Source organism: Zalophus californianus, chromosome 14 (assembly GCF_009762305.2).
Source record: "Zalophus californianus isolate mZalCal1 chromosome 14, mZalCal1.pri.v2, whole genome shotgun sequence".
Classification (NCBI taxonomy): Eukaryota; Metazoa; Chordata; class Mammalia; order Carnivora; family Otariidae; genus Zalophus; species Zalophus californianus.
The window spans coordinates 67,391,486-67,463,574 of record NC_045608.1 but is presented as its reverse complement, the minus strand read 5'-3'; the positions used below and the strand labels follow the sequence as shown (position 1 = coordinate 67,463,574).

Here is a 72,089-nt window from a genome sequence, read left to right as displayed (position 1 = left end):
TTTCAGGTCTTTTCTGATTTGTATAGAGTATATTTGCTGGAGACGTTGTTAACCTGTTAGCATTCTGTTCTCTCATTCATCTGTTCTCCTCTGGACAAAATGATAAGACGAAAAAAATCACCTCAGCAAAAAGAACAAGAGGTAGTACCGTCTGCCAGGGACCCACTCAATACGGACATTAGTACGATGTCGGACCTAGAGTTCAGAATCATGACTTTAAAGATACTGGCTGGGCTTGAAAAAAGTGTGGAAGTTATTAGAGAAACCCCTTCTGGAGAAATAAAAGAACTAAAAATCTAACCAAGTCAAAATCAAAAAGGCTATTAATGAGGTGCAATCAAAAATGGGGGCACTAACTGCTAGGATAAATGAGGCAGAAGAGAGAATCAGCGATATAGAAGACCAAATGATGGAAAATAAAGAGGCTGAGAAAAAGAGAGAGAAACAACTACAGGATCACGGGGCAGAATTCGAGAGATAAGCGATACGATAAGATAAAACAACATTAGAATAATTGGGATCCCAGAAGAAGAAAGAGAGAGAGGGGCAGAAGGTATATTGGAGCAAATAATAGCAGAGAACTTCCCTAATGTGGGGAAGGAAACAGGCATCAAAATCCAGGAGGCACAGAGAACCCCTCTCAAAATCAATAAAAATAGGTCAACACCCCGACATCTAATAGTAAAACTTACGCGTCTCAGAGACAAAGAGAAAATCCTGAAAGCAGCTCGGGAGAAGAGATATGTAACCTACAATGGTAGAAACATTAGATTGGCAATAGACCTATCCACAGAGACCTGGCAGGCCAGAAAGGACTGGCATGATATCTTCAGAGCACTAAACGAGAAAAATAGGCAGCCAAGAATACTATATCCAGCTAGGCTGTCATTGAAAATAGAAGGAGAGATAAAAAGCTTCCAGGACAAACAAAAACTAAAGGAATTTGCAAACACAAAACCAGCCCTACAAGAAATATTGAAAGAGGTCCTCTAAGCAAAAAGAGAGCCTAAAAGCAGCATAGATCAGAAAGGAACACAGACAATATACAGTCACAGTCACCTTACAGGCAATACAATGGCACTAAATTCATACCTTTCAATAGTTACCCTGAATGTAAATGGGCTAAATGCCCCAATCAAAAGACACAGGGTATCAGATTGGATTAAAAAACAAGACCCATCAATATGCTGTCTGCAAGAAACTCATTTTAGACCCAAAGACACCCCCAGATTGAAAGTGAGGGGGTGGAAAACCATTTACCATGTTAATGGACACCAAAAGAAAGCTGGAGTGGCAATCCTTATATCAGACAAATTAGATTTTAAACCAAAGACTGTAATAAGAGATGAGGAAGGACACTATATCCTACTTAAAGGGTCTATCCAACAAGAAGATCTAACAATTGTAAATATCTATGCCCCTAACGTGGGAGCAGCCAATTATATAAGGCAATTAATAAAAAAAGCAAAGAAACATATTGACAACAATACAATAATAGTGGGGGAACTTTAACACCCCCCTCACTGAAATGGACAGATCATCTAAGCAAAAGATCAACAAGGAAATAAAGACTTTAAATGAAACACTGGACCAAATGGACTTTACAGACATATTCAGAACATTCCATCCCAAAGCAATGGAATACACATTCTTCTCTAGTGCCCATGGAACATTCTCCAGAATTGATCACATCCTAGGTCACAAATCAGGTCTCAACCGGTACCAAAAGATTGGGATTATTCCCTGCCTATTTTCAGACCACAATGCTTTGAAACTAGAACTCAATCACAAGAGGAAAGTCGGAAAGAACTCAAATACACGGAGGCTAAAGAGCATCCTACTAAAGAATGAATGGGTCAACCAGGAAATTAAAGAAGAATTTAAAAAATTCATGGAAACCAATGAAAATGAAAACACAACTGTTCAAAATCTTTGGGATACAGCAAAGGCAGTCCTGAGAGGAAAGTATATAGCAATACAAGCCTTTCTCAAGAAACAAGAAAGGTCTCAAATACACAACCTAACCCTACACCTAAAGGAGCTGGAGAAAGAACAGCAAATAAAACCTAAACCCAGTAGGAGAAGAGAAATCATAAAGATCAGAGCAGAAATCAATGAACTAGAAACCAAAAGAACAGTAGAACAGATCAATGAAACTAGGAGCTGGTTCTTTGAAAGAATTAACAAGATTGATAAACCCCTGGCCAGACTTATCAAAAAGAAAAGAGAAATGACCCAAATCAACACAATCATGAATGAAAGAGGAGAGATCACAACCAACACCAAAGAAATACAAACAATTATAAGAACATATTATGAGCACCTCTATGCCAGCAAATTAGATAACCTGGAAGAAATGGGTGCATTCCTAGAGATGTATCAACTACCCAAATTGAACCAGGAGGAAATAGAAAACCTGAACAGACCTATAACCACTAAGGAAATTGAAGCAGTCATCAAAAATCTCCCAACAAACAAAAGCCCAGGGCCAGATGGCTTCCCAGGGGAATTCTAGCACACATTTCAAGAAGAATTAATACCTATTCTCCTGAAACTGTTCCAAAAAATAGAAATGGAAGGAAAACTTCCAAACTCATTTTATGAGGCCACCATTACCTTGATCCCCAAACCAGACAAAGACCCCATCCAAAAGGAGAATTACAGACCAATATCCTTGATGAACATGGATGCAAAAATTCTCACCAAAATACTAGCCAATAGGATCCAACAGTACATTAAAAGGATTATTCACCATGACCAAGTGGGCTTTATCCCTGGGCTGCAAGCCTGGTTCAACATCCGCAAATCAATCAACGTGATACAATACATTAACAAAAGAAAGAACAAGAATCATATGATCCTCTCAATAGATGCAGAAAAAGCATTTGACAAAGTACAGCATCCTTTCTTGATTCAAACTCTTCAGAGTATAGGGATAGAGGGTACATACCTCAATATCATAAAAGCCATCTATGAAAAACCTACAGCGAATATCATTCTCAATGGGGAAAAGCTCTCAGCTTTTCCCCTAAGGTCAGGAATGTGGCAGGGATGTCCACTCTCACCACTGCTATTCAACATAGTATTAGAAGTCCTAGCCACAGCAATCGGACAACAAAAAGAAATCAAAGGCATCCAAATTGGCAAAGAGGAAGTCAAACTCTCACTCTTTGCAGATGATATGATACTGTATGTGGAAAACCCAAAAGACTCCACCCCAAAACTGCTAGAACTCATACAGGAATTCGGTAAAGTAGCAGGATATAAAATCAAGCACAGAAATCAGTGGCATTCCTATACACCAACAACAAGACAGAAGAGAGACAAATCAAGGAGTCGATCCCATTTACAATTGCACCCAAAACCGTAAGATACCTAGGAATAAATTTAACCAAAGAGGCAAAGGATCTGTACTCAGAAAACTATAAAATACTCATGAAAGAAATTGAAGAAGACACAAAGAAATGGAAAAACATTCCATGCTCATGGATTGGAAGAACAAACATTGTGAAGATGTCAGTGCTACCTAGAGCAATCTACACATTCAATGCAATCCCCATCAAAATACCATCCACCTTTTTCAAAGAAATGGAACAAATAATCCTAAAATTTGTATGGAACCAGAAGAGACCCCGAATAGCCAGAGGAATATTGAAAAAGAAAAGCAAAGCTGGCGGCATCACAATTCCAGACTTCCAGCTCTATTACAAAGCTGTCATCATCAAGACAGTATGGTACTGGCACAAAAACAGACACATTGATCAATGGAACAGAATAGAGAGCCCAGAAATGGACCCTCAACTCTATGGTCAACTCATCTTTGACAAAGCAGGAAAGAATGTCCAATGGAAGAAAGACAGTCTCTTCGACAAATGGTGTTGGGAAAATTGGGCAGCCACATGCAGAAGAATGAAACTGGACCATTTCCTTCCACCACACACAAAAACAGACTCCAAATGGTTGAAAGACCTAAACGTGAGACAGGAGTCCATCAAAATCCTAAAGGAGAACACAGGCAGCAACCTCTTCGACCTCAGCCACAGCAACTTCTTCCTAGAAACATCGCCAAAGGCAAGGGAAGCCGGGGCAAAAATGAACTATTGGGATTTCATCAAGATAAAAAGCTTTTGCACAGCAAAAGAAACAGTCCACAAAACCAAAAGACAACCGACAGAATGGGAGAAAATATTTGCAAATGACATATCAGATAAAGGGCTAGTATCCAAAATCTATAAAGAACTTATCAAACTCAACACCCAAAGAGCAAATGATCCAATCAAGAAATGGGCAGAAGACATGAACAGACATTTTTCCAAAGAAGACATCCAAATGGCCAACAGACACATGAAAAAGTGCTCCACATCGCTCGGCATCAGGAAAATCCAAATCAAAACCTCAATGAGATACCACCTCACACCCATCAGAATGGCTAAAATTAACAAGTCAGGAAACGACAGATGTTGGCGGGGATGTGGAGAAAGGGGAACCCTCCTACCCTGTTGGTGGGAAGGCAAGCTGGTGCAGCCACTCTGGAAAACAGTATGGAGGTTCCTCAAACAGTTGAAAATAGAGCTACCATACGATCCAGAAATTGCACTACTGGGTATTTACCACAAAGATACAAATGTAGGGATCCGAAGGGGTACGTGCACCCCGATGTTTATAGCAGCAGTGTCCACAATAGCCAAACTGTGGAAAGAGCCAAGATGTCCATCGACAGATGAACGGATAAAGAAGAAGTGGTATATATACACAATGGAATATTATGCAGCCATCAAAAGGAATGAGATCTTGCCATTTGCAATGACGTGGATGGAACTGGAGGGTGTTATGCTGAGTGAAATAAGTCAATCAGAGAAAGACATGTATCATATGACCTCACTGATATGAGGAATTCTTAATCTCAGGAAACAAACTGAGGGTTGCTGCAGTGTTGGGGGGTGGGAGGGATGGGGTGGCTGGGTGATAGACATTGGGGAGGGTATGTGCTATGGTGAGCGCTGTGCATTGTGTAAGACTGTTGAATCACGGATCTGTACTTCTGAAACAAATAATGCAATATATGTTAAGAAAAAAAAAAGAAGAAGAAGATAGCAGGAGGGGAAGAATGAAGGGGAGTAAGTCGGAGGGGGAGACGAACCATGAGAGACGATGGACTCTGAAAAACAAACTGAGGGTTCTAGAGGGGAGGGGGGTGGGGGGATGGGTTAGCCTGGTGATGGGTATTAAAGAGGGCACATTCTGCCTGGAGCACTGGGTGTTATGCACAAACAATGAATCATGGAACACTACATCAAAAACTAATGATGTAATGTATGGTGATTAACATAACAATAAAAAATTATTAAAAACATTTTAAATAAATAAAAATAAATAAAAAGTAAAAAAGAAAACATACAATTTCAATAAGACTTAAATCACATTATGCACCTGAAAGTTAACGCAATTATTGTATCTGCCCCTTTAGACCATTTGAGGTACTACTTTCTTCCTTCACCATAAAATTGTATCCACCTTTATCCTTACTCCTAGGGAAGCAATGGCCAGGGGAAGGACAGGGCTCATATTAAAAGTTATATGGCCAATTCCCTGGGGAGGAGGGAAGAAAGGAAGTTATCATTAGATTGTGTATTTTGACATATAGCTGCTTTAATCCACAGACCGCCTCTACAGCCCTTTATGCAGATGAGGGAATGCAGGCTGAGAAAGGTGACACGCCTTGCTCACAGCCACAGAGCTGGTTGTCCCACCACTCCACACTGCCTTTGAACACCAGGCACAACACTTTCAATGGCTTAGGGTTTTTTTTTTTTTTTCCAGTTTTCTGAGATGTAATTGACATACGATATTGTATAAGTTTAAGGTGTGCAACATAATGATTTGTAAGAAGCATATGTTGACAAATGATTGCCACAATAAGTTAGCTAACATCCACCGCCTCTTAGGGTTACAAATTCTGTATTATCCTTGTGATAAGAACTTTTAAGATCTACTCTCCTAGCAACACTTCAACTATATAAAACAGTACTGTTGACTACAGTCTGGCTCACTTTTTCCTCTTTAAAACAAGATGTATGACTCTGATCAGAATTTTGTGGATCTAATTTCCCACCACAGTGAGTCTAAACTTCTCTTCTCCTCTTGTTACTACTATGGCTCTTTGATGTTTAGCCCCTCGGGCTCTGGACCCTGAGGATGAGGAGCCCCAGAATTGTTTCCATCTCCGTAAGTGCCTCACCCTGTACTCAGCTCCTGGAACACCTTCCTCCATCACTTCCGTCCACTCAATGTTATAGAAGCTATCTATTAAATCTCTCCAGAGCTCGGAGCTAGAAGAGAGAGCTGAGCTGTCAGGCCAATGAAAGCAAAAAGCCAAAAATGGTGAGCCACCCTGTGCACTCTTTATAGACTAAAAGGCTAATGTGAAGTATAGACTCAACGAGATCAGCCAATCTATACCTCCCATCAGGCCTTCCCTCCTCGGTGCCACTGTCTCTCCAACAAATAAGCTATTGGACACCATCAACTTCACTGGGAACTCTATGTGTATTAGCCTGTGATTCTTGTGCAACAGAATCTCTCCTCCTGGGTGGAGCTCTCTCTACCAGCTCCAGATGACGGGTCCGCTGGAAAATGGCTGCCCAGCCCTGGTCCCACTGCAGGCAGGGAAGCACAAGAGTCCGCTCCGCGTAAACCCTTAGGCTACTGGTCCCAGGCAGAGTCAAAGGGATCCAAGCCTCCCCTCTTCTGCCACCTCGCACTCCCACCTTCTCCCCATCCCCCCCAAAAAGAGGGGAAAATCAATTTCAATCAGCGTGGAATGTAATATTATCAAATGTCAGCTGCTGAGGTCATGCGCTTTGAAAATTATCTTTGACAGCTTCTGGTCGACTTAATTAAGTGCTCCCCAAAAAGGGGGGAGGGAAGCAAAAATACTCTGATTGCTAGCTGCCCTGCCTTTGTGCTTTCGAGCTTCTATTGACAACTCTGAACAAGATTGCCTTAGGGGTTTTATTGATAGATTCTCGCCTGATATTGGAATGATTCTTGCACAGATAAATCACATTTAGATTTGTTGGTAATTGAGGAGAATTGATTGGCGAAGGAGGGAAGCCCCCAAGGGGTGGTCTCCTTGTCCTCATTGCAGGAAGCTCAGGGGAAAGTGGGGAGGGGTGTCATCAGAGAACAGACAGCCTGCAGGGGGGACCCAGACCTCATTGTTTACCTGTCAATTCTGACTTCCTTGGAAACTTGCTCCATCTCGTCCCCTCCCAAAGGAGGGGCACAGAGGGGAAGATGAAGTGGAGGCTGGGTAAAGGTTTATTCCAGACACTTTTTGGGGACGCTGTTTCAGAAGTGTTCTCGGTCATGTGACCATGACCTCAGCCTGAATCTCTCTTTCTTTATTCCGAGTCAGGCTATGCCTCTCTGCTTCAAACACTGCAGACTTCAGAGCCGAGGAGTTCAAACTTCACGGCGTGGCCTCTGTGGGCTGACCCTGCCTGCCGAAGTTCAGCCTTCTCCCCACCTCTCCTATCAACTCAGCTTCTTCTAGCCTCCTTCTCCCCTCCTTGGGCTCACTTCCCTTGGGGGACAGATTATGGGAGTTTCTCAGTTGAGACTTTCCCAAAAACCAGAGGCTCAAGCAGGTCAGCGCCAAGGGGGCCTGATAGAGAGATGTCCAGACCTGTCCAAGCAACAGAGCTCTTGTGCCAAACACATCTCGTGTGGCACCCCACGGCACAAAACAGAGACAGGCAGGGTTGCTGGGTGGCCAGAACCCCGTCAACCGGGCCTGGTCTCTCCCTCACCTCCCACTTGTGGTGGGCCCCTTGGAATGGCAATAAGCACAGTTTGAATACCACCAACCCTGTCCAACTCCACAATTTTCTAGACAGCTATTAAGCTCAGGGTGGGAAAGTGATTTGCCCGGGGCCTCAGAGCCCGGAGTAAGATTAGAACTAGGACTCCTGACTCCCAGACTGGCTCTTCACTAATCATTTGCTTTTCACCTATGCCATGCCACCCCTCTCGTTTTACACTTGAGACTTGAACTGAGGTTCAAAGGCATGAGGTGATGTGTCCAGGGTCACACAGAAAGGCATGGGTGTGAACAAAAGTCAGACTCCGATGCCCAAGTCCTGGCTGAAGGTTTGCAAACAGAGCTAGCATCCCATTGAACCCTGCTCCTGTGGCGGAGGACAACCACCATGTTCTGGGTTGGCACCTTCAAAGGCTGGTCTTCCTTCTCTCCATGGATCCTGGCGCCATCCATCGCAACAGACTGGAACATTTGGCTCTTTATGTCTCTGGTCCTCATCTTCCCACTTCCCACTCTGTTCCTAGATTCCTTCCTCTTACCAGTTCCTGTCTAGCTCACAACTGGGGATTGCAGCAAACAATAAAAGCACTCAAGGAAACGGAGCATGGAAGCACAGCACTTGTACTGGAAAAATCTCCTACCCCCCCCACCACTCCCTGCCCCAGATCCCTGCAGAGGAGGTGAGGGAGGGTGTGAGCACCTGAGCACTGGGAAGAAGGGAAGAGAGGGGAGCTGGGCCCCAGCGATGGGCAATCACTGCCCACCTGGTGGTGCAAAGAAGTGAGTTTCTGGGTCCACGTGGTTCTTTAAAGACCATAAACTGGGGTTACAGACTCACTTTTTGTTCTTTTTTAAATTTGATGAAGCCAGTCCGGGCCCAAGATGGGACTCGGGCTCATACTTGATTGACCCTCCTCACACTCCCGAGCATGGAGAGAACTGCCCTCAGCCATCCCAGTCAGTTCCGGGCCAAACGGTGGCACAGGTGACCAGAGCTGTCCTCGGGACAATGGCCCCAGAGCCACTGCAATCACCAAGCTGATGACCAGAGACTTAATCTTTTGCCACAACAAAATGCCATAGACTGGGGAGCTCAAACAACAGATACTTATTTCTCTCAATTCTGGAGGCTAAGAAGTCCAAGCTCAAGGTGCTGGCAGATTCGGTGAGCCCCTCTCCCTGGCTTAGAGATGACTACTTTCTCACTGTGTGTTCACGGGGACTTTCCTTGGTGCAGGCATGTACAGAGGGGGTCTCCTCTCTTCCTCTTCTTCTAAGGGCACTAATCACACCATGGGGACCCCACCCTCACGATTTCATCTAAACTCAATTATCTCCCAAGGACCCCTCCAAATACCTCCAAATACTCTCACATTGAAGATGAGGGCCTCAACTTATGAATTTGGGGGGACACAAACATGTAGCCCATAATAACTGGTGTCCCAGGGATGCAGCCAGAGGTAGAGGAGGTGACAGCTGGAGGCTGATACAAAAGACCCAAAGCTTTGGCACACTCACTAAACCCAGGAGGACCAACAGGCTTTCCTTCCCTAGGCTCACCTCCTCCCCTACGCATCCCCCCTTCTACTCTGCAGTAAAGCCCAGCCCCCACCCCCATTCAGTATCCCTTGCTATTTGCAGTGTTGGCTTTCAGAAGAAATACCACCATGGTATGAGGTGCCTGGGTTGGCCTGCAGGGGGCAGTTTTCAGTTTCCCTGACCCCGTCTCCAAGCTCTTCCAAGACAGCCAGCCGGGGCTGTGTGGACGGTGGCGGGCTCTCTGGGGGCCTGGCTGAGGGAGCACAAGTTGGGGCTGAAATCAGCACATGCCCTGCTGGCTCAGACCTAACTGGGCACCCTGGCAACAGACCACATGAACTCCAAGCAAGGGGTGTTTTCTCCAAGTGGTTTGCCCACTGAGGGTGTTGTTATCACAAAAGCTTCCCATGAGTTAGCCTTGGAACCTGATTTGACAAAAATCTCCCTCCCACCCTCCCAAGAAGACCCCTCCGCCAGGGGGCAGCCCTTGGCCTCCTGGACCTCGCCGTCCCTCTGCCGGCTGGCTCTCCTCCACCTGGGACCCACTGCCTCCCCTTTGCCACTCCGCTCTTGCATGGCTCCCTGAGCTAGACAGTTGGTAAAAATGCACATGTGAAGATGTCTTAATATTAAATATAATTAGATATTATACCACATGCGGGGCTGTATGATTAGTGAAATATATGATCATTAGTTATTAGATTAATGTGTCTACTTGTGTAACTGAAAGCCATTTGCAAGCCGAAATGAAATAGCTCAATTTGCTGTAATTGACTGATCTCCCAGAGAGAGAGTCATACATTTGCTTATGTACAAGGCGATTTCTTCAGATGTCGCCCCAGATGCAAGACAAAGAGCAGCCTCTCTCTGTGCCCCAAACCACAGGGCTAGCGCTGCTGCTAACTGGCTGGACAGCAGTAGCCAGGTCACCCACAGCTACATTTAGGGGTTCCCACCGAATAGAGGTGTCCAGGTTGGGCACCAGTTTTTTCTTTTTGCTGAAGGGTTACCTTGGTCTAACTTCCCGAAGTGCTCCCGAGGGAACACTGGCGTCCTGCTGGTCAAAGACAAATTGAGCTGCCTGGTAGACACTTTACCCTAGCCCCCTCCCCATTTTTCTTCCTGTTTGTGTGTATATTGGTTTCCAGGACAACCAAGCTGCAACTAACTAATAAAAACTATTGCAAAGCGCTCCACAAATAGAAGATACAACTGGAACACTTATTATTGTGGTTATGGTCTGATAATAACCAGATGCTAATGAGGGTGGCATGAGATTAAATTAAAAACTGGCAAGTTGCTAGGCAGGCAGAGCTGGCTCACGGGGCATGAACCTGCCTGCTCCCTTCCAACCCGCAGGTACTTCCTAGCCACGCAGGCGAGCGGGGCTTCATTTTCCCACCAGAGAGGAGGCGGATGAGCATCAGAGAATGTGCCATCGGAAGGGAGCCTTCTGCCTCCACCAGCAAGAAAGGGAGGAGTGATCAACAGGAAATGAACAGTCACACCAGGCTGGATTCCTCCACACCTTATTTCATCCACACAGTGGCTTTTCAAATAAGGGATTTAGGTGGTAGATCACCCCATTGTACAGATAAGAAAACTGAGTCAGAGGGAAGCCTAACTGTGGGATCCTGGGCAAATTGTTTTCCTCTCCGGATCCCAGTGTCCTCGGAGGGAATACGGTATACTCACACTTCTGATTGTTATCATCATAGCCAGAATAGCGAGTACCCTAATTTCTCTTCTAAAGATGTTTTCCCCTTTGTAGAGTGTTTAGTAATCAGTGCCTTGAAAACTCCTTAAGAGACCTTAACTGGAGGTTTCACTTGCAATTTTATTTATGAATCATGCAATCAATCAAATTAACAAGTATTTATTGAATATCTAATAGGAGCTGGATATGTTGCTGCAGGATGGCAGAGAACAGAAGTTTAGGACGTGGCCCCTGTTCGCAGGGAGCTTCTGACCAAATATAGAAGGCTGCCACACACGAGGGGCTTGGGGATGACGCAAAGGAGAGGGTGCCAAGCAGAAGGGGCGCGCCTTCGGTGCCCTGGAGTCTCTTCAAATGAGAGAGACATCCTTGCAGGCAAAAGAGGTCAGGAAGGTCTCCTGGAAAAGCTGGGGCAGGTGGGAGACTCGAAAGGATTCGCTTCAAATTTCCCCGAGCAGGACTCTTCAGATTTGTGCCGTGGGCTGTCCCCCTACCTGCCTCATCTTCTCCACAACACTTAGCACCGCCCGATATAGTATACATTTTATTTATCCATCTCGTTTCCCCTCCAACTGGAAGGGCTGAGATTTGACTGTTTTGTTCACTGCTCTGTCCTCAGAGCCTGACACACAGTAGGTGCTCAATAAAGGATCACTGAGTGCTTGAGTCGCTGGAGTTTCCCCCACTGTCTTTCTCTGCATTCCCACTCTCTGGTGTTCCTTATCTCTTGCCAGGCAGCGGCAGAAACCTCCTCACAGGGTTCTCTTGCCCGAAACCCTGGACCATTCACTTCCCCCTGACTTGTATTCTTTCTTTTTCTTTTCCGTATTTACCTCTCAAGTTCATTCCAAGCTCCTTGAAAGCAAGGCTTATTCTTCTCATTCATCTAACGTTTGTTATACACTTACTAGGTGTCAGGCACTGAGCTAGGTACTGGAGACCCAAACTGTGGTGATTACGAGTAGTCATGGCCTCCAATCAGTCAAGCTGAATGATAGAGAACATAAATAAAAAGACAGAAAGACAGCTGCCCCTTAAAGTGGTAAGGAATGTGGGTGCCGTACAAGCACCTGAGGTTCAGACGCCATGTCACAGAGAAGTGGTGTCTAAACTGAGGTGTGGAGGATGAGTAAGAGTTAGGGAAGCAAGGGATGGGATGACCCAGATGAGGGCACTGTCATGGCGGGTGGAGACCATCATGAGCTGAGCTGTCCAGGGGCTGCAAGGTGCCCTGGGCGGCTGGAGTCCGCAGGCTGGGCAGGTGGCACTGCGGATTTGAGAGTGAGCCTGGTCAGGTAGACAGGTGTGCCCAGTGATGGTGCAGCCACTGAGCTTAGCAAACTGGAGGCTGGTCTTTGGCTTTCGGTCCATTTCAGAGGTTTTGAAAGCAAGAGGGGGTCTGATCCAGGCTTTGGGAGGTGAAGGGGTGGAAAGAAGGTGACTTGAGTGTGAATGGGGCAGAAAGAAAGATCGGGTGAAAGGCAGAGGAGGGCCATCAGGTCAAGGGAGAGATGTTATGGTTTCTGTTTCAATGGGAAAGGACTTAACCCTTCATATTGCTGCAGGGGAAGAAACGGGACCGAGGGCCAGGGTTTGACACACAACTGTGTATCTTCTCTGTCAGCGGTGTGACAGCCATTTTGCCCACTCCCTACCCCACTAGAGAACTTGTCCTCGACCCCTTGGGGAAAGGAAATGAATGTGTTCCATATGGGACTGGAACACACTCACTTCATATTTAAAGCTTTTGGTCTGTCTGCCTAAATTACTACTTACTGTATCTGCCTACGTAAGGGCAGACGAGGCGCAAAGGCTTCTCTCTGGCTTCAGTCTCAAGAACTGAAGAATGAGCAGAGAAAAAAATCCCCACAAGCTCTTTTGCAGGATAAATTTGAGAGAGAGAGAGAGAGAGAGAGAGAGAGAGCAAGCGAGGGGGGAGGGGTGGAGGGAGAGGGAGAGGGAGGGAGAGAGAGAGTCTTAAGCAATCTCCACCCCCGGCAAGCCCCACCTGGGGCTCGATCTCAGGACCCTGAGATCATGACCTGAGCTGAAACCAAGAGTCGGTTGTGTAACCGATTGAGCCACCCAGGTGCCCCTCTTTTGCAGGTTACATTTGAAGACTAACCCTATTAATGAAGATGTTTGGGTAACAGAGAACCCCACTTCTTGTTTTTCAGAGAGGAAGACTCTTTCCAGATGCACGCATCAAACTCCCACCTTGACCAGACTGGATGACACAGCCACCCTGGCTGCACAGGAGGCTGGGAGAGGCTGGTATAGACCGTTCACAACTCCCACATTGCTGCCCCCAGGGGAATTAGGGTCTGATGGGCAAGGAAGGAGAAGTGAAATGGCTATTGGGTGAGCAACTCCCAGGGTCTGCCTTGCCCACTACATATATGTTAGCTGATCTAGCAAGATGCTCATTACCAAGAGTGTGGGTGGCAGCCATGTGGACCATCTCCCCTCACCAGACTTCAGCTCTCAAGTAACCATCATGGCAGACGGAACGCAGTGCCTCGGGGAAACCACCAGATCTGAGCTACCTGGTTCCATCTCTGGCTGCCCCACTGACACGTCGTGGGTCTTGGGCAAGTTAGTTAACCTCTCTGTGCCTCACGTTCCCCACCTGAAAACAGGGATAACAATCATGTCTTCCTTAACAGGTTGCTGTGAGAAGGGCATCAAATCGTAGAAAGCTCTTAGAAGAGGACATGCAACAAGGATGGATCTGCTCGATGTTAGCTGTTCTTACCATGTACTAATGCCCTAGAATGAACTCAGCATTTTAAATGCATTGTCTATAATTCTGAACATAACCCTGCATGGCAGATAGTCTTCCGTCCATTTTGAGATGAGAAAACAAGAGTTTCAGAGAGCGCAATGACTTATCAGAAGTCATGAAGCCACAAAGCAGCAAAGACAGGGTTTGAAGCTGTCTAAGTCCAAAGCCCAGCTCTTTCTAGGAGGCTGTGTTCTCTCTTGTGGCCAAAGCACGGACAGAGTGGGGCCACAGGCTTGAGCCCTGCAGGATTTCCCTCTGGCTTTCTACAGCCCACAGCTGCAGATGGAAAACGGCAGCTTCCACAGAAGCCACGTCTGCCCCAGACGGACCTGGCACGCCGGCCCTCTGTAGCCTAGTGACTCATTGTGGCCCTGCTCACAGGAGACAGAAGCACAGTCTTCTCCCTGTTCTTGCTGTTCCTTGTGGGGGGTGCGTTCCGGCCCCTCACCAACCTCGCCAGTCCTCCCGCACACCGTGGACGGCGTGGCTGCCTCTGCCAGCATCCTTTTTTTTTTGGAAAGGTCTTTTGTGAGCTATGGATCTGTGGGTGTCATGCGGCCCTCCTGGGTCTCAGAATTTGTCTCAGATTAGCTGTGTGCGTCTGGATGTATGTGGGGGCACGTGAGCTCTGCCTACTGCCAAAAAGGATTTCAGACGAGCAGCCAGAAATTCTTAGGTATTCCCAGCATTTCCACAGCACTCACCACCATGCTGCGTCTCACACACACACACACACACACACACACACAGACATGTGCACACACAGAGACACACACACACCACATCCCCATCATCTCCTCTCCAGCTACCCCGTTTGCAAACCACCACTGAAGTTCAGCTTGAACCCCACCTCTCCCAGCAAACCCCCTTAGCCCACTCCAGACGAGGCCCCTGCCTGTGTCACCCTGTCCCCCCTCCCCAGGGTCTGACTCCTTTCTCAGACTGGCAAGGTCCACCCTCTCTCCAAGCCCTCTCTAGAAATGAACGTTGGTAAAATACTACATTTTCTCCAGCCATCTCTGCATGCAAAGTGAGTAGACGGAGCTGAGATGTCAAAAACAAAACAAAAACCTTTACTATAACTGATACTGATTAAAAAGTAAACAGAAAGCAAGATATAATCTACTGAAGCCACAGGTCAGAACTTTCACCAAGCAGGCCAGCAAACACCCCCAAGCCAGGTCACGGAGCAGCATTTGCAAGGTGCAGGGAAGACCCAACGACAGCCCCCCTGAGAGCGGGGGCCTGCTGCTGACCGCCGTCAGGGAGAGGCCCACCGGTGCCAACCGCCCCCATCACGCGATAACATTTAATACGCTTCTGCAAATGACACACTCAACACCTTGAGTCACTGGTGTAAGGGCCCTGGGAGGTCAAGGCTGCCAATGTTTAATGACAGCTAACATACATCGGGCGCTCTCCGTGGGCCAGGCACTTCAGCAGTCCTCACAATTATAGGGACATTATCACCCCATTTCACAGATGAGAAAAATGAGGAAATTGAAGCACAGAAGGTTTAAGTACCTCACTGGAGGTCCAACAGCTAGAAGTGGTGGAGGGGGGAGCAAACCCAAATAACCTGCCCCTAACCTCCCCGCACAACTCTCGCGGTGGCAAAAATGGTTCTTACCAGGATTCCCAGCTCCCCACGGAGCATCACCTGCAACATATTCTCTGCCATCAGACACATTTCAGTGTTTGCTAAAACACGCAGGTGACTCTGTTTTGTTCTTAAAAACACCGGATGTGACCGAATTGTCCCTGTTCTGCAAAGACGGCCCTGATCCCTTTTTCTCTCTGTCCCTATGCGTCCTGTCGCCTGTCTTCGCTGCGTGCTACCACTGTGAGTTCTATACCCATCCTGCCCACAAACTTCCCTTGCCCTCAACAGGGGCAAATGCAGTTCACCCGATAAACACGCGCAGGGCAGCACCCTCTGCCAGCTACGGGAGGCCGGGTCCATACCAGCGTGCTGGGAGGCTAGAGCTGAGCCCAGGTGCATGGCCGGCAGGCCCCAGCCTACTCTGAGCCTTAAGAACGGCACTGACAATGCAATTTCTGGTGCCTTCTCATTTTGCCGGAGATAAAGATATCTATGCGAGTCTCTCCATCCATCCACATATATACACGTTAGCCACGGCAACTAAGAAAGCCATCCAAATTGCGGCACTGAAATGAACAGAACTGAACAATAAGCTAAAACATGCCTAGAGCAAGTTGAGCAATAAACAGGTTTTTAATTTTTTCCCCTTCCATCTCTTGAGTGTCTGTCTCTGATGGATGATGTGACAGAGGAAGGCGGCTCCATAAATTCCGAATTCTGAATACTAAATCAGTGAGTGGCAGCTGAGTGCTGGGTGCCTGGTTCTCCTCCTTCCTGGAGCGGCAGTTTTATGGGGACTCTGTGACCCAGCCCCACCCCTCCCGAGGTCCAGCCGCTGAGGCACCCCATGAATAGGCAGTGGGATCACGTGCCATCACGTGGCTCGCCAGGGCAGCGTCTGAAGCCCTGACTCTGGGAAAATGGGATTCAGAAAGGCAAAAAGTCTTGCTCAAGGTCACAGAGGTGCAGAGGTGAGTTTGCGATACCAGTGTGGTTCTTTGGGTCTCATCCATCCTGGAAGTAGAGGCTGTTTTCCCTTTGTGCATAAGAGAAATTGAGCTTCAGGTCCCTTAAGTAGCTTGCATGAGGTCACACGGCCAGCACGTGGCAGAGGTGGCACTAAAATTCTGACTTGGTTTGCATCCAGAATTCACATTCTTTGCAGCAGAAGGGACCTTCCCAAACTTTTGGACATCGTGGCACATATACAAAATAGTAGTATTTGTGCTTCATGCCAGAATGAACTGGAAGGGATTTGAGAGTCTTCCTATGGGGCCTGGTGGAAATTTTTTATTACCTTTTGTTTATATTACATAATTACAATAAGAAAAATAAGTATTGGGAAAGATATCAAATATTGAATATGTGTAAAAATTTCAAATAGTATATTTTCATATTTGTAATGAGAAACCTGAGCTTGCCTCTGTGAACATAATATTCTCATATCAAATTTTATGTTTGAAATGGCTACACACAATTCCTGATCAATACCTCTTAATGATGGTGTCTTCAAATTCTCAACAACTGCTACCCACAAGAAACTTTGTTCACACGAGTAGGCAATAAAATTTTTAAATCATTTTTTTTTACAGACAGTTTAAAAATTTACAACAGTTGAAATTATATTTTAAGAACGTAACAGCATTTCCTTTTCTTTCACTGACAATTATACTGTTGGAATGTCTTGTGATATTACATTTGGATTTCTAATTGAACCGAACTTTTGCATAGCAAATGTTTCAATATAATGATGAAATCTGATTTGAGGGTTGCATATGCAATATTTGAGCGTCACCCAACAGTTGGCTTGGGCCTTCCCAAAAGGGAAAGAAAATCTCATAAACGTAAAGCAGAGGCTCTGGGACTCACTTGTCCTGCCCCCTCCCAGAACTCTATACGATGCTCCCCACATACCTCGGGTTACGTGCCATGCTCTTTGGGTGCCCAGAACACAAGTCCTCCAGCAGCTCCCCATGCCCCTTGCACATGGTGGACAACTGTTTGCAAAAGTAGGCATGCAAGAAGCAGAACAGCTCTTGGCTGCGCTCAGCATACCTGGAGGGTCAGTGGTCACTGCACACAGGTGTGCTGGCCGCGGGTGAGGACTACACAGTGGTTCTTTGGAGTCTGTTCCCTTCAGATTGTGCTCAGAGGACCCCCCCCCCCCAGGGTCCTGGCAGCCAATGCTGATAGCTGTAGGAGCTCTGAGGATCCCAGGAGCCTCCAGGGCTAAAAGCACCACTATCTCCTTGCCCACTTATAAAACATTTGTGCCTGGCTATCTGGTGGGAAGCTCTGCCCTTGATATTGCTCCCTACCATCATTATTGAATCTGGTGAATAATCATTTGGGATAATAACTGAGGTTTCTTCTCCCAGGACTTTTTTCATCTTGCCTTTCTTGACCCTTAGGTGCCAGATGCCCTGCCCTCCAGGGATACAGCCAGGAACATGGTGCCACTGTCTAGCTTGGACTCTCAGGACATGCTTTTGAATGTCCTTAGCAGAAATGGAGGTGTGAGAGCAAAGAGTTTTGTGAGATAACATTTTGTGGCGCTTAAAAGGGGTTTGGAGGTCTCAGGGCCCAGATGTTAAACAGAATAGAGAGGAATCCAAGCTGAGTAACAACCATTATCTTAACCAACCACCCCTAGCCAAGGTTCAGAGGTAGGGAAGACCAGTCAGCAGCTGACAGAAGAATCGAAGGAGATGGGACTGGAGTTTCAATGAGTAGGTGTCTGACATAGAGCCCAGCAGCACTGCCTTGTAGAGCTGGGGAGTAAAAGGCAGGGAGCAGAATGATGAAAACCCTGATTCTAGATCTCAGATAGAGCTGAAGAGAAGGTTGTTTGCCCCCCAGAGTGGAGCCCAGGAGGCTAGGCATCCCTTTCCAGCATAGTGCCTGAGTAGAAGACCAGCAACGGCTGAAAGTGAGTGTCTGTGTGATCAGATCAGCCTTGGGTGCCTGTTCACCCTGGTGTGCTATGGAGAAAGCCACCAGCATTCCCATGCTCCCCAAGAGAGATATAGATGTGGCCCAGAGGGCAGCTGGAAAAAGGCAAATAGGCTTTGCCGCTGGGACAAAGAGAAAGCCAACAGCGTTGACCTGGCAAATGAAAGCCACAGGGGAGACCAAGGTCACATGCCACAGGTGCAGTAAGGGCAGAAGACAATATCCCAGAATCCATGACAGAGTCAGCAAGATGCACCTCCTCACGGCTCCCAGAAACATAGATTACCCCAGGAAAAAGAGAGCAAAACAGAAGTTAAATCCTGAACTGACCATGTTTAAATGAGAAGTGCCAGTAATCTTGAATTGGTTTGTTTTCCACCTTTGGAAGATATGAAGTGTTGAGAACTCAGGTGAGTTCTGTTATAAAGAAACACAGACAGTTGCAGTTTGCACATCTCATGTTATGACTGTATAAATAATTCATGCCTATCGCAGAATTTATAAATAAATTCATAACTGTTCACTTTTGAGTATGACCAAGACATATAACAGGAAAATCCCTTTATGAAACAAACCATGGCTAAATCCCAATGAGCAAAAGAGGTGGATATTGATGTCATAAAATGATTCTCCACTTTATAAAAGATGTTTCCTTTAAAGTTTTTTAATTGGTTAGACATCTTAATGCAATTAAAATAGTATCTGACTTTGTAAAACTCATTTTTCTAGTTGATCATCCAGCACTGTGAAGAAATCTGCACTGATTTGCTTTCATCCAAACCTCAGCCTGTGGTATTCACGCTAGAACTTCGAAGAAGGGAAGAAGTGTTGGCCGGGGTGAACAGATGGAACTGAAGGTCATGTTCATGCGGGACTTGAGCGCTAGTGTCTGCTGTGCCGCCAAGCAGCTGTGGGACCTTCCATGGGCTCCTCTTGTCTCTGGGCTTCTCCCATAAGGGGTGGGGATCGGACTCAGATGGCTCTATGGTTTCTTCTAACACTAACCCTACAGCTTGTATTTGTGAATATCTTGGGTTACAGAATGACCTGTTTGCGTTCTTGTAGGTTAAGAATATAGAGCCTACAAGCATGATACATAATGTGACCATGTCTGGGACCTTGGTTATGTGTTAAGTAGCATCTAATCAGATACATATATGTACTGGTCCCCAGCTAGGTCCTGTGAGGGAAATAAAAGAATGTTCCCATTTCCTGCCCTGGGCAGAGAGGACTCCTCAGAGGAAGCAAGACAAGGACCACGAAGATACTGCAAAGTCAAGTGCTGTGGGCCCCAGGGAGGCCAGGGTTCCCTATGAGGTGCTGTGGTCAGGAGGACACAGGTGAGCCGGATTTTGCAGAGCAAGCTAAACTTCTAGAGAGAAGGGAGGTCATTCCAGGTGATGCAGGACGGGACAGTGCCTCTCAGACATTGATGTAGCCCACGGAACCACAGCAGTGTTACCAGCTAAGTTGCATAACTTGTGATGAGCAGATGGGCAAAAGGGAAGGGAGCGGGTTGTGGACATTTTTCTTTTTCTTTTTTTCTTTTTTTTTTTAGGTTTGAAAACACTGTTATCTTTTGTTTGCTTCAAGTTTTTATTTAAATTCTAGTTAGTTAACATATAGGGTAATATTGGTTTCTGGAGTAGAATTCAGTGATTCATCACTTCCACACAACACCCACTGCTCATCACAAGAAGTGCCCTGCTGAATACCCATCACTGCAAAAATTTCAATTTTCAAACATTTTTAAGACTTTTACTCTCTCTCTCTTTGTTTTCACCTTTCTTATCCAGCCATGGTGTCGTGAATATCTTCACAGTGCAAGCTGCAAGTGACAAATCCCCCAAACCCTCCTTTACAAAGGAAGACATGCAAGCCCAGGTATAACTATTAGGCAGAATGTGTCCACTCCCTGAGACAAGCAGACTCCCCATGTTTTGGTTTTATGTATAATTTGTACCTTGCTGTTGAGGAGATGGAAATAAAAGTCAGAAATTAAAGCATTGAAGCAGAAATATCAAATCAGGAGCCATAGAGAGGTTAGGGGAAGGAAGGAAAGCCAAACCAAAGCTAACTTTGGCCGTTGAACTACCTTTGGCTGTGTCCTAGAAGCCAAAGAGGAGAGGAAAGTCATTCTATAGAATAGCTAAATTGAAGTGAATATATCAGTTATCCAGAATAGACCCTCTCTTCCTGAATACTCAGAAAATGTAACAGGATTTTGAGGGTGTTCTGGGAGGGTTTAACAGAACCCTCTCTTTGGTTGCCCCAGTAAGTAGAATATATGGCAAAGTAATTCATATAAATTTATGTGTCAGGTACTCACTGCTAGATGGAGACTTTACTGAGCACTGGATGGTATAAGGAGAGATAAGACACAGTGCTTGGACACCTTAAGCTTTTAACCTGATAAAGGAGATGCAACATATAATCAAATAAGTATTATTCATCACCAGTATTTATTTAAGATCTTCTCTGCACTGGTCCCATAGTAGACTGATCATTTCCACAAGAGAGGAAGATTTTTAAAATTTCCTCCAAGGTTGAAAGAAGCTTCTTAACAGAGCCCAGGTGTGTTTTTTTATTTAAAAAAAGATGCAATCACACCCCAAAAAATGTAACTATGTGAGAAACCGGACTGTAGAATTATTTCACTATGTATAGGTGTATCAAATCATCTTGAAAACACTGTTTTAGAGGTCAACATTGAGAAACAAGAAAAATACTTTAAAAATAAGTAAAAAAATTTTTGATAACACACACACATAAAACACGAATCCAAAACTCAGCATATATCTCATTCTCATGAAAATATAAGAGTTAGAAATATGTTGTTTAGCTGTGAGCATCAGAAACCTTGACTAGAGAGAGCTTCTCAAACTTTAATGTGAGTCTAACTCAGCCGGGGATGGCTGTTAAAATGCAGCTTTACCTATATGGCGGGTCTGGGTGAGCCTTGAAAGTCCTCTCTTCTAGCAAGTTCCGTGGTTCACAGGCAGCACCTTGAGTGGGGAGGCACCAGAGAGGTAGTGACCAAGGCTTTGTTTGTCTCATCGTTACACTCTCCCGAGACAAGCAGTCCAGGCAAAGGTAGTCAGGACTGCATGGAAGCCCAGTGATGCCATCAGGAGCCACTCTTTTCCCTTCCGTCCACTCTACCTTCTTTTTAAAAAAAATGTCATCCTCATGCTTGTTTCGTGTCACAAAATGGCTGCTCTCCTATGCATTGCGTCTCTGTTTCAGATCTAAAGAACAAGGGAGTGCCCCTGTATCAGGAAGACATAAGAACTTATCCCAGCCTGCCCTCAAAGAAGCTGACATCGAACTGGCCAGAATGTGTCACATGGCCACCTAGAGCTGCAAGGGAGTATGGGAAAGCATTTGGTTTTAGGTGAGCACCACCCTGAACAAAACTGGGCGTTTTCAGAAAGGAAGAAGTGACAGATGGCTATCAGGTAGATAGCCGGCAGTGTCATGGCACAGCAATACTTGTCTTCTAGAGCTTCCTTTGAGTGCCTGACATGCCCCATGTTTTCCGGGGGCCTTTCACGGTGAGGCGTACTGGCATGTCCTGCCGCTTCTATTCTCCCAGACGGAGGAAGGAGGCTCTGAGGACTTCAGACGTGCATCTTGGCATCACATGTCTGGTCGATGGAGAAGTTAGGCCTGGGGTCCCTGGATCCTGGCCATTTTGTGAGCATTTTGGAGGTGCATGTTGACAAGTAATGATGCCTTCGCTTGAGTACATTTGAGGCCTACACCTCACCCTTTCGGGAAACTTAAAATGAAAGTCAGCTCCTAGGCCAGCCAAGGGTGCAGCATTAAGGGAAGCTCTTTGTAAATGTTGGAGAAGGATAGACTCACAAGCAGTAAATAGCAGGCCCTGATGTAGTACAAATCACACCAGACAAACTTAATTGCTTTTTTTCTAATCTATAGAAATACCAGATGAGGAGATAAAAGGAAAGCAGTGAATATAATTGCTCTCGATCTTAGAAACGTGCTGGGGAAGAGCGACTTGGGTGAGGTTCTGAGTTAAAACATAAATAATAACAATTCAAATGGGCCTGGTGAGGGGGTTGGTTCCTGGTGCCGACTGCAGGGGCCCCCACACATGGCAAAGGGCCTGTATTTCAACTGAGGCCTGAGTAACATCCTGATAAATCCTCCCCACCCAGAGTGTGGTCCTGGGAGCAGCAGCATGGCCGAGGCCAGGGGCTATCCAGAAATGCGGAGTCCTGGGCCCCCGCCCAGCCAGCCTGCAGCAGCTTCTGCCTGTAACAAGCCCGAAGGGAGTCAGGTGCACACTACAGTTGTTACTACAGTTGTAACACTGCAAGGTTGGGGGGTACGCCCCCAACCTTCTAGTAAGGAGGGCCTCCCTCACTTTCACCCTGCTCCCCAGCAGTGCCCCCCAAACACTCGCTCCAAATGCACCCTCCAGCTCCCCTACATCAATGTCACTGCCCCAATGACACCTTGTTCTCCTGGAGAGTATCAGCCAGACTAAGGTATAAACACCATGGGGGATATTTGTCTTTGTAAAATGAGTCAGTTGATGAAACTCTACTGGAGAGACTTCGGACCACATAACATTGGAGTGGTGGGGGACACATCTATGGACAGGGGACCGACCCTTCAAAATATCAAGGATAGAAAGTTGAATCAAGTGCCCCCCCCACATACACACACCTCCTGATGCCAGGCACTAGGATGTACTTTCTCGTTTGTTTCTCATAATCCTGAAGGTTTTCTTATTCCCCTTTAGGGTGAGAAGTCCGACACTCAGAAAGGTTAACTGGCGTGAGTTATACAACCAGAAGGAACAGAATCGAGTCTGGTGCCCGTAAGCTGTCTTCTGAAGGCAGAATCTTATCCCCCTCCCCACCCCCAGCGCCCTGTCGCCTCATTCCCTCTGCCCACCTGTGTGCATCACCTAGCCCAGCCCTTGACACCCACATCTCAATGACTGCCTGCTGAGCGTGACCACACAGGGCTAAGAGGGGTTCTGTTCATCGAGCCTCAAAACCTCATTTACACCAGTTTCCAGTAACGCTCACAAGGCTGGGGAGGCAGAAGCTAGCAATAAAAAGACAGGAAAGAAAAGAAGATATATTAACTGTTTGGGTACCAAATATACTGTTTAGACCCTACTTCTTTCCCAAAATGTCTGAAGTAAACTTACAGCATAAAATCCACCTATATATCCCTTTACAGTAATAATTCACGAGTGCCACCTACTAAGGGGAAAAGATAATCTCCCAGAGCCCCAGTGAAAAGACAGTTACTGCCACCATACACAAAACTTAGCTTTAGGTTCTCTGATAGTTGAGGCCAAAAAAAAAAAAAAAAAGTATGATGACATTTTCTAGGAAAAGTGAGTGTGATCAGGAGAGACCCAGTTTTTCTTAGCACTTAGAGGAAAGTGTCTTATGAAGCTGACAGATGGCCCCGCCTGGGAAGGGGCGAGTAAAATTATCTGTGACCCGGAGAAGCGCGCTGTTTGGGTAAGGTGCCCCCAGATGAGATTCGCCTCGGAAAGGCATAAGCATTAACACAGAAGGAAAAAATAATCATGAAGACAGAGATGGATTCAATAAGTGGAAGGGACCTCAAAAGTGAGGGCCCGCCAAGAGAGGCGCAGGCCCAGAGCCGAGCACAAATCACCTGAGTTTGCAGTGGGAAGTGGCAGAGAGATAAATAAAAAAAGGCAAGATGACTTGGGCGTGCGTGTGCAGAGCCCAGGACACAAAGCCAGGAGGAAATGGTCTCCGGCGCTGAGATGAGGCTCGGGAGGCTGCAGCCGGCGTGGGCATCTCATTACCCGGCGGAGGGAGGCAACGTGGCGAGGGTTCAGGGAAGGGCACCAGGCATGATTAGGTAGCAGGAGAGATTAATTTATGAAGAAAGATTAAAAACTAAAGTGGGAGAGCGGGGCTCTGGGAAGACAAGCTCCCAGGCGTGGGGGGAATGTAGGGAGTACATGGGGGCGGAGGGGGTGGCCTGGCTGGGACCATGAGGGGATGAAATAGGCCAAAGGCAGGCGGAGATGGTGGAAATACCCACCTAAGGAGACCTGAGGGGGCTCAGCCAAAATTAGAAACTAAGACAAAGCTGCCATTATAAGTGCTGTCTGCAGAAGCCGCAGAGACACGAGCTCTGCACAGAGAGCCATCCACACACCCTCTGCAGCCCACTCCCCCTTGTGGTCAGTGGGGCTTCTTTTTGAGGTGGGGTGGATGGGAACAGGGGCTTAATTCACGTTTGAAACATTATGGGGCATCTACCACAAGCTAGATATCGCGCTAAGCATTGAGAAGACGAAGTCATATAAGACAGACCCTGATCTCAAGGCACTTGAGGGTGTAGATAAATCAACTCTTCTAAGTCAGAGCAATAAATACTTTGAAAAAATATAAATAGAGAGCACCGGGAACCAGAGGAAGAGGTCAAGGGAAGGCTTCTCAGAAGAGGTTGCATATAAACCAAGTTTGGAAGGCTGATAGGTATCAGCTAGCCAATGCGATGGATGGATGGATGGGTGGGTGGATGGACGGATGGATAGATGGCATACCAGGCAGCACCAATTAATCGATATAATTAATCAATTAATAACAGTTAGTGCAAAGATACAGAAGCCTGAAAGAGCATGATGTGTTCAAGAAACCCGAAAAGTTCCAATTTGGCTGCAGAAAGGGGAATGGGAAAGAAAAGAGAGGAGATTAACTAGTTAGGCAAGGGGCAGATTATAAAAGACTTGTATGCATGAAGCTCAGAAATTTGAGCCTCAGGTTGAAAGCTCTGTTCAGTCAGCAACTGAAGGCTTTTAAGAGGAAGCATAGAGAAATCAGGTGTAATTTTTAAAAGATTACTCTGGCAGCGGGGGAAATATGCACCATTTCCAAGGATAGTCAGGAGACAAGGAAAACAGTTTGACAACAGTTTTCATGATCCAGGTAAGCATTTGCAAGAGGCTGAACTAAGGTAATGATGGCAGAGACACAGAAGCTGCAGGTCCTTCCAAATGCTTGGCAAGGGGAGCTGGGCAGGAAGGTAGAGATGGGTAAATATGGTCCTGGTGTGGGTTCCTGGCTGGGTAGTGGCGTACATCACTGAGATTGGCAATTGTCAGACAGGTTTCAGGGGATGTAAGAGTTCTATGTGGACAAGCAGGGCTTGATACGCTTGCAGTACATCCTGTGGGCAGGATCAGATGGGCTATGGGCCAGATGACAATAAGAAAGGAATGCAGGAGGCGGGAATGAAGAGCAGGGTAGCAAACACTTGAAAATGCCTGGCTGTCAGGGCAAGAGTGAGGCAGGACAGCCCCGGAGAGGGAGTGCTTGAGGGAGGGCATGGGTTCATTTGGTTGGTCCTTAGACGAGAATGACCTGAACATGTTCTCAGACTAGGGGGGTGAAGATGTAGAAGATTCCAAGGGACTAAGAGAGTGCTGGACAGAGATCACGGTCAGAAAATGGACTATTGGCAGACAAGATTTCAGAGTAGGATCATTTCTGGGTCATCTCAAGCCACAAAATGCACATCTGGCCATGCAGCTTCACACCCTCCTGGACCTTCCCTTTGTTCTTAGGATAGAGAGCAGCATCCTCCCATTGTCCTCAAGGCTCTGCATAGTCCCGCTACCCCCAGCCTCCCCAAGGGACACATCCCTCCTCCCCATTCTCCCCAAACCCCATTCACTCTGGGGGCGCCTGGGTGGCTCAGTTGGTTGGGTGTCTGACTCTTGATTTCAGCTTAGGTCATGATCTCAGGGTCATGAGATGGAGCTCCGGGTCCAGCTCCATGCTCAGCAGGGAGTCTGCTTGAGATTCTCTCTCTCTCTCTCTCTAAATGAATAAATAAAATCTTTTTAAAAAAACTCATTCACTCTGAACTTCTTGCACACTCAGGGCCCTTGCACATGCCTGGTATACTCTCCAACTCATGTTTTCCTTTATAACTCTTCCTTATTTTTCAGATTTCAGTTTCTTTCAGGAAACCTTCCTTGAAATCCAACTACAACAACTTCCTTTCTTATTACTTGCCTGGATTCATATTTCTCTTTTCCATAGCACATATTTATGCATTCTTGATCATGATTATTCAATTCTGTAACAATAGTAAGGACTGTAAAAGTTTTTAATCGCCATGGTAACTCCAGCATCTAACACAGTGTTAGTATAGAGTAGGCTATTGATTCATATTGAATGAATGAATGAATGAATAGCAGTTGTTTGTTTATGAGGGAAGGAAAGCACACAGCCTCTTTCCTTTTGGTCAGACAGAACAAGACTGGAGATCTGGAAATGGCAAGTATTATGAGTAAATGAGCTCCAGGTCCCAGCCTGGAGCTGAGATGGCAGAGCTACCCATAGCCCCAGACTAGACAGTGAGAAAGGGGGCACGCTGATGAGAGCAATTCAGGTTGGCACCAGCAGCCAACTTCATTTAAAGAAGCATAACACTTTAATTATCGTGGCACTCCAAAGGGCTAATTCAGATGAAAACTAATTGCTAGTAAAGCCTGCCTGGGTGAGGTCAGTGAGTGCTCAAGAAAGGTACAAGGAGACAATGAAACTTTGAATTAGTATGCTGGAAACATCCGAAACATATTCATTGTGTTAATAGAAATGCCAAAATATATTAGACATTTTGGGGCTTATTATTCATATTAGTTATAATATGGAAATCAAATTTTATTTCTAAATTGCAATCAAATGATATTTTCTATTAAAACTTTAATAGCAAGCCAAATTAAGCAATGCTACGGGTTACATATTAGTAATCCAGTTTGGTTATAACTCATTTTTTTTTATTTTGTTATGAATCATCATGGGAATGAAATAAAACAAGATATTTTCCAAAATGAACTGAAAAGACTTTTCCTGAACAGAACAGAGAAACTGTTTAAGAGTTCAAATTAGTAATACTGTCTTAGTAAAATAAACAAAGACAAGCACTAATAATGAAGCTTCACATTGGTGAAAATAATTCACCATCTTCTATCACATCATCCTGCAGAACCAAGAACCACAAGGTCCTAAGAGGTCAATTAATCAAATATCCTGTCTTAAGACAAAATTGCATAAATCCTTCCTTAAAGGCTGACACCCCATTAAGAACCAACCTTGACTTACTTTTTTGTCCAAAGTGCAGTGGCCTTTCCCAAAATGTATCTGGAGTCCTCATTGCCTCTTGCACATAGTAGGTGGTCAAGAAAACCCTGATAGATTGATTTAATAAATTAATTACAGGTTAACCTCTCAAAAATGTTTATTGATATTATATAAACACACAGCTCATCCAAAACAATACTTGGCACATAGAAGGTGTTTATAAATACAAAATCTGTTTTTCCTACTAGGCAAAGTTCAGGATAGCAGTCACTTCCCTAGTCCATTTAAAATCATTATAGGGGCGCCTGGGTGGCTCAGTCAGTTAAGTGTCTGACTCTTGATTTCAGCTCAGGTCATGATCTCTGGGTTGTGAGAAAGAGCCCTGAGTCGGCCTCCGCACTCTGCGCAGAGTTTGCCTGAGCTTCTCTCTTCCTCTCCCTCTGCCCCTCCCCCTACTCACCCTCTCTCTCTCAGATCAGTCAATAAATGAAATCTTTAAAAATCATTATTTTGGGGGCGCTTGGGTGGCTCAGCCATTAAGCTTCTGCCTTTGGCTCAGGTCCTGGGGTCAAGCCCCACATCAGGCTCCCTGCTCAGCAGGAACCTGCTTCTCCCTCTCCCACTCCCCCTGCTTGTGTTCCCTCTCTCGCTGTCTCTCTCTCTGTCAAATAAATAAATAAAATCTTTAAAAAAAAAAGGACTTCCTTTAAAAAAAATCATTATATTGATAATAGGTAGCATTTGAGTGGCTACCACATGCCAGGCACCGTGCCAAGCTCTTTACATATACTATCACATTTATCATTCACAACAACCATAGAAATGGGAGCTACATTAGCCCCATTTTACAGATGAGAAAAATGAGGCACTGGAAAAACAATAACTCGCCCAAGGTTACAAAGCTTCTCATGGTAGAGCCAGACTTCAAGCCCAGCAGCCTGATGCCAGTGGCCATGCTCTAACCACTGGACCATGCAGCCTCTCACGCTCCCGGAAGTGTGCAAGAGGCACTCACCCTGGTGTGTGGAAGTCCTTGCCTTTCCCTCCAGAGCTCTGTCCAAGGATCTCCCAGACACTCAGGGTATGGAGATTGGTTGGTTTTGCTTCAGGCTCTGGCTGTTCACCCTCCTCTACATCCTCAGAACTTGTGGGAGAGAAAGTCCCACGTACTGTTGGAATTCCCTTCCTGCCCCTCGAAGCAGAACTTCCTTCGGCCACCACAGCCCAGGAGTACAAATATGGTTATCATTAGAGTAAGTATCCAGGTGTCTCCCAGGACTCCCTTGCCCTGTAGAGATCCAGAAATAACTGACCCAGACTTTCCCAGGTCCAAAGTCCAACGATGACCCCTGAGTTTTTGCCACGCCCTCCTGGTCCCATCTGCCTCCAGTGTCTGGGTCTCTGTATGCTCTCTGTGCGGGGTTGAATAGTGAATAGTATCTCCACCTCTTTAAATTCATGCCTATCCAGGAGCTCAGAATCTAACCTGATTTGGAGATGGTGTCTTTATGGATGTAATCAAGTTAAGGTGGGGTCCTGCTGGAGGTGGGTGGGCCCTAAATCCAATGACTGCTGTCCTTACAGGAGAGAAAGATTTGGAGACACGGGGAGAGGCCACATGGAGACTGGGGCAGTGATGGGAATGATGCATCTACAAGCCAAGGGATGCCAGGGATTGCCAGGAGCAACCAGCAGCTGGAAGAGGCGAGGAAGCGTCCTTCTCTAGAGCCTTCAGAAGGAGCACAGCCCTGCAGACATCTCAACATTGAATTTCTAGCCTTCGGAACTGTGAGAGAATAAATTTCTATTGTTACAAGTCACTTGGAATGTGGTACTTTGTTACAGCAGCAGGCTGAGGTAGCTGATTCACCGTTTTCACACTTGCTGGATCCAGAAGCACACCTCCCTGAACCTGCTGCCCCCAAGTGCCAAGCTTCTCCATGAGGTCAGTGTCCAGGTAAGACTGAGTGTAGTCCTGGACCCAAGCCAAGCCCAAACTTCTGATACCAGTCCGCAAAGAGTGAAGTCCAGAAATTGAGAGTAAGCATTTAGAATCTTAGCACCAATCTGACAGAGTAATTTTATATCTGTTGACTTTAGTAACAAAAAAAATGGGACTTGTATGTTGTACATCTGCCTGTTATTTCATTTTTCTAGTAACTCATTTTTACTGTATTTTGCAAAAGTATCCATCCAAGTCACATTGAAAATTAAAGAAAAAGATAGCCTGATCCTTCAACACCAAGAGTTTGAGAAACACTGGAGCGGACCCAGGCCTTTCCTGAAACAGGGCTCACTCTTCTTAGATGGCAGGAAGCAACCTAAGGAGCATTTTACGGTTTTTGTTTTCCCTTTTATAATAACAAACTCACCATTTTTCTGGCATTGATCCTGCCCTCTCCTCTGGGAACTGCTGTCAGCTCAAATGTTTGCCAAGGAGTCCCACAAGCTTCTCGAGCCACCACTGGAGGCTGGTCCATCTGCGCCAGGCCCAGGCCTCGGTGCATTTCCTGAGACCCCTTCCTTGCCCTGAGCTCACTTTCACCAGCCCTGAAGCAGCGGGACCATGTCTTACAGAGAGGTTGGCTCCCAGCTCTTGTAGTTTGCACTCATTTTGTATTTCCCTGCAACTATGGACCCCTCTAGCAATCAGTCTGGGGTCTCCAGGGCCTGGCAGGGCACAGCCTGAAAGCGAGGCATTGTGGGGAATCACTCCTTCCACAGACCTGGACCCTTGGAAGGGCTCCATCCCCAGCAGGTTCCTCCTCCGTGCCCCATGCTGGTAGACTGGGGAGGGCCTTTCCTCTCACCCCAAGCATTCACCAGCGTGCCTAAGCTTCCGTTGCCTACCCAGCTAAGGCCAGCAGGGGCCCTGCTGCATGCCCGGACACCAAGCTGTGGCAACAGCAGTCATGATGGTGGTTGCGAGCCAGCGGTCAAGCGCCATACCATTTAACTCACTTATGCTCACAACATCCCCACGTGGCAGATGCTATTGTTAACTCATTTTACAGACGACAAAACTGAGAACCTGCCCAAGGTTACCAGCAAGCAAGGGGCAAAGCAGTGATTCAACTGTGAGCTCTATGCCTCCAGAGACCACCCCCAATAGCCCCAGTGCACCCCGCCTCTCAGCTCTCATCCTCCGGTTGGACCAGACACCAGCGCAGAGCACATGAGCTCACTTCTAACAGAGCACACCCTCCATGACTTTGGAGAGTTCACAGCATGCCCCAGCCCCCTTTGTCTGACAGGAAAGATTTCAATGTCATGCAAAAATCCACTGTCTACTGGGCTTCAGGAGGCACAAGCTTGCTCTCACCTGTTTGCCTCCCCCACTCACATCTCCTCTCTTTGGCCCCATTGACCAACCTCCACTCCTCACAGGTGAGCCCCAGAGCACCTCCCACAGCGGGCAGGTGATGATGTTGGGAGCGTCAGGACTGTCAAGGAGAAGAATGACCACCCTCCTCTGGCCAATGCCTTAAATGTCCTCTTTAGGCTGTTTGTTCGTCTGCTGGAGATAGGAGCCGGTGATAATAAAAATCATGCATCTTTGCTGGAAAAAATGTCAAACTATACAAAAGCATGGAGAAGAAATAATTAAAGCTCCTTCTATTCCTCCCTCCTTCACCTTCCCCACTTCCGGCCCTGGGTCATCGGCCCTCCATGGATGAGTCCTCCCCACTGCCCCCCACAGCCCCAACCCGCACTTCAGGGAGGGGGGATTGAAGGCAGTCAGGAAAGAACCTGGGGGGCCACGTGTCTGGTTGAGGACAAGGTGGTCTCAGGTGGGGGGCAGGGGGGAGGGTTGGTGCACAACGGGGAGGCGAGAGTCCCGCCCATGAAATTTGCAAACTTCACACTTCTGCCAATGTCTGAGCCTAAAAAAAAAAAAAAAGGAAGAAGGAAGAGAGGATGGCCTGCCAGAAGTCCGGATACAGTCAGTGCTGGAAGGAATCCTAGAAGGCACAGGGGGGCAAGACTCTGGCCAAGAAACCCCTGAAGCAGCCGGCCACCCCAACACACAGCCTGTCCACCTGTCTCCTCTGTCCTTGAGCACTTACAACAGGTAATGATACACTCAAACCTCCCCCTCCCTCCCTCGATCTTCCCCCCTTCTTTCCTGTTCCTTCTCTCCTCTCTCTCCCTCCCTCTCTCTCTCATACTTCTGACTTCCCAGTCTTAAAATCAGATCATGATTCGATCTAAAAACCTTCTGTCTTCGGAGCTGTCCGCCTTTGCCCTTCCACGGGTTAACAATCCTGGCCGAGAAACCTGGCTGAGGCAGCTCGACAGAGCCCACAGAGCCGTGGGAAGAATGCCTGCCTAATTCCCTCACTATTAGCCTACGGAGAGAATCACTACAGATAATAATCTCCCTCCCCTTCTACCTCCCCCAAACTAAGAAAAAAACCAACCTGTCATTTTCCCCTCCCCCGGGGTTCCACTGTGCTTCCCTTCAGAATCGGGAGTAAATTATTGCCAAAGAAGGGTTCATTAAGAATAAATAATAATTTGCACCTCTCATGCACCTTTTGTCTAAGTATCTCAAAGTGCTTCACTTAATTAATTAATTAAGAGAATTAATTAATTCGGAAAACACTCTTGGAGGGAGGGAAGGCATACTTAATGACACCTGTTTTCCAGATGAGTAAACTGAGGCCCAAAGCAATGGGCTCAAGGTCACAATGGGAAAAGTGGCAAAATGGGGTTGGGGCGGGGTGTAGGGGTGAGACTAGCTTTGCTCCAACATGCTAAGGCTTGGGCACCAAGAGGTCAAGGCAGGGTAGGGCAGGGTGGGCCCCGGAGGAAGGGAGCTGGAGGTTGGGGAGAAGAAAGCTGAGGTGGTGACCCTAGAAGCTGAAACAAAAAGCGCCACAGAGGCTGTTGGGGTGAGTCCAGGTAAACACCAGGTGCTATGGCCGGGGGGTCAGAGGCTCTCAATCTAGAACCCAGGCTGGGTAGGCTCCCAACAAAGGGCCCGAGCCCTTCACAGGCCAAGCAGAAGATCTGAGTGACAGGCACAGGGCTCCCCTGGTAAGTTGGTGGTTGATACACAATTAAATGCTTCTGAGCCGCCAGCACCTCCCTAGATGCTCCTTAGTGGGCCTAGAGCTAATCAGAGCATGGGGCTCTTTGTCTGCATGTGGGGTAAGCAGGCTCCCCTGCTAGATCAGGTGAGTGAGAGACAGAGTCAGCATTCCCCGAACACCCTCCCCACCAGCCTAGCCCCTGGGATGCTCCCCGCCAGCCCCTTGTCAACATCCCGGACACCCCATCCACTGCTCTGAGCTCCAAGTCCCAACATCACCTCACTGACCTTTGTCCAAACAGGAGACAGGGCAGCAAGTAGCTTCCAGCAGTCCCCAACACTCTGCATGTCCCCCTTGTGCTTGTCCAATCCGTGGCCTCTGACCATCTAGCCCTGAGTCCCCAGCTGCTCCCAGCCAAGCTAATTAGGCCACATGTGCACGCACCCCCACACGTACACATACACGCAGACCCCCATGAACATGCACGGCACTACAAATTAACAACCCAAGCTTGTCTTTTTCATTGTGTTTTTATTATGATGCTCCTCAATGATGTTTTTAAATGAATTTTGAATAGTCCCCGTAATTTGGTTTGTTCTACATTGCAGTACAAGTGTGAGGGCCCCGCAGGAATTGCTGCGAGGAATACAATATTATGTGAGCATGGCTTCTGCCTGCTTTCTGCTTCCTCATAATTAAGCTTTATTGAGTTGTAAAATGAATAACAATTAAAAAAACCTGTTTATTGATCCAGGTGCGACATGCAGACATATAAGAAAACTTTCTCCAATTCCTGACCTCACCAAGTGGCCCTGGGCTCACGTCTGCTTTCGCGCCCTTCAATTTCGGTTACAAGCAATGGATTCCCTTCAGCTGCAGGTGGATCTTTCTCTGACACCATGAAGCACCATGAAGGGAACCCTAACTAGAGCTTGTCAAGGGAAGAAGTCAGCGGAGATTCTAGGGACTCCTGATGTACTTCTTCTTGACACCCACAATTCTGTTCCTTGGGAAGTCTACCATTTTGGTAAATGGTGCCCTATTAACATGCAATTAACCTCAGGGAGAAATAGCATATTACGGCCTCATAAAATCTGACAGCCTAACAGGACTTAGATGTCGGATTCTTTCAGGGAAATGTCCAGCCAGAAGGTCTCTGCGGAAGTGAAACTTTACTCATGTGAATCAGTGTTGCTACAGGGATGGCTCAGAGCACAGGGCAGCATCTGGTGATGATCAGTCTGGAAGTGGCCAGGTGGGTGCTGACTCCAGCTGGTCTGAGCAGCAGAAGGTCCAGAAGAGGAACAGAGCACCTGAGAGGTACAAAGGGAGGTGGGAAGGGCCCAGAGATATACCTTCCCCGGCTGTCTTCCTTCTTGTCAGAGATACCAAGAACCTAGCCAGCTTAAAATAGCTGGGAAATCCAGATGGAGACTTTGGTTGGGGCGGGGAGTAAGGGTGAGACTAGCTTTGCTCCAACATGCTGAGGCTCAGGCACCAAGAGGACAGAGCAGGGCAGGCCTGGGAGGAGAGGAGCTGGAGGTTATAGGGCTACACCTAATTATCCGAATTCCCAGGTCCAAACTAGGTTTCCAGACTGAACCCAACTCAACAGTCACCTTGTTTAACAAGCAGTTGCAGACTTTAGGGGACCTCACAAGTGAAACTGTGTGGAAGAAAGAACTCTAACTTGGGGGGGGAGGTGTAGCCTCACATGGACCCCCCACATACCAATAGGGAAGGATCGGAATCTGCAGAGTCAAGGGCTCAACCTATTAGAATATATATCACAGTGTACTCTGGATGCAAATCCTGGCCAGGAAGTGAAGGCTCCTTCTATTCCGGATGACCCTGGGCAGTTCCAGCCCTGGCCACCCTGCAGAGGAAAGACTGCTGGGACCAGGACTCTGCACCAGATTCTGTTCACAGGTGCTCTGGGGAGCTTTGGGAGTGCCTCTCCAGATGGTGACGACACTTTCCGCAAACACTGTGGGACCCTTAGTTGCTGAAAAAGCAAGGCTCCTGGCAGAAGAGCTGGAAGTCAGAGGAGGAAGTGGCAGCTAGTGCTAAGCATGGTTGACATGTCAATTCAGGCTGCTGTAACAGAATATCATAGACTGGGGGGCTTAAACAACAGAAATTTATTTTTCATAGTTCTGAAGGCTGGAAGTTCAAGGTCGGGGTGCCGGCATGGTCGGGCTCTGGGGAGAACCCACTCTGTTTTGCTGCCTTCTTTCTGTGCCCTCACATGTCGAAGAGAAAATGCTCTGGTCCCTTTATCTCATTATAAGTGTACTAATCTCATCATGGGAGCTCTACCCTCACGAACTCATCTAACCCTAACTACCTCCCAAAGGCCCACCTCCAAATACCATTATGCTGAACATTAGAGTTTCAACATAACGTATTTTGGGGACACGGCAACACCCGCCGGCAGCCCATGAGCACATGCTCCAGTTCTCTGCCCTGTCACTTCCCCTCACAAAGATAAGTCATGGGTGGGTAAGGGGGTTGCTCCTCTCCCTCCCCCTCCAATTCTTTCAGTGTTGTCCCTTGTGCCTTGTGTGTCCTCCAAGGCTGTCACCAATGTTCATTTTGCCCTAAGTGGCAATGCCAGGGAATGCAGAGAGGTTCTCATGGTATGACTGGCTGAGAAACCCAAACATCCCCTCCCCAGGATGGCCCTGGATCCCACCCTCGGTGACCCGCCTGGAGATACCTGGCTATGTCAGATCTAGCTATGTTACTACATTTCCATTTTGCTCTTTGGTTGGTTGGTTGGCTGGTCAGCATGTTTTGTAACAGGTATGGTGTTTCTAGTCAAGGTCTTAGATGTTTCCCCTGGATTTTACCAACACCCTGTCACTCATCCAGAGCTGTGTGAATCTACCCTTGGTGACTTATACCACCGTCTCACAGGGAGGCAGAAACTGAGACAAATTATAGTCCCCAGGAAAACAAATAATGGTGAAAAGGACTGGACACCTGCCCTGATGTATACGGCCGCCACACCTGTGTGGAAAAGACCTAGAGAAAGTTCTAGAAGTCAAATGGTCTCCAGCCATGACATCCCTCTCCACTGAAGCCTCCTAGCCCAAGGAAGGACCCCTAAAACTTATTAGGTAGTTCCACAGCAAGGACCTTATAACTAGGCCAAAGGGGTGGTCCCTTCAGAAACCAATGGCCCATGCATAACACAGGCAAGGGAGGCAAAGGGAAAGGGACAAAGATTAAGTTCAAGCAACTCTAGAATCTGCTGGCTCTTCCCAGCCTTGTAGGGCATTAGCTTGCTCCCTTCCACCTTCTGAGCAGACAGAGTACTTTTGTATGTATACTTCATCTAGTAATAAGAGCCACCAGATCCTGGGCACTTAGTATGAAAAGGGCCCTCTGCTAACATTTAATTTATCCTCTTTCAAGCCTCACAACAACCCTGTGAGAATGGTCCATCCTTGACCTCATTTCACAGAGGAAGAAACTGGGCTTAGAGAGGTTCTAAGAACATGTCAAACATGCCTGCTTGGAATGTGAATCAGTCTGACTCCAGACCCAACGACACACTATCCTGGTGCCGTTCTTGTGGATGTACTTTCTTCCCAGGGACAAGAACTGCCTCTTCACACGCATCCTCCCTGTCAGCAAAGCCCCATCCTTGGGTCATGCCAAGGACCACGGCAGGTACCACTAGCACATAGTTCTGCAATGTTGCTGTCTTTGACAACAGGTCTCTGGACTCAAACTGTGGTTTTATTTTGGCAGAAAAGCCCATGCAGAATTCAGTGGGCCTCATCCCTGAATATACAGAACAAAATTAAAGTGCTGGCATTCTAGTTTCTGGTTCTGCATATAAGGAGCTTAGAAGTCACCACTCCATCCTAACAAGTAAAAACCTAAACAGATTGGAAAATCAGAAATTCTTCTTGGATCTCTAAGAACAAGGAGGACACAGGACAAACCACTGTCCCTGAGCATGGAGAGACAGAGAGGAAAAGACATGGAGTCACAAGTGGAAACCACCCTGAGAACCAGCGCTGGAGTAGGAAAACCTGAACTGGAATTGATGAGTTGCTGGAAGTTCAATGTGGACAAGTCTGAGAGCTAAAAACTCCAGGTAGATCCACTCATACAGGGGTCCCCACAGTTCTGTGAGACTGATCTCCAGGAGCTTGGCCAGGTTCTCACAGTAAATATCCCCTGGTGCTTCCACCAGGGGGCGGGGAAAAGGAACAATTATGAAATAAGCCAGAGCACTCTGTTCTTCTTAACAAGGCCAGCTATCAGGGGGAACTAGTTAACCAGAACCTAACCTGCTGGGGTATTATCAAAGCCTGACTGGCTTGGGGGAAGGGAAATACCCAGCTCCAGCCAACTCTAGCCTACCATGGGGGAAAATGGAAATACCTGACTCCAGGCAGCTCTAGCCATCCCTTTCCACCTAAAAGGGGTGGGAAGGTGGGGGGAAAGAACCCGAGAAATTTTTGTGAAGTTAACAGTCCACAGGCATAGGGTCACTAAAAGACTGGGACTTAATCATAGGACTATAGAATGCTTTTTCTCCCCTACCCCCACCCCCAACCTCACCACACTATTACTAAAGGCCTCTTTACAACGGTTCCTTTTACCTGGTACATCATGTCTGGCTATCAAGAAAAATTGCAACGTATACCAAAAGGCAGAAAAACAAAATTTGAAGAGAAAGAGAAACTGTCAGAGCCAGACATGACAAGGATGTTGAAATTATCAGACCAAGAATTTAAAACAACTATGATTAATATGCTAAGGACTCTAATGGATAAAGTAGACAGCATGTAAGAACAGACAGGGGATATAAGCAGAGAGGTGGAAATCCAAAGAAAGAACCAAAAAGAAATGCTAGAGATAAAAAACATTATAGCAGAAATGAAGAATGCCTTTGATGTACTTACTAGTAGACTGGATATGACTGAAGAGGGAATCTCTTGAGGTTGAGGATACAGCAACAGACACCTCCAAAACTGATAAGCAAAGAGAACAAAGACTGATGCAGCCAGAGAGAATACCCGAGGACTGCAGGACACCTACAAAACATGTAACATACACAAAATGAGAATACCAGGAAGGGGAGAAAGAGAGAAAGGAAAAGAAGAAGTACTTGAAATAATAATGACTGAGACTTTTCCCAGTTTAATGTCAGACACCAAACCATAAATCCAGGAATCTCAAGGAACACCAAGCAGGAGAAATGTCAAAAACAAAAACAAAAACTACACCTAGACATATTATTTTCAAACTACAGAAAATGAAAGATAAACCAAAGGTCCTGAAGGAAGGCAGAGGGAAAGAACACCTTACCTACAAAGGAACAAAGGTAAGAATTATACCCAACTTCTCCCCAGAAACCCTACAAACAAGAAGAGAGTGGGGTGGAATGTTTAAAGTGTTGAGAGAAACAAACCACCAACCCAGAATTCTGTACCCTACAAAATTATCCTTCAAAAGTAAAAAAGAAATAAAGCCTTGCTCAGACAAACAAAAATTTAGGGAATTTGTTTCCAGAAGGTCTATCTTGCAAGAAATGTTAAAAACTCTTTAGAGAGAAGGAAAATATTATAGTTCAGGAACTTGGATTCACATAAGGGAGGGAGAGCATTGGAGAAAAAAATAAGTAAAAGTAGAATAAAAATTTATTTTCTTATTCTTAGTTAACAGGTAACAGTTTGTTCAAAATAATAGTAGCGATAATGTATTCAATTACATATGCTTATGTATATATCTTATGTGTGAGTATTTATGTGTGCTTAACTATAAGTGAAATGAATGACAGCAATGATACAAGGGATGGGAAGGAGGAATTAGGATTATTCTGCCATTATAAGGTACTCACATGACCCATGAAGTGCTATAGTGTTATTTGAAAGTGGCCTTGTGTTTGCTGTAAATGTATATTGAAAACTCTAGGGCAACCACTAAAAAAGAAGTAAAAAATGAAGTATAACTGATATGCTAAGAAAGGAAAGAAAATAGAATTGCATAAAATGCTCAACTAAGACCACAAAAGGCATAGAAAGAATGGAAGACAAAAATAAGAACAAAGAGCAACAAATAGAAAACAGTAACAAATATGATAGGTATTAATCCAACTCCATCAAAATCACTTTGAATAATCAGTGGTCTAAATGCACCAATTAGACGACACACATTGTCAGAGTGGATCAAAAAATATAATCCAACTATATGTTTCCCACAAGAAATCCATTTTAAATATAAAGACACATATAGACTAAAAGTAAATGGATGGAAAAAATACACCATGCTGGCACTAATCAAAAAGAAAGGAGTAGCTGTCTTACTTTCAGACAGAGCAACTTCAAAGCAAAGGTAGTTATCAGGGATACATAAGGCATAAAATGGCCAATTCTCCAAGAAGTTGTAACAAACTTTGACATTAATGTGCCAAACAACAGAGTGTCAAGCTACAGAAGGCAAAAACTGAAAGAAAACAGATGAATCCACTACCATAGTTGAAGACTTCAACACCCCTCTATCAGAAATAGATCCAAAAGGAAGAAAATCAGTAAGGATGTAGTTGAATTCAACAACACCATCAATCAGCTAGATATAATTGACATTTATAGACTACTTTATCCAACAAAAACAGAATACGTATTCTTCCAAGCTCACATGAACTTTCACCAAACTAGACCACATTATGGGCCATAAAGCACACCTTAACAAATTTAAAAGAATAGAAATCAAATAATGTCTGATATCAGACTTACAATGGAATTATATTAGAAATCAACAAAAGAAAGGTAAGTGAAAAATCCTAAAACAACACACTTCTAAATAACACATGGACCAAAGAAGAAATATCAAGAGAAATTAGAATATATTTTGAACTAAATAAAAAAAAATGAAAATATAGCTTATCAAAATTTGTGGGATGTAGCCAAAGTAGTGCTTAGAGGGAAATGTATAGCATTGAATATACATATTAGGAAAGAAGAAGTCTCTAAGATCAATAATCTAAGTTTCCACCTTAGGAAACCAGACAAAGAGCAAATTAGATCCAAAGTAAGCAGAAGAAAACAAATAATAAGAATTAGCGCAGAAACCAATGAAATTTAAAATAGGAAATCAATAGAGAAAATCAACCAAAAATTGGCTTTTGAAAAGATCAATAAAATCAACATGCCTCTAGCCAGGCTATCATTAATAATAATAATAATAATAATAATAATAATAATAACAAAACAACAATAATAATTTCTCCCATTGACAAAGGAGAAAAAACAGTACAATGGAGCAAAGACCCTTTTCAACAAATGGTAGTGGAACACCTGGACATCTCTATGCAAGGAAAATGAATCTAAACACAGACCCTACACCTTTCACAAAAATTAACTCAAAATGGATCATGGACCTAAACGTAAAACACAAAACTATAAAGGTATAAAGCTTCTAATAGATAACATAGCAAAAATCCTAAAGGACCTTGGGTGTGGCAGTGACTTTTTTTTTAAAGATTTTATTTATATATTTGAGAGAGAGAGGGAGCATGAGTGGGGGGAGGGGCAGAGGGAGAGGGAGAAGCCGACTCCCCATTGAGTGAGGAGCCCAACATGGTGCTGATCCCAGGACCCTGAGATCATGCCCTGAGCCGAAGTCAGACGCTTAACCAACTGAGCCACCCAGGCGCCCCAACAATGACTTTTTAGATACAACACTAAAGACACAATCCATGAAAGAAACAACTGATGAGCTGGATAGCCTTAAAATTAAAAACTTCTGCTCTGTAAAAGACAGTGTCAAGAATGAGAATGAGAAGACCAGCCAGAGTGGGAGAAAATACTTGCAAAAGGCACATCTGATAAAGGACAGTTATCCAAAATGTACAAAGAGCTCTTAAAATCCAACAATAAAAAAACAGATTTTTTTTAATGAGCCAAAGACCTTAACAAACACCTCATCAGAGAAGATATACAGATGTCAAAAAAGCATATGAAAAGACGCTCCACATCATATGTCATCAGAGAAATGCAGCTTAAAATAACAAGATACCAGCACATACTGATTAGAATGGTCAAACTCCAGAACACTGACAACACCAAATGCTGACAAGGATGTGGAGCAACAGGAACTCTCATTCATTGCTGGTGGGAACCCAAAATGGTAGAGTGCTTTGGAAGACAGTTTGGTGGTTTCTTGCAAAACAAAACATACTCTTACCATATAATCCTGCAATAATACTCCTTGGTATTGACCTAAAATAAATGAAAATTTAACATCCACACAAAAACCTTCACGTGCACATTTATAGCAACTTATTCCTAATTATCAAAACTTGGAAGCAACCAAACGTCCTTCAGTATTTGAATGGATAAACAAACTGTGGTACCTCAGACAAATGAAATATTATTTGATACTAAAAAGAAATGAGCTTTCAAGCCATAAAAAGACACGAGGATCCTTAAATGCATACTACTAAGTGAAGGAAGCCAATTTGAAAAGGCTACATATTGTATGATTCCAACTACATGACTGGAAAAGGCAAAATTATGATGACAGTCAAAAGATCAGTGGTTGCCAAGGGTTGGCAGGGAGTGGGCAATAAAACGGAGCACAGAAAATGTTTAGGGCAGTGAAACTCGTCTCTATGATACTCTAATGTCATTATACATTTGTCCAAACCCATAGAATGTACACCACCAAGAGTGAGCCCTAATGTGAACTATGGACTTCGGGTGATAATGATGTGTCACTGTGTATTCATTCATTACAACAAATGTCCCACTCTGGTGAGGGGTGTTGATAATGGTGGAGACTATGCATGGGTGGGGGAAGGGAGTATATGGGAAATCTCTGTACATCCCAGTCAGTTTTGCTGCGAACCTAAAACTGCTTTTTAAAAAATAGTCTTTAAAAAAAAGAGAGACACTGCTACAAGCAGTCACCTGCAAAGCCCGTAGCTACATAAGGGGAAAGATATTAAAGATTGAGTAGAAAGGTGGCATGTATCTGTCAAGTTCAGAGTGTGCATATCTGCACACAAGTGTACACTTTTACACCTCCTACTCACTTGGCATGTCACAAAGTGCTTCACACATGAGAGCCCTGCAGATATTGGAAGACTGGCGTCTATCTCATGTTTTCTATGATGTTAGGGTGTGCATGCTCATGTGTATATTATATATGTATGTGCATGTATGTATACAAATTGTGGGTGCACATAAATTTATAGGTGTGCAAATGTGTTGATTTGGTGAACTATTTTTGCAAGCCGTATGCCTGTATTTATGCATGCATGTTGGGCATGCATATATATGTATCTGTGGGTATGTATGTGGGTGTGAATAATGATATTTCGGCTAGCAGTGAAGACAGGACAAGCAGATGGATAAACTTCTGAATGACTGGCAAGGCATGAAGATCTGAGTGTCCAGGTGGGTTCACTTCTGAGAAGTGAGGCCTGTAGGCACCCAGCACTGAAATAACCCCCTCACCAAGGGCACTGCCATAGGGAGGGAGCTGGCGTCAAGGCCACATAGGCTCATAACCCTGGACTGCCGGGGCAGCTGGGCTCTGGCCAGAGGCATCAGGCACAGGCTGACCCAGCGGCCAGGGCTGGAGGGAAAGTCAATGTGCAAGTAGGCTGCAGGGTGTGATGTCCCTGGGGGCCCCTTCCCTCCTCACCTCCAGATTTGCCCCCTGGGAGCTGGGAGGAGGCAGACTCGTGGATTTATGTCAGCCCTGTCTATGAGGAGTGCCCTGGGTGGAATGTCTGAAGCCAGCCATGTGACATTCTACTCTCTCTGGTCGTGAGGAAACAGGTCTCAGAAGGGCTTGTCCCAGGTCACCCAGCAATCAGTCTAGCCCAGCACATAGTATTCGAGAAAGGATTATTGATGAGTTCGTAAGTGAAGAAATGAGTGGCAGGATGAATGAAAGGGAGAAAGGGAAGAGGAAGGATTAACTGAGTAGATAACAGGGGCCGTCTTGAACTTTTGACACTCTACTCCTTATTCCAAAAGAGGGAAACAAGAGATGCCTAGTAGAGAGGGATTCATTAAAAATGGGGAACTTGATCTCTTTTCTGAGGGCAAGAGAAGGCATGGAAGGAGTACACTCGACATATTGGGTTTTCATATGTGACTATTTTGAGGTATATTTGTGTGTATAAAGGAGAGTTTTATGTGGATTGTGTATTTGGGCATATGAATGCTACCCGGAATAAAGGGGGACCAAAAAAAAAAAAAATACTTGCTGAAGTCAAAGTTTACCTAAGGTGATCACAAACAACCAAGATGGATTCATTCATTCCATAGCCATGGTCAACGCTGAGCTGGGAGCTATGGTGGATGCCACAACAGATCAGACCCACACTAGACCCTGAAGGAATGAGGTCTGTCTGCCAACATTAGGATCAAGGGAGAGATTGCAGTGAGCCGAGAGGGAGATACAGGTGAGGGGCAAAAGGAGTTAGGAGAAGCCAGGAGGCGATGTGGGGAGTTAGGGTCCGGGGGGGGGCGCATGCAGGTGCCTGGGTGAAGGGCTTCTACAGCTGCGCATTGGGTTTTTGGCTCACACAGATGGCTGTGTTGGGTGCTTGTTATATGAGGAGCATTGCTACCACGATTTCTGGCTTCCTTCCATCATTCTGAAGGGTGTTAGTAGAAGGTCATAGGTAGGGTGACTGCATAATTTATCGTCCAAATTGGGACACTCGGAAGTGAAAGAGGGCATGATTAGTGACGATGCCTGACAGATAGAACAATCTGGAAGTGTTGTGTGCAAACTGGGGCTTGTCCTGGAGGCCCCGGCAGTGGCAGCGTGGACAGAGGAGACCCTGTGCCACCCCCCTTCCAGAATATGGGTGGGGCCCCATTCCACTCAGCACTGAGGCTGACCCATGGGGCAGGGGCCAGTGCTCAGGAGGACAAAGTGGGAGAAAAGTCTCCTGGGGCCTCAGATGTCCTGCGGCCCCACAGCCGGGTTTGGCACTCAGGGCCTTCTGCGGTCAGCACGCCTGCCACCTTAGCCCAGGATCTTAGCACTTACTCAGCCCACTGTAGCACCGCTGTTTCCCCCACGCCCCCCCCAACACACCCATGCCACCCTGGGGGGCCGGCTCTAATGGATCACTTGCATTATCTCCCTCATTACTGCTTAAATATTTATCAGACTATTATGTATTTAGTGGCCAGGAGCAGGGAGTGGAAGGGGCAGAAGGCAGAACTGCTTGGGCCAGATGCAAGGGTTAATTACAGATTGGATAAATCCCCTCCCCCGGTTTAAAAATTAAATAAATAAACACAGCTGGGAGATTGAAAGGGGACTGTTACTTACATGTAAGGAAGTCCAGAGCAGCCTAATTCAGGTTATAGTGTCTCCCAGCGCCTCGTTTTAGTACCTTGCCTTCCCTTCCCCTACCTGCAAACCTATGGGCTGCCTGAGCCTTAAACCAGCTTCTAATTAAAACCCGTACTTCCATTTTTGCTCCTCCAGCAACCAGTGTGTGGGAAAATTCAAGCTATCCTAGAACCGGAGTCAACATCCGCCTCATAAAAGAAGTTCTGAAGGTAACTCCAGGGTTGGCACTGTGAAATATTGTTCATTATAACGAAGCAGCTGAGATAATGCTGTTTTCTAATTTCCCTTTCTCAGTCAGAAATTAAATAAAAAGTCATGTCTAAATTACAATACTGGATTGAGATCAGATGAGGGCCCCATGCAGAGAGCTCATGATCTATCCTTCCCACATTTCACAGCCATTAAAAAAGATTATCGCCGGTTTTCCCCTCCCTTTTCTTTGAGGCCATTTACATTTGTTCTGAACTCTCACTGTGTTTTATTCGAATCTCTTAAAAGTGCCAGTGCACATAATAAGTCAATCACAAACTTAAATTAAGAAAAAAAACAAAACAGGCACCCGGGCAAAGTAGGGTTCTGAACTCCAAGAGCAGCTACCTAGCAAGTCCCTAACTTGGCTGTTAACCCTCACCTCCCTGGCCCCGCACTGTGGCCCACTGCCCGCCTGGCAGAGTCTGCTGGGAGAGTGAGGGCCGAGAGGGCTCCCTCCATGCAAAACTGGCCTGCCTTTCTGCAGCCCTCCCTTGCAGCTGAAATGCCCCTTGGACCAAATGAAAATGCTGGACCAGCTGGTGAAGTGTATTTAAAAAAATGCTAATGAGCCTTTACTATTAAATGTAATCGAGCACTTGTTTGACTATTCAATGTGAGGAAGAGAAGAACATTGGCACATCCTGTCAGTCATAATACAAGTTGTTGGTATTCCCAGAATGTTGCACAAAATGTTGGAGCTGAAAATCGTTACTTTTGATGGAATTTGTTACCCACCATCATTATGAATCATTTTTACTGCGTGCAAGTGGCTTCGAATCAATCACTCAGATAGTATGAATGAGCACCTACTATGTACAAGGCACCGTGCAGGGCTGAACACGGGATGATGTATTCCAGAGTCCTGTGATCAGGGATCCTGAGACACTAACTGCACATGCATGCTCACTCTTCAGCCGAGACAAGAGCACATTTTTATTTTATTTTATTTTATTTTATTTTAAAGATTTTATTTATTTATTTATTTGAGAGAGAGAGAATGAGAGATAGAGAGCACGAGAGGGGGGAGGGTCAGAGGGAGAAGCAGACTCCCCGCTGAGCAGGGAGCCCGATGTGGGACTCGATCCCGGGACTCCAGGATCATGACCTGAGCCGAAGGCAGTCGCTTAACCAACTGAGCCACCCAGGCGCCCCCACATTTTGATTTTAAAAAGCAGCACAAATTACTATAAGTTCAGGACACAGATCAGGCCTGAGCACAGATTCTAGAAGTTCAAGGAAGGCGGGTCTCTGTGGGACACATTAGTCAGACAGGGCTTGGTGGAGGAGAAGGGCTTGATCTGGGCTTTGCCTATCAAGTAAGGTTTAATGATGAGAACAGAAGATGAGAAAACACTCCGGAAAGGAACAAAGTGTGAGCAAAGGCCTGGGGATGAGATGCACAGGACATTTAAGAAGGCAACAAGCAGAGCAGGGCTCGGGGCAGACACCGTGTTTGGGCATGGTCTCTGGTGGCCATAAGCAACCTCCTCAGAAGACCACTCAAGGCAGGAAGGGTTTGACAGCATATGCTATGGTTCCCACGGATGGTGAGCAGGGCAAGTGGCATCTGCCCCCCTCCTGCTCTTCAGAGCTGCAGTGAGAATGACCTAGGAGAGACTTGCCACCTGGATACCTACTCCAGCAGCCGGCCACAAGCCCACTGGCCGCCATCATAGAGATACAGAATCTGATGAGCTGCTAGAGCAAGTCAGGCACCAAGGGGCATCGGGTGCAGCCCAAAAGGCTGCAACCAGAGGAGAAAAGGGGCAAGAGGCTGGGTGGGTTTAAATGGCAAGCATAGTGGCAATGCCCCTAGATTGAACTCAGAGATGTCATATACTTTTGTCTGGTTGCAGCGTCATCCAAGCCAACCGCAGAGCGATGCTGCAACACCACATCCACATTCTATGAGCCAGAATGCCATCATTCTTCTGACTCCTTGACATGAATGAGTCCAATTGAACTTGAAACCCATCCGCATCATCACAAAAACTTTCAACACTACATTTGTCAATGAAAGAAAAGGAAGCCTGTTAAATACTTTACATATAATTTCAACTGTTATGAATCTTTAATGGTTATAAAAAATGGCTTTAAATTTTTTATCACTCACTTGTGCAAACAAAGTTTCTTATCAAGAGTGACTATCAAGAATTTGTAGAGATCATCAGCGAAACAGCCTTGATCAGGCATGGTGCGTAGTCATTTCAACCATAAGCCCTGATATAAAACAGTTACATTCGTGGAAGGAAGCAAGCTCAAGTTTCTCATTAAAACTGGGAAAATGGTTTATCCTAATTCAACATATATTGTCTGTCCTTATATATTTTATTTCTGATATTGTAGAATATACAGAAAATGGAATGACTTTTTTTCCCTCAGCCCCAAAATAGAACCCCAAATTCCCTATAGTTAATATTCTTGTTTTTGTGTGTGTCGTGACCTTAAAAGGTTGGGAAACGCTGCTCTAAGGTATTTTGCTTGATCTTCACGGACTTTGGGTGGTATATGAGTCTGATCATCAGCTAAGTGTCCCTTTGCCATTTAATTTTGACCATAAGTCTTCCCCAGACCCAGCAGAAGGGTCTACGGGGCCCAAAGATGGAACCTTGTCACCCTGAGGAGGTTCCCCCTTGGAGTTATTCAGCTGATACCTCCTACCGTGGGTGCTGCCTGGAACTGAAGCCCTACTGGTCCCAAGACGTTGTCTAGTGAAGGAGGGAGAGGTGGGGGGACGGGCGGGGGTTGCAGCTCCCCAAATAACAAAGACATGCTTGCTACTTACCCAATCCAACTCTCCCTCTGCAGTTCTTCTAGGCTCTCTTCTGCACCTCTTGATTTTAAATAACTTCCTGAACTATAAATGCAAAGAGTTCCAAATGAAAACTGATTGATAGCCTCGTATAATTATATAATAAAAACGCACCGATACGCATATACATTATGTGTGGGCTCATATGTCTATATGCATCTGCATCTATTCCAGAGGGAGGAATATGCAATAACGTCTTCTGAAACAAATTGTCAAGGTGTCAATAAGGAATCTCATAATGAATGTGTGGGTGTGATCTGGGGTAATTTCATTGCAATTATGTTGCTCAGGCTGATTTCCCAAGACAGGTCTTAAAGGCACAAGTCCCATTCCCAAGCGGCATGCCGGGTGTTTTGATTCCTATGGCATCCTCAAAGCATCACATTTCCAGACCAAAATGCCTTCCCTCAAGCAGACCAGACCAAGCTGAAGAAATCGGGTAGCTAGCCAGAGTGTCAAGAGCTTCAGGTCCCAGCTATAAGCTTTTAAAAACCTGGGGGAATTTTTGTGTCTGACCCCCAACAATATTAACAACTGTTCATGGCTGAGAAAGAACAATAGCACTATCCCACCAGAGAAGTTGGAAGTCCCAACGATGAGTACTAACTATATCAAGCACTGTCCAAAAATGCTGGGGGATGAGGAAGAGCAAAGATGGGGAATGGGCAGGCATAGGCTGGGGAATATATGTGGCCCATGGCCCCAGGGAATTCCCAGCCTATCCAAAGGGATAGATGCAGGAACAAATACTGATAATTCAAATGGAATGTAACAGAGGTCTAACCATGAGAACCCAGGGTGGAGGTGAGAGGTAAGAAAGACTTTGTAGGACTGGTATCATCTAAGTTGGGCCTTGAAAGTAAGACAAAAAGTGCAATCAATATCTAAGACATTGGTTTTGCATAGTGCTCTATGCTGTGTACAGAGGAGACTCTTCCTCAACAGAATTTTGTGAAATGAAGCCTAAACTGCATTCAGGAATCTTCTCATCCGGGACAGGACTCTCCAGTCGCCCATCCCTGAGACCAGACAATGGAACTAGCTGTCAGGAAGGCCATGTGTGGTCCAGGAAGTTGTGAGAATGCCGACCCCTGGCCACAGGACCGTCTGGGCTGTCTGTGGCAGCCATGGTCCAAGAGCTCTAAGACTCAGACTAGAAGAAGAAAAGAAGGGGGAGAGGGCTGGCTGCTCAGTAGACTTCCATGAGAGATGGGGCAAGGGCAGAAATCATTTTCTCTGCCTTTGTGACATTTAAATCTAGACTAGCCCACTCACACCAGAATCCCGTGAGTTTTTGCTGATGTCTCCTCACCCCTCATCCCTGCAACGTCCTCGGTACCTCCCCTCACCCCATGCACTCTTGCCCCTAAGTCCTGTCAACTGGGCTTTTGTAACATCTCTTGACTCTCAATCATGTCCTGACTGACCTCTCACCCCTTCAATCCATCCATTTCCCGGCTACCAGCCTGATTTTTCAAAAATACTTAAAACTTCCCTTAACTTAACCTTCCAATGCTCCCCTTGCCCCCCAGACAAGGCTTAAACTCTGAGGCATTTCCAACAAGATCTTCATGTTGTCACACATTCTTGCCTTTCCAGATCTATCCCTTCCTTGAACCACCAAACCCTAGAGTCATGCCAAATTCCCCATAGTTCCTCCAGTGCTCTCCATTTCCTCTCAGTCCTAGACCTTGAACATGCTGATCTCTCTCTCCCTCCTCTGAAATGTCCCTTTCTCCCTTCTCTATAACAGGATTAACTCATAGAAACTTTGGAAACCTATACTAAGGCTCTCCCTCTGGGATTCACCGTCTGGGTTAGACACCCCACCTCCATGCTCCAGAGCACTTTGTGTGTGTTGGAGAAACAATCAACTGTCTCTTTCCTAGTCCATCGTGCTCCTGAGCTGTGAGTAACTTGGTGGTAGGGACTGTGCCTGTTACTTGTGCAAACCTAGCACACAACACCCAGCACAGTTCCTGGCAGATAGCATGTGCTCAATAAATACGGAGGCAGGGAGAGAGAGAGGGTTATTTGGATGGATGGGTGGATGGATGGATGGATGGATGGATGGATGGATGGATGGATGGATGGATAGGTATTTGGAAAGATAGATGGATGAATGTGTTGATAGAGCTTAAAGCAACCTGATCAATAATAAAATGAGGTTCCTCCTTCCTGTCTATACCCCACCAACTAGGTCATCCTCTAAAACAGTATATCAGATCTCCCAAATACCCCCAGGACTAGGAAGTAAGCAGAAAATTATGGAAGCTACACAATTGCATGGGAATGTTCACAGGAGAAGCTTAGATCAAAGCAAAAGATCCTGGGTGTAGGTCTTCCAGGGAAAGTAGAATATCCAATGCCAATGGAAAGGAAGCTGGTCACCATATTCCAGAAGGCATCCATCCAATTGTTAAGACCTTTTAAAAAGGAAGTCAGTCCGGGCTTTTTTTTTCAGGGTTTCTTTTAGGTTTTGTCAAGTCAGGCAAGTGGGAAGAATTGTATAAATTCCACTCCTCTTTTTGGGACAGACTCTCGACAGCAAATAAGTGAGAATCAGCCAGGTCACTCACCATCATACTGGTTACATTCTTAGAATAAAGCTCTGGAAGCAGAATCACACATTTGTAAAGTATGGACATTTTTAAGATTTAATAAAAATTGCCAACTTCAAGGGCATCTGGGTGGCTCAGTTGGTTAAGCGACTGCCTTCGGCTCAGGTCATGATCCCGGAGTCCTGGGATCGAGTCCCACACCGGGCTCCCAGCTCAGCGAGGAGCCTGCTTCTGCCTCTGACCCTCTCCCCTCTCATGCTGTTTCTCTCTCTCTCTTGCTCTCTAATAAATAGATAAATAAAATCTTTTAAAAAAAATTGCCAACGTCATCTCCAGAAAAGCTGTAGCCACATGCAGTCCCGCTGTGTATCTGTTTCACTATGCTCCTACTAACATTGGAGAATCCATTTTTAAGTCTTCCCCAATTTAATAAGCAAAACTTAGAATCACATTGTTTATCTCTTTGATAGCCAGTAAAGTTGACTTTTTTCATAAGTAAGGGCTGTTCTGTAAATTTCCTGTTACTTCTCTTTGCTTGCTTCTTTGTAAGGCCTATTTTAATATACTAGTATGATTAATCTTTCACTGTATGTTGCAAATATTTTTTCTATCTCTTAAGAAATGTGACTTCCCCTCCCTCCACATTGGAAGTGAATTAATCAATCATCACTAAAAATGTAGTTCACAGTCCTGTGCCAGATGCCCTGGGTGTGCAGAGATGTGTAAAGCATGTCACCTGCCCTCAGGAAGCTTGCAATCTAGTTAATCTAGCAAGAAAAATTAGTCACAAACACATCCATGAAGCATTAACAACAATACAAGTCTTTAGGTAAAGAGAGGATTTGCAATGACCTTGAGGCCTGGGTTGGTTCTCTAGGGACAGAAGGAGGAGTCAGGGCATCCCAGGCAGGGGGAAAGGAGTGAGTAAGGGCACAGAGGTGGGAAAGTGAAGAGCCAGTGTGAGGTAAGGTCAGCCAGAGAGGGCCAGGCTTTCCCACAACGTTGCCTTATAGAGGCTATTTCCCTTCCCTGGCTAGACCAAGCAGGAGCCTTTGTCTCTGAGCCATTCAGATGTGTGCACCGGCTGGGTATGTTCCACTCTTTTATGATGGGTGTTGTTTGTCGGGATTGATTAGCCTTTCTGTGTGGGAGCCATCTGCTGTCTGTCAGGCTCCTTGTCTCACCAGCATGTTGATTTCTATAAATTATTATGGCCTTTGGAGTCGGCTGGTAGTGTGATGCTGTGAATCCCACACATCCAAATCAGAACTGGATTGAAAGCCATTTAATGCTGTTCCCCTACTGCCTTTTCTTTTGGTCAATAGCATCTCAAGTGAACCATGATGGGAATCATCTTGGGCTGCCCAGTATATTCTGTACCATCTCCCTTCTTCTGGCTGTAGGACTGAGCAATTGGTACTGGCCTGGCCACCACAGTACCCCATCTCCCTGGATACAGAGATGCGTCTAGGGTGAACCTGTGACTCAAGCAGGCCTGTGGGTGAGAGGAGATGTCTTTCCACTGGGGTTGCAAAGATGGGGGATGAATATTTGGAGCTATTAGTGGTCATCTTTGTTGGTGAGTGGAAATGCTGAGCAGAGAGAGGCAAAGATGAGACACCGTGTTCCTAGAGGTATTGAGCCCTTGGTTCCCACATCTCTTGCCCTCAATTCTAGGAGCTTTATCAATTTCTCCGCAGCAACAAGCATCTTTACATTTCTCCCTGCTTCAGTTAATATGAGTTGAGTTTTTGTCACCTATAATACAGGGATTCCTGAATATACAGTATCACGATCAATCTAGTTGCCCAAAACAGGTATATAGTAGTCATCCTCAAATCTTTTTCTTTCACCCCAAAATCTCATCAATCACCAAATTCTCTTGATGCTACCTCTAAAACATCCTTTCAGTTACTCCACTGTTCTCTATAATTATCTCTCATCTGGTTCACACAATAGCTTCCTAACTGGTCTCCTTGGAGCTTGTCCCCCTTGAAACTCAACTTCCACAATGCTACCAAGTTGGTCTTTCTAGAATCCAGCATGGCTTCAAAAACTTCAGAAGACATCAGCAAGACTAATCCAAGTCTTTACCATAGGATACAAGCCTGTCTCCATCTGGCCCATCCTACCTCTTCAGTCCCAACTCCGAATGTACCCCACCTCTCACCAATCCCATGCCTCCATGCCTTTGCACACATTCTTCCCCATGGCCTTCACAACCTTATTCACCTGGTTTCTCCTCTCGCCCTCCACGTTTCAGCTCACACTGCACTTCTTCAGTGTACCCCTGACAACAGGAGCATAGCATTCTTCTGGGAATTCAGGGTCCTTCGGTGTTGGGGTTAAGGACAGGAAAATGACAGCACAGCAGTTAAGAGCATGGGCTCTGAGTCAACAGACCTCAGTGTGAGTTCTGGCTCTCACCCTTGCTAGCCATGGGGACTTGAAAAGGCACCTAATCCTGAAGCTCACTTTTCAAGTGGGAGACATAAATAAGGGTGGGCATAAAGATTAAATGAGAAAACTGGGCAAATTTCTTAGGTAGAACATAGCAAGTACTCAGTAAATGACAGCTCTAACTGATTAAATGATAGGCCCTTCATCTATCTTACCCCAAACCCCAACATGAACTCCTTAGGGGCAGGGATGAAGTACTGCATCTTATTCTGCTCTGATCCATGACACCTAGCACTCTGTCTGGCACACAGTAGGCATGCAATGAATATTTATTTGATGATTTCTCATCTCTTTTCATCTACTGTTTTACTAGGGGCAAGGGGGCAGGAGAAGAGGGCACTGCTATGACTCTCCAATCACTACTGGGACTCTTGATGGCTCAAAACTGATTAATGAGAAGGTCTCCCTAGGAAATAATTCAGAAGTGACAATCAGTAGATCAACCAGACCGATGGGGGATACAAATACCAGTTCCCTAATATAGCAAATACAATTGGTTGTCTATCCAAAATTCCTTTCACCATTCTTCTTTGCTAACTAAACTCTTATTCTGATCCATTTCAATTCTCAAGGAAAATGCTATTCTCAATTCGTAAGTGATTCCTTAAAAAAAATCTAAGCCAGTCATCATAATGCTATTCTCCTTGCTGGAGCTTGTGCTTTTTGTTTTTTGGGGTTTTTTAAAGAGGAACTTGAGTTTTATTACATTGCCAGGCAAAGGAGGCTGCAGCAGGCTCATGCCTTCAAAACTACAGACCTGCCCAGCAAAAAAGGATGAAGCGTTTTATAGGAAAATATAGGATATGGGCAGTTTCACTAGGATCCTGGTACATGCTGCCAGCCACATTCCTCATGTCTTCAAGGTGTTCTCATGACTAATGCTGGCACTGGCCATCTGAGTCTCCTGGCTATGTATGTACACACTGAAGTCAGTGATAAGTCAGTATTGATAGGGAGTTCTTGGAACAAAGGATTCTACAGAAAAACAAGTGAAGGGGAGAAGGTGTGTGGAAAGGCGGAGGAAGTCCTCCATGGAGTTTCTAGGAAAGTTTTCTTTGTTTTTAAGAAGAGACACGGGAAGACAGTTCCTTTTCTTCTACCCCATATTGTTCCATCTGTAAAAGATGCCTTGAACAGGAACACTGCTATCTGGTAACAATGAAGGAAGCCCACGAGAATGGCAAGGCAGAAAAATGAAAAGAACCTGGGTTTTTTCTTTTTTAAGATCTTATTTATTTATTTGTCAGAGAGAGAGACAGCGAGAGAGGGAACACAAGCAGGGGGAGTGGGAGAGGGAGAAGCAGACTTCCCGCTGAGCAGGGAGCACGACGCGGGGCTCAATCCCAGGACCCTGGGATCATGACCTGAGCTGAAGGCAGACGCTTAATGACTGAGCCACCCAGGTGTCCCCAGAACCTGGGTTCTTAATGGCACTGTCAAGCCGTAGAATTAGCCAGCCCAGGAACAGCCCTACCTCAGAACTCCTCTCTTGATTAAATACAACTTTATCTCACTGTCTCAATCAGTTAAATCAGAGTTTTCTATTATTTGAAGCCAAAATATCTTCTCAGATTCACCTAACTTTAAAGGCTTTCTCCCATTATGCCCCTGCTTATTCCCTTCTTGAAGGTCACATAATAGTCTTACTTCCCCATGTCCCTTTTTACATACACTGCTCTCTCTTCTTGAAGAGTATAATACATCTCTCACTCCTTTGTCTCCTGGCTAACTTTTACTTTCCTTCTGAAGCTGGATTCACCCTCTCTGGGGGTTGGATATCTGAATACAGCATGGTTCCTCATAAAAGGATTCCATGGTTCCTCAAAGGACAACTTAGGTAAACCCTTTGTTTCCTCCTCTGAACCCCATTAGCACAATGTGCACATTTTAAGTCACATTTAATTATAACCATTGATCTTGTTCTTCTCTTCAACTACAGGAGAGCCCCTTGAAGGTAAGGACTACATCTTATTCCCCAGTATCCCTCGAACCTGGCACAGTGCCTAGACTGGAACATAATAAAGACTCAATAAATGATGAATGAATGGAGAGACACATGGATGATGGACAGTCTCTACCACTGACAGGCTTCCAAACTTGCCAGGGAAACCAGAATAATATGAACAAACTGTAAAATGACAAAAATGATGGCACGTTGTGTGATGCACAGGCTTCTAACAATCTTAAAAAGGCATAGTAACACAACTTTAAGGTATCACTGCATGATATTAAATTAATCGAAATAAATAAAACATATAAAATCCAGTTGGGTGGACTGTGGGGAAGGAGCATGCCTATCGACTGTTGGTAGCATTGCAAATTGGTTCAGTCTGTCTAGAGAGCAATAGGGCAAGATGTAACATAAGCTATAAAACTGAACATACCCTTTGACATAGTATTCCATTTTAGGGAGTATACCCTGAGGAAATAACCCAAACCAAAAAAAAAAGCAAATTTATATGAAAATATTTATAGCAATAGTATTGGAATCCAGAGAAAGACAGTAACAACTAAGCTCTAATGGGACAGTAAAGCTAGGCATATTATGGCATTACATTTTAGATCAAAGTGAAAACTGGCAATGTCCACATATATGAATGCATATAAAAAATTATGATAAGTGAAAATACAAAATAGCAACAAAGAACTGATTTAAATTATATAAAATTTTATTTAAAAAACATTTATATTGCAAAACATATTAAAGAGAAATAAAAAATTGTTTACTGATCATTAGGTTCCTCTATTTGCATGGAATTCAACCCCCTGGCATTCATGTATCTTACTCAGGTATCTACAGTACATGATGTTGTCAATATACCGAATCAAGCTGATGAGTTGTAGGATGAAGAGATGATTAAATATCTCTGTGGACTAAACTGTGACATGGAGATGGAAAGCTGAAGCAATAAAGTGTACTGCAATCCTTGCCAGGTGAAAGCAAAGTGTGTCTTCTTATCGGAACTGAATTTTTAAAAAGCGCCTGCCATCTAAGTAGCCATAGAGTGAGTATCACGGGCTTGGTATTCTCTCCAGCGAGGCAGCCATATCTGGAATGGCTGTAATTAGAGGCCGCTTCATCATGTTTCTAATAATCTACTGCCATTCTCCAAGATATAGCCATTTTCTACACTGGAAAAATATGGGATTTAAATGGGGTTGTGATAGGAATTACCACACCTCCACCTTTTGAGTCTTTAATGGTTATAATGATTTCACCCAAGGATAGGGTATTATTATGGGTTTAAGTCTTGCGTTTGGCACTTCCTAAGAAACCCTTAATGGAATCAGTATAATAATTCTGCCTGGTATCAAATATATCTATTCCAACCTTACAGTCAGGAACTGAGAAAATAACACGGAATGGACTTGGGGATTCACTAGGCCAACTATGATGTCAAAATTTCATTTATCACCTAACTCCCATAAGATCTCCCAGTAGCCCCAGCAATTAGCTCAGAGCCCATGAAAAATCTAAAAATTATAGATGTCTCCTTTTCCACCAAACCACCATTACCTTGGTAAAAGGCTCTGGGTCTCTCTGAAGATAGCCAGGAGTGGAATTTACAGTATATACTTGTGGTATAATGGTAGGGTCCTTCCCCAGAGGTGTCTGGGCCCTGGGTCTATGGCTCAAGTTCAGGAATTGGGTGAAAAGCGGTGGTTCTCTATACTTGGTGACTCAAAAGAGGCTTTTGTCCCTTAGGTCCAGTGTTTGTTATTTGTTTGTTCTGATTACATGGACCAAGAAGTTTCTTAGAAATTATCCATCCATTTCAATGCAAAAGACTTCATGGTCTTTTAACCATCCCAAAGGTAGCCATGGGTGCAGGCTGGTCTGATTAGCATACCAGCCTGCTGCCTGTTACACAACCTTGTGCATTGTTAGACACTGTTAGCTGTGCACCCAAGAGCCACCCTCCACATCTTCCTTGCCAACGGAAACAAAGTGTGTTGTGGTGCAATACTGTGCTCTACTAAAAGTTCTTACAGTACTAAATTTCCTTGCACTTAGGTGGCAAGTATGTGACTTAGATTCTGACAAAGCAGACAGGTGTGTGTGAAAATTGGATTTGGAAGTGAGCTCAATGAAGAGAAGGTCAAATGCAGTGGAGCTGACAACTGGTAAGTACAAAGCAAAGACAGCCCGAGATTATACCAGTGCCAAAGGGCAGTGGTGTTGATAAAGCCGCCTCAGAACCCCAGGCTCTGCTATTTAGCCACATCCCTGCCCAGTGCAACCTGGGGGGTACATAATATCCTTCTATAAAATCCCTTTCTGCTTAAGTCAGTCCACATGGATTCTGTTGCAATTAAAAACATTAAATAATACATGCACCACCTTGCCTCTGGAGGTTTTTAAAGTGTCACTCCTTGGTCTCTTCCCCTGGGGATTCTAGTATCCCCAAGGAAATCAAGGATCTCATTTCAGTTACAGCACTCTCAGAATAAAGATAAGAACCATTACGGCTCTCTTCAAAGATGTTGGTAATCATGGTCATTCTCAGTGATCTGGCAAAGGAAGTATTTTTTAGTCCCTGTTAGGAAATACAGTGAGCACAGTGTGCAAGCTGCATATGATAAATCCATGTCAACCTTATCTACTTAATTTTTTTTGGTCTTTACATTATATCACATTTTTCTGGCATCTTATTTTCATTCCTTATGTGCCATTATTGAGTACGGGTTTCAGTAAGTCATCTAAGAAAACAATTACAAGTCCCAGATGCTTGAGCTAACATGTTGAATCAAACATCTTTGATAAGTACATCCATATCCATAAAATCAGCCTGATCTAAAATTATGTTCCTCCAGAATAGAAAGCCATTTGAGATGCTGGTCATCAAAATGAATGACACTTGTCCTGTATAGTCACCAATATTGGTTCTCAAAGTTTTATCCAAGAAACCCTAGGGGGTTCTCAGGACACCTGTAGGAGCAAAAAAAAAAAAAATGCAAGACTCTGGGCACCATAGTCCACTTCAAAACTGTTAATTCATGGCCTCCTGTGTGTTGTTGATACCATTTGGGTGTGAAATGTTGGCACCTGCCTGGACAAGTGTTGCTCTCCACCTGGGCTGCGGAAATGACCTGAAAGTCCAGAACATTCCATGGCCAGACCTACCATGGTCTGTACCAGTATAGGCTATCTGTGTGTCTCCCCTTTATGCTGTGTTCCCTTCTTTCTGTCTGGGGCCGGAAGCTCTAGAAAGCATGGGGTCTCTTTTTCTCAGACCCACCCCCAACATTACTGTTCAATAAAGGAGCCTCTTCAGTGCCCTCAGATCCCTCCATGCAAACACCTGTCTGCTTTCTCATGGGCCACCCCTGGCGCAGGACACTGTAGAGGTGGCAGGGCCTCAAGCCTCAGAGTTACCCCAATCCTAAAAAGAGGTGGCCAGGTGTCTGGAAGGATGATCAGTGGGCAGGAAGAGCATCATTTCCTTCTTTATCTGGAGGCAGAAGAAGTGGGATAAAGCAGAACCACTGGCGAATAGAAGAAAAAATAGATGAAGTAATGATACCAGTCACATACCTATAAAATATCACGTATCCTTCTTCCCAAGTGTATCCACATCTATTATTCCATCTGTGGGCAGACTTGCCTAAGAATATTATTTCCATTTGATGGGTGGGGAAAGTGGGACAGAAAGTAAGACCACGGGCTGACCTGAAGCCAGAACCAAGACCTCCGAGTCCTTCCCCAACACTTCTCCCCTGAGTCCCTCTGATTCCGTTTCTCCTGCCCCTCCATTCCCCACACAGTTTCGCACCAGGTCCAATCCTGGGAAAGATGCCATCAAACTTGGTTTCTGAGAGTGACTCTCCTTTGGGCAGAGGAGCCCTTCCCTTTCTTTCAGGGGGCTCCATTGATTCCTGAGAAGAAACTAGAGTCCATTGTCTCCCACTAGGAAACAGCTTCAAAGAGACACAAACGCAGATTTTGGTGAGCTAGGAGGGCCCATGACTCTACTTCCAAGAGGGTTCTCTGCACCTAGGTTTGAATGAAGTGGGTATATAAAGACTTCACTGGTTCTGCATTAAAACCCAGTCAGGGGTGACATCAATCTTCTGAAATCACTGGGGAGTGAGAAATGGGTTAATAATCCCTAGGGAGTCCCACCCACAAAAGTTGGAGTCTTTAACTAAATCCTCTTCTATGAGGACATAATGCCACATCATTAAACTGGTCTGTGACGGGCATTTCCCCTGCAAACGCACCAGCCCTGCTTCATCTGCCTTCAATCTGCTGTGGACTCAGGCTCTGGCTTCTTAAGTGGGCTCAACTGTATTACAGGCTTCTGTGGTGATGTGGGACTGCAGCGAGCTCCATTTTATGTTCTTAAATATTCATAAGGAGCTTTGCAACATTAATATCTTAGATGGCTTACAAGAACACTTAAATACCGGGTCGTCACTCCCCTCCCTTCTCCCCAAAAGTCCCAGTCTGCTCTAATTTGTGTAATGCATTGAGCCATTTTAATAATTGTCCAGGGATTTATTTGGTGGTTCTGCTGCCCCATTGCAGAGGGTGTAATTACGACCCCAGCTTCTCTTATCATGCGCTAATCCGGCTTGTTTCACTAGTGGAGAAGCCAAGATTGGAAAGGGCAAATGCAGGACAGGGCTAATGCACAGGAATTAAGTTATGGCCTCAGCTTTCCCTTAACCATCCCGTTCCTCCTCCAGCGTTGCTGCTGCTGGATATGGAATGAGCAGCATTCGTGGTGTCTAGAGGATGTTTTTAATTAAAGAGCGAGTTTTAGCAAAAGGAGCAGATTCAAGAATGGGAGACCAGGGCTATCAATGAGTACCCAAACAATAAACTTTTGGCACACGCCACTCAGAGACAAGAGGCTCAGTGATGTGTCCTATCCTAAGGTGGCGTGAAACTCTGTTATCATGGTTTTGCATAAAAGCAAAACGGAGTAGACACAGCCAGTTATAATGGGGGAAGAGAGTGGACGGACGCTGAGTATCTTAGAGCTCACTGAAATTTTCTGGTATGGTTCAAACACCAGGAACTCAGGAGATAACGCCATGCAACTACTCTAAATCTGGACACTTCTAAAGGGATGCAGACACAGTGGGCTGCATGGGAGTGTGCATGGCATCATTTTACATAGGGTCAGTTAATCTTACATCACTGATATTGCCTGATCACCTCTTGCTTCCAGCCCTATAAGCCCAGGGTAAGAAAGATGAGAGGAGATGAGGTGGCAATAGTAAAGACATGCAGAATCCATGTCAATGCACAGAAAAATCTGAGCACCAGCATGCTGGGCCAGACCCATAAAGCTTAGAGGACTCCAATTCTGAATAATTCCAATAGGGAAATAAGCCAACACACATAAAAGAGTATTAAACCCCTTAGAGGTGAACATATAAGCACATGCAAATTAATACAAAGCTGATTAAGAATATCTATGCTCTAGGAATAAGCTTGTTGTCACCAACCACCATCATTTTGAGGCAACACTTCTACATTTCTAATTCAAGTTCGAATGTCTGAAGCTGGCAAAGTTGTGTGCTGGCCTAGAGCCATGGACCAAGCCTAAGCCCCATCCTTCTCATCCCTCTCTGCTCCCACCCCTTCCTTCCCACAAGGCCATTCTCTGGCTAGCAGTGCTTGCCCATAGAGGCAACCATGTGGACCCCATTTGATGTCTTGGGAAAGTGAAGTGTTATAATCCAGGTTCCTAGAGTTCTTTCCATGAAAGCACTAGTCAGAGAAGGCTTCATGGCAGAGATGAGAACTGAACCAGACAAAGCTGGGCTAGAAAGGAACATTCCAAAAAGTCAAGCAATGCTCTGGGACGACTAATTGGTTTGCCTGTTGGGGAAGATATTTACCAGGAAGGTGTAGGAAATTAGGCTGGAAAGAAAGACTGAGGCCAGAACATCATACTTAAATGATGGGGTAGCCAGCTTACAAAACCCAAACTGGTTTTCTGCAATTACCTGGTACCGTTGGTCCAAGAGCAATGAAGTAGTCCAAAAAATGACTAGTTTATCTGTCTTTGCTTCCACCACCTGCCTTCTATTTTCTTTCTGGGAGACATCATCTGAACAGCATGGAATAGTCACCCCACTCGATCTTAAACTGTTCAGCCACCCATACTTGAGCATAAGAAGGTCTCTCTACCTGAAGCATGAATTATCATGCATTACTTTTACTCACTCACATTCTTCCCTGTAAGCTCCTAAAGGCACAGCAAGATACCTCCATTTAGAGAAGAAAGCAATATCTCCTCTCCCACCACACCCCACCTCCATAGGACGATCCTGCCCCCCCTCCCACACACACACAGGTGTATTAGCCTCTCACCAGGCTTGCTGACAGAATGAAATCTTCCAGGACATTGGGTCTTCTAGACCAGAACTGAGAACAGCGTGGGATCAGATCCTACTCAAGAAGTCTAGTGAAGGCCATGTGGTGTTAAAAGCCGGAAGTCCTACTTACCATTCCCTTCATGATCTTAAACAAACAGTTTCCCACCCTAGGCCTCAGTTTCCCCACCTACAAAATGAAGGAGTGAGTCCTAATGACCTCCAAGCTACCTTTGTGATCTCAGACCTCATGCGTCTCTTTTTGCAACAAAACACTTTGTTGTAACATGGTCTTAGCTGGTGGACAAAGTCCCCACACAGACTACGAAGATGGCTTCATAACCAAGGGCCCGTTGACATTTAATTAATAACAGCCTTATTCTCTCTCTAGTTCACGTAAGATTCTGAAATAGAAGGGATGGTCAACTGCTCCCCAAACCGGCTCCCACAGGCTCCTTGATATCCAAGCACCAGGATCACAGACTTCCCTTTTCAGAACATGATTTACAGCACTCAGAAGAGATACATAAATTTCCATAAACATCCGCAAATGCCCCAGACATCAGATTCCATGAGCGTGGGGGTGGGGTTAGGTAGAGAGCAGATCCCTGGGATTGTGGGTGATGAGGCAGCTCCCTGCGCTGGGCAGCGCGACAGCTTCCCTAACTTCAGGGCATTAAGCTAAATTTGACTAATCGTGAGCGGTTCTTCCTCTGCTGAGCACCTGAGCACTAATTACATGCCTGGTTAATTCAGTAATGTATACACATTGCTGCGCAAACCCAGCTCTCTCCTTTCCTCCACTTCACGAGATTAATGGGGGAAGAAGAAGGTTGTTACAAACCTGTTTGTGTGGTTGTTCTTTACACCTCCCGTGACGATGACCAAAAGTGATCTGAACCCCCTTCTCCAACGTTGCTCAGGCACATGCATGGGCATCATTTAGCACGTGGCCCCTCTCCTCCGACAGCCAAGCACCTGGGGCACAGTCAACAGGGGGATGGTGAGCTTGGGAGGGAGACTGGGGCAAAGGTGCCATTCTCAGCAGAACTTCTACCATAAATTCCCCCATGGTGTCCTGATATCACACATTTATTAGCAACTGTTTCCAGATGGCCATCATGGTGTGCTGGTTTCCAGGATCACTGCAAGCTTTTCTGTGCCCCTGCTCCACACCCCCCCCGCCAGATGCTGCTTGGTTCTGTCCTGTGAGGATTGAACTAGGCATGCATTCCAGGGTCACAGCTGCCCCTCAGTGTAGGAGCCTGAAATTCCAAGTTCTCTGGGGCCCAAAGCAGGGCAGAGACTCAAGAAACAAAAGGGTGGAGGGTGCAGGAAAGAGGTTTGCCAAGTGGAACAGGGAAGAAATCTGGGGTCTCCTAGACACTAAGACAACTTAACCCTGCCACCCTTGCTGCCAACATCAGGACAGAACAGGAGAGATGGCCCCTTCTGTCTCACACACCACTGGCCGCCCTTCTGTGCTCTTTTCCCCAACAAAACTTGCCTTGGTGTTTATAGCCTTGTTCCATTTTTTTTTAATGCTTGTAGAGGGATGGGGAGCAAATCCTGTCATTTAGCCCAGGCCTGGCCCCCCAGAAATACCCTCAGCATCTTCCCTCCCTCCCGCTCAGGAACGACCCTCAATTCTGGCCTCCTTAGGTATGATCTGCTCACTCCAGGCCTGGCTAGACATCCATGGAATGGAAGGAACCTCAGCAGCAGGCTGTCTGCTGTTCAGCATGCTGCCTGTGTTCAGTTCAATAACCATTTGGGGAGCATCAACCTTGGGGGATGCCATTTACTGAGCATGCCAGGGATGCCAAGGTGAAAAAGACAGGCTCTTGCTTTCAGAGAGCTCTCGGTCAAGCAGGGAGTGGAACAAACTTCCCACTGTGTCCACTGATCATGTACATCCAGGCACATGGCTCCGTGGGGGTGAAGAGAAGAGACCATTAACCGCTGAAGAGAGGGATGCTCAGGAACACTTCTCCAGCAGAGAGGAGATTAGAAGGAAGAAGTGTGATAGACCGACAGAGCAGAAATGGAGCAGCAGGAAGGACCAAGGAACAGCATGTGCAAATGCACGGAGATTGGAAAGAAGTGGCCAAGACAATTTGGGGGTGACTCTTCTCCTACATCACCCCTCCTTTCCTCTCCTCCTCTCTCACACCTCCCTTCCCCTTCCTTCACTAGTTCCCAGGAAAGCCTCCTCAGAAGCCCATGGCCAGTGCAAACCCTCAGCGGACCCTGAAGGTCACACAGCAGCCCTGTCCACACCTCGGCATAAAAGACAGACAGCCTGTGGCTTCTCCACTTCTTTGTCTGTCCCTCCCTCTCAGGACCACTTATCACCTACTTTGGACCAGTAAGCCAGTGACCTGCAGGGCAGATTTACATCTTAAAAGAAAAAGAATGTGATGCTTAATAAAATGATGGTGGAATGTCAGGGCATCAAGAACAAGCCCTCCTGAGAGCTATTTTGGAGGGTAGGCACACCTTCATTGTCCTTCAAATAATAGGGAGGCTGGACCAACTTGGGTGTAGTGAGTTGGGCAGACATCTTTAAGCGCATCACATTACATCGAAAGATCTCAAGGCCTTTTAAGAGCAAATTCCTCTCAAGATGAAGGGAGCTCTGGGATCCAGGGTCTCTTGCCTTCAGAGTCCACTGGCCATTTGGTCATGAGGCAGCAACTATGAGAAGGCAGAGCTGAGTTCCTGATTGAGTTAAGTCAGGAGCCAGGCTGGTCCCCGTGCCCTCCTGGTGTCAAAGGGGGATTGGAATTCACGTTGTCTCCGGGCCATTTGTCCCATCCCATTGCCTCCATACCCCTCTCCCCAAACCTTAGTACCTCTCAGTTTTAAAAAGGGACCCTGGAAAATGTCCTTCAGCCCCCGCTGTGGAATCAGCCAGGGATGTGGGGGGTCCCCATTTGTTGACAAGCTATGGCCTGAGCCCCAGAACAGACCAGCAGTGAGGTCACATCCCCACCATCTGCACCCTCCCCCAAGCTCCCTGGCCCCAGCCAGGCTGGGTGAGGAACAGTGCTGGCCAGGCCCATCTCCACTTCCCAGAAAAGGGGAAGCTCTCCACACAAACCACATACATGGGGTTCCACCACTGTTCCCATTGATAACCAAGAGCTTTGGCAACTGCGCGGCCTCTAAAAACAAGGCAAGTCATCCCAGAGATGCCTTGATTACATCACGGGCTGTAGCCCAGCCAAGCTTTTACCCTGGCCCACAGGAGAACTGGGTCTGCAGCCGGCCCCGGCTGCCACTGGGCGGCCCCACGGCCACCCAGCCATAGATCACATCTGTAAGCCCATGGAGTTCATTATCTCCCTAATGCGGCTTCTTTTGCAGATCATTAGAAAGAAACTTGACCTGACCTGTGAACTCTGAAATTGATTGTTGCCTTGAAACGGTCAACAGCCCATTTTCTAATCGATGCGTGGAATAATTTTATACATATTTAAATTATATATTAACTTTAATGCTTGTTAAATTTATCTACCACTTTCCTCCTGTGCTTCTTTTATATTCACTCAAACTCAGGAGGGTATATTTACCATTGGGTGGGAGGAAAGGAGGTGGGGGGTGGGGAATCTAGGCTAAGACCAAGTGAAGGAGGGAAGAGAAGTCCCAGGGCTGAGTCAGAGGCCATGGAGGACCAGGTGGGGTGTAAGGAGGAAAGTGTGTTTGTGTCTGGGAAGAAATATGTGAGGGTGTGGGTGTGTATGTGTGAAAGCGTGTATGTATGTGTGTGTACTTATGACAGAGTGATGTGTGTGTGTGAAATTCTGTGTGTATCTGAGAAATACACGTGGATGTAAGTGTGTCTAAGAGTACGTGTGTACAGAGTGATGTGTGAGGGTGTGTATGTGTGCCAGAGTGCATCTGTAGGTGGAAATACATATGTGTGTCTGTGGGTGTGTATGAGAGAGAGTAGGTGTGTAGGTAGGAGAGAGTAATATGCATGAGAATGTGTGTAAGTGTGTAAGAGTACGTGTGTATCTGGAAAATATATGTGTGAATATGTGTGTATTTTCTCTTCTATGCACTCTCCCCCAATTTGTCAAGTGGTCTAGACACCTTGCCTAACCCCTAATGCCGAGAATTAGAAAGAATTTTTCCTCCTTAATATACATTAAGGAGCTATTGATACAGGGGGTTTGCCCTGAAAAGGGCAAAGGCAGACCATTATGGTTATCCTCAATGTGGCTTGAAAATTTTAGTACAGAGAGGGGTCCCCAAAGTGATAAACTATCTGGAAAGAAGGCCAGAACTGCTAATGGTCTTGAAAGCAGAGGTTAACCTAGTGTTCATCAAGCCTGAGACCTCGTGGATCAATGAAGCCCTTGAAATTGAAGAAAGCACCAGTGTCCGTGTGCATGTGTGTGTGTGTGTGTGCGTGTGTGTGCGTGCGTCTGTGTGTGTCCAGGAAGAGACTTGTCACATTGACTAGACGTTCAAAAAGATTATGACTATGGAAGAAAGCGGACTGCAGATCAGATGATACATTATATTTTTAGGGCCAAGTATTGCTTTCTCCATCCCCCCTGCATCTCGCACTTTCAGACACAGCCCCGGTAACCCTGGCCTTGTTTCTCTCTGGGGCAAGACTCACCATGGGTCTCTAGCCTTAAGCCAAGAACAACTGCTTGAGGGCCACTCACACGCAGAGCAGAGCAACAAACAGACGGCCTCCAAGTTCAGAGCCCAAATCAGTATGCTTGTACTGTCCTTCCTGATCCCAACCTTCCAGAGTTTGGACACTCCCAAGATTTATATTCTCTGCCTGCCCCTGTGGATGAGATGAAAACAGATAAGCAAACTTTCTAGAAACAATCTTTAAAATATTCATACCCTTCATCTCCGTTATTTTGCCTCTAAGACTCTATCCTAAAGAAATAGTCAAACTGCAAACAAAGGTTTGTGCACAGAGATGTCCCTCGGAGTACCAACGCTGGAGCAAGTGACCGGAAACAACCTACCAGCCCAGCACCAGGGAACAGCCAAATCACTGCAGAGCATTCATATGAAGGATTGCTCTCCAGCAAGTAAAAGGCATATTTACACATACGAACCATATAACTAAATTAACTACCAATAATTTTAATTGCCCATCCCCTATGTTTAAAAAGTTAAAAGTAGGTTTAATAGAGGTTGTAATGACATGGGAAAATGCCTACAATACAATTCTACAGTAAAACCACAATATGGTGGGTTTTCAAAATTTGTTCAATGCATACAGAAAACAATTGAAGGAAAAAAACCCAAAATCATAATAATGATTTTCTGAGATGGAGAGATTCTTCTGGCCTTTCCATATATTTTTGTACTTTCTAAGTTTGTTATTAGCATGCATTAATTTAATTTTTTTAAAAGCTAAGTTAAAAATCTCTGCTTTCCAATCCATCCCCCGCAAGAGTCATCCTTAACTCCAGATTCCAAACTCACAGACTCCAAATTTCTATGTTTCCCTCCTTCTTGGGAGCACTGCAGCTAAACTGGAATGCCCCCACCAAAATTTGCATTCCCCCTTAGTGGTCCTCTAAATAAAATCAGAACAGTACTTACCTCTTCAATTCCTTCATGCTTCCACTTTCTTCATGAACTCCCAGAATCCTTTCTTGGGCAATCTGTTTTAACTTATTTCCCTTTCCCTGGTTATTCACAACAGCCTGATCCCTCATTTACACATAAATGCCCAATTTAGGTGTGAGAATACAACCCAGGATGCCTTTGTGAAAGCAAGAGGGGGGTGGGCAGGGAAGGGAAAAAGGAAGTGGGTGAGAAAGAAGACCAGCTTTGCTGTGTAGGTTGCTACCTACTTCCCGGGGAAGAGCAAGGTCATCTAGTGTGAACTGCCTTGACTTCTTCCCTCTGCCTCAGAGACTCGGCATCATTATCATCCATCCTTTCAGCCCCTGGCCTGTCTCAAAAGAAGACGTATTTTCTTACTTTGCCAAGGTGCACCTCTCCACCTGGACTATTGATCCCATGCCTTCCCATCTCTTCCAGACCATTACTAGATCAATCATCCCCAGCTCTCCAGGGTCTGTGATCTCCCCTCCCTAGTGGCTTGTCCTCCTTCTGCAGGGTCAGACTGCACAGATTGGAATCCCTCCCCTACCACTTACTAGGCAGGCCACTTTTCTTCTTGGTGCCTCAATTTGCATGCCTGAAAGTTGGAATAATAATAGTACCTGCTTCGTACTGTTTTGGAATGAAACGAGATGCTCCCCTATAAACCACTTAGAATAGAGATGTCCCGTATTAAATGGTAGCTGCTGCTCTCGTTATTGCTATCGTCCTCAAGCATGCTCAGTGGGGGCTCCTGTTTGGGGAAATGCCTTTCCCAGCACCCTTCTCCCTCATTCTAATACCCTGAATCACTCCTTCGTGTCCAGGGAAAATCTCTCATTGCCCAGAATTTCTCTGCTTCTATCAGATCTCAGTACCTTGCCATCTGGATGCCACCCCCCCCCCCCGCGCTAAGAAAAGTGCTGTCACTGGCACTGCCACTCGCACCCCCAAACCCCCAGGACTTCCCTCAGCCTTCATGCTCCTCAACCCCCATCATGATTCAAACCCCTCACTTCTCCAAACTTTGGGCTCCTTGGCTTCCTATCAGTGCCCAACCTTTGATTCCGTGTCCCCCCCGACACACACCCTTCTGTTCCCCTTCCTCTACTAGCAACTCCTTGTCTGTTTGCTCCTTAGACGGAAGCTCATCCCCCAAGATTCTGAAGCGGGTCCCTCCTCCTCCCACTCAGTCCCTTTTTCCCCAGTGACCCTGTTAGCCCAACTGTGGTACACTCGTCCTCTCATAAGCTCTTCCCTGGTAAAATCAGATAATATTGTCAATCCTGGAGGGCTGTGGGGAGTCCTGTGGTCAATTATTAGTTTCCCTTTCTTCCTCCCACCCCCGTCTTGGTCTCAGTTTCTTTATCTGTGAGATGGGGGCAGCAGCATCAAGGATTTATAAGCTCCTTTGGGAGACTCCTTTGAAAAGATTTGGCCCCAGTCCTCTGCCTTACTTAGGAAGTGACTCCTGATGAGATTTTACAGGTCAATAAATAATATTCCTTTTCCCAGACAGATGATTCAGAAGCGCTGAGCCCACCGGAGAGGAAATCAGCCACATCCCTGCCAGACTGGAAGATGCAGCTTTGGATCTGTGGCAGTCACAGCTTGCCAACATTTCATTCCAGAAGTCCCACCTCCCCTCCTTCCTGAGAGGCCAGTGTCCCCTCCCCAGCATGTAGCAGGCTCCGTTCCCTATTTCTGTTCCCGGGGACAAAAGTTCTTTGAGAACATGAGAGAGTCCTGAAGTTTTCCAGCTGGACAGGGGAGATAACGGAGTTTGGGTTGAAATGGGCCTCCTGAATCCCTTGCCTAATTTCCTTGCCGCTGCACCAGGAAAGCCACACGGGTGGTAGTGAGTAATGCCTATTGCTCATGCAACACCCCCAGAAGGGTGAACCACCCAGGGACTGACGGTGCCCCATCAGATCAGCCAGATACCCTGTGGGACCCCAGTCTAGAAGCCCAGGGTAATAGTAGTTCATATTTATGGGGCACTGTTCAAGATGCTTTGTATGTATGAGCTCATTTAATATTCACAATAGTCTTACAGGTAATCACAGGTAATAGGTAATAGTCTTAAAGGTAGTTAAATTATCAACCCCATTTTGGGGATGAGGGTACTAAGACACAGAGAGGTTACTAGTCCCTGATCACACTTAAAACAAGTGCAGAGGCTGGGTACAAAGTCAGGCAGTCCCAATTCCAGAGCCCATGCCTTCACCACTCCGCTCTCCTGCCTCTTCCACGGTCACGGGATCTGCCACTCCAACAGAAGTGGCCTAGGACACTTGGAGGCTCCACCTCCACACATCAGATGCCCACTGTAATGGTTAACTTTATATCAACTTGACCGAGCCATCAGGTGCTCGGACATTTGGTCAAACGTTATTCTGGGTGCATCTGCAAGGGTGTTTCCGGGTAAGATCAGCATTTGAATCAGTGGACTGAGTAAAGCAGATTGCCCTCCCCAACATGGGTGGACCTCATCCGATCATTTGAAGACCTGAACAGAACAGAAAGGCTGAGAAAGAGGCAACTCTTCCTGGCTTACTGCCTGAGCTAGAACACTGGTTTTCTTCAGGCCTTTGAACTCAGGTTGAACCATCAGCACTTCTTGGGTCCCAAGCCTGCCAGCTTTCAGACTAGAACTGAAAACACCTTTGGCTCCCTTGGTCCTCAGGCCTTCGGGCTCAGACTGGAACTACATCAGGAGCTCTTTGGGGACCCCAGCTTGCCCACTGCACATCTTGGGATTTGTCGGCCTCGATAATCACATGAAACAATTTCTGATAATAAATCTCCTTCTATAATATTTGTACATCTTGTTGCTTCTTTCTCTGGAGAATCCAGACTAACACACCCACATAAGCTCATATTTCCTAGTTTAGTTTTATCCATCTGGTGACCCCAGGATGAGGGTCCAGCCATAGCCGCCCTGGTACTGAGCACTGGAGCGTCAGGGCAGGTCAGCAATGGCCACTGACCACAGAAGGAAAGGAGAAGTAGAGAAGGCCACCAAGAAGAGGGGCCTGGGGGACAAGACGGAAGAAGGCAGTGGGGTTGGCAGTTGGGAACAAGAGAGCATGCACTTAGTCCGACAAGCTAGAGGAATCCTCGTAGCGAGAAGGAAAGAGTAGATGAGAGGAGTCCCCCATCCCGTACTGCCTCCACAAAGGATGTCACTCCTACCTGGGCCTAGTGTGCCCCCAGCTCTTGCCTCTTGACTCCCTTGATGGAACATGAAATCTCCGGGGAGAAGCCTGGCTTCATCTCCCATCCCTAGCTCCTGGCACAAGTAGGTGCCCCACAGTAGTGGAATTGGGGGGGGTCTATCATTCTGAAGCCAGATGAGAAAGTCACTCTGCTTATTGTGTGATGCAGTTCTGCTTGAAGAATGAAGGAAAAGTCATAGAAGGTGAATGAGGACAAGAGGTGGGAAATGGTTCCAGAGACCAGTAGCCAGAATCCTCGCTCAACAGAGTGGGACATCATGGGGGGAACAGTGTTCTGGAACCACACTGCCAGATTCAGATTCCAACAACATCTCTGACTAGCTGTGTGGCCTCAGGCAAATTTCTTGACCTCTCTGTTCCTCAGTTTGTCTCCTCCTCTGCAAAATGAGGTTGATAATTGCACTCACCTCGGAGAGTTGTCAGGAGAATTAACGAATTAATGCAAGTGAAGTGCTTAGGACCCTACCTGGCACAGAGCAAGCTCTAAATATGCTTGATCATCAGCATCACCACCACCAATCATCATTTTGCACATGTGGCCCAGCAAGGTGCCTCCAATTCATTTTGTAACTAATCTGAGCTATAGGAGTCCTTTTTGAGGTTTGACCTTGGGGCCTCAACCTTTTATAGATGTCACAGATCTGTCACCTGATTCTGACCTTCAAAGGAGAGACTAGACCCAAATGAGGACTGTAACACAATGTGTTTCCAGAAATCGGTGATGTCCCAAAATAAAGCCCCATGGATCAAGGACCTGAGAAGAGAGATAACTAAGTCACCAAAAACATTCAGCTTCATTCAAGGTGGTGGGAGAGGATTATTTGTTTTCGCAAATATTAAACTTTCCAATTTTCTTATAACAGTGGTGGCTTCATCAGAAAGCTGGAATTGGATGCCCAGATTATTATGAGACAGGCTGTGGCTTAATCTTCTCGATGTTTTTATATTTGAGAATAAAGAGGCATTTGGCACTTATCTAAAATTACAACAGCGGAGAAGGGGAAAAGCCCTCGCAGGTACATGGCTGTGATCTGCATATTTACGTGCTTTTGAGTTCATTATGGAATCACAGAATCAAGGCATCTCACAGCTACGAGGAGCCTGAGCACCCCTCTCTTCCAACCCCTTCCTCTGACAGCTGGGGAAACTGAGGCCCAGAGGGAGGATGTTAATTACTCAGCATCACTCAGATAGTTAGTGACAGGCTAACTATGCTTTCTGTGTAGAAAGCTCTGAAATGAAACTTTCGGGCAGGGAGAAGGTCCACTTCTTATTTTAACAAGATGCCTTCCACCTTCCCTGTCTGGTCAGGAATAGGCCCTAAGCCTTCACTCTGAGCCTGTCCATAATCTGGCTCTGTCCGACCTCACCATCCCACACTGGGCGTCGTGGTCAGTCTCCCTGAGACCTGCATGACTCCCACGCTCCCGACTCCCCCACTGTCAGCAATGTCTTCCTTCGCCCACCATGCTGATTCCTCCTTTCCTGTGAAGCCAAGTGGGAGGCCACTTCTTTGAGGTTTTTCTTGTGACCACCATGGCCACAGGAGCACTATCAGCCCCTGGAACTCCCAGAGCAAGTTCAACGTGTGCAGCCTCAAGGCTGAGAGGCGTGTGAGGAGGAGTTCAGGGGAGTCCAACCGCCCCAGCCTCCGTCCCGGCTCTGCCTCCTGACTTCAGGCCAATTCCTTCCTTCTTCCAGCCTCCAGTCGCTCTGCTGTAAAGATACTTAGCTTGTACAGTTGTTCTGAAATTAAATAAACTATAGCATAGTGGGTACTCAAGTAATGGAAACATATTTTAAGGTACATGATTTAGTTTACCCATATATAGATACACCCTTTTGTCCCATAGTTGGTTCCCAACTAGATTGAAAGGAAACACAGTTAAACGCCATGGAAGCAGGAATTGTGTCCCTTTTATTACCTAAACTACCCCCAGTGCCTCACACAATGCCTGGCACATAGTAGGCACTCGGTAAATCTTTGCTGAATAGATGAACAAACTTTCCTTTCATTCCCTAAGGAGTTTAGGTCCACAATAATCAAGGTAAGCCTTGTATGTGTGTAGTGATGTATGCTTTTCAAAGCATTTTCACGTGGAAAAATCTGTTCGATATTCAGACAACCCTGAGTTGGAGGAAGATCAGGTATTACCTGTCCCCACTTCACAGGTGAGGATGCTGAGGCACAGACGACAGGTCTAGAAAGTGCTGAGGCACAGGCTACACCAATTTCACAAATCCAGATGGAGTCTGCTCTCAGTCTGCCCCATCCAGTCAGTGCTCGTGGTAGGTCTGATTAATTTGGATTCTGATTTTGATCAACTTTGGTGAAGCATTTGATGACTGTGTAGAGCTCCCCAGCTTCCAGAAGAAAGACATCTCTGAGAGTGGTGGCCAGATAAAGGGATGCCTAGGCAAGCAAGCTGGGGCATTGGGAGGGAAGTGAATTAGAGAAACTCTTCCTTCAGCAAGACAAATTTGTGCAGGGAAACCATGCTTGGCTGGGGAAGCCAATTGGAAAAGAATGATAGAGGGCCGGCTCCTGAGGTTCATCAAAGTCATTTGTTGCAGGTAAGCTCATTTTTCACAGGCCAAGGGGATATTTACCTGGAGTACACCTTTAAGGAACAGCCGACAGATTGAATGGTACAATGCTTTATTATATTTCACACCCTGGTGATTCAATATGATGGAGGCAGAAGGAGGGGGGATGGTGCTCAGGAGGGAGAGCAAAGAAGAAAGGCAGAAGAAAGAGATATTAAAATGTCCAGCAAGGGGGTGTCCTCCTTCTCTAGTGCCTGGAGCAAACCTCAACTGCATTGGAAGGCACCAGAAGGTGCACAAACAGCCATGCCCCGTGGATGATGCTGACCAGAGCCTGGGTATCTGACATAGGCTGACCTTATGCCTTCCT

General features: G+C 45.8%; 1 long non-coding RNA gene across 2 annotated transcripts; it reads right to left on the bottom strand.

Moving 5' to 3' along the window:
• Window positions 1-33,719: 33,719 nt before the first annotated feature.
• LOC113913337 lies at window positions 33,720-60,526 on the bottom strand. 2 transcript variants are annotated; one of them, XR_003517161.2, is made up of 3 exons: window positions 60,475-60,526; window positions 46,963-47,034; window positions 33,720-33,889 (listed from the first exon to the last, which is right to left on the bottom strand). It is a non-coding gene; the product is annotated as an uncharacterized LOC113913337 (long non-coding RNA). The 2 variants fall into 2 exon arrangements; XR_003517160.2 differs by having other exon boundaries at window positions 60,340-60,499.
• Window positions 60,527-72,089: the final 11,563 nt, after the last annotated feature.